The sequence below is a fragment of the Arachis hypogaea genome, chromosome 16, assembly GCF_003086295.3.
Source record: "Arachis hypogaea cultivar Tifrunner chromosome 16, arahy.Tifrunner.gnm2.J5K5, whole genome shotgun sequence".
NCBI classification, from domain to species: Eukaryota; Viridiplantae; Streptophyta; class Magnoliopsida; order Fabales; family Fabaceae; genus Arachis; species Arachis hypogaea.
Genome location: NC_092051.1, coordinates 39,794,765 through 39,866,853, shown reverse-complemented (window position 1 = coordinate 39,866,853; position 72,089 = coordinate 39,794,765). Strand labels below are relative to the sequence as shown.

The window sequence follows — 72,089 nt, the reverse complement described above, 5'->3', positions numbered from 1 at the left end:
TCCCCTTGCAAGTTGGGTTAGCACTTAGCAGTTGAAAGCTTGGCAGTAACCAAGTCAAGTTCAGGATTGGGGTTTAGATTATGGACTTGTCCCGAATAGGAAGGGTAGTTCCTAGGGAGAATTGGTGCATGTAATCATGATGATTATAGTGAAATTTCATCATTGTTGTGATGGAGACTGGATGTAGGCTGCATTACACTTGGCAGCTGAACCAGGATACTTTGTGGTGTGATTTTCTATCTCTCTTCTACTCCATTTATGTTTCTCCTGCATAGGAGATAAAACTGGAAAATATCTCGTGTCGGGTTACGAGATAAAAAGAAAAAGTCTCGTGGCTAGGTACAAGACAAAAATAAAAAAGTCTCCAGAAATTGTTTCAAAGACCAGCAAATGTTACGAAGCGAAAAATGGGCTAAGATTCAACCCCCCCTCTCTTAGCCACTGAAAAATCATCAAAATTTGATAAAGACATTATTTGTGATGCTTCTCAAATAAGTAAACAAATAAAATCATCTTTAAAACTAATAAAGATATCTCAACTAAAAGAATTTTGAAACTTTTACATATTGATCTTTTCGGTCCAACTAGAACTCAAAGTTTGGGTAAAAAATCCTATGGTTTAGTTATTGTAGAGATGATTACAATAAATATGGTTGGAATTTCTTTCTAGCTTATAAAATGATGCTTTTAATGCTTTTGAAAAATTCAGCAAAAGAGTTCAAAATGAAAAAGATTGCAAAATTATTTCTATTAGAAGTGACCATGGAAAGAAATTTGAAAACTATCTTTTTAAAACTTTTGTGATCAAAATGGAATGTTACACAATTTTTCTTATCTAAGAACACCTCAACAAAATAGTATCGTGAAAACGAGAAATAAGAGTCTCCAAGAGATGGTTAAAGTCATGCTTGTGAGAATGAAATTCCTAAATTTTGTGCATTGAAGTTGTTAACACAGCTTTCTATATTTTGAACCGTACTATTATTAGAAAATTCTTTAAAAAGGCACCTTATAAGCTAAAGAAAGAAATTTCTCCCACTTTGCATTATTTTTATATTTTTGGAATAAAATATTTTGTCTTAAACATCAAGGATAATATGAAAAAATTTTATTCAAATTCATATGAAGGTGTAAAATATGGTCAAACCATAATTAACAAATAATATATTAAATATGAGTGAATATGGTTAGAAAATTTATTAATCGGAATTTGATGATTTAACTATGATATTTAGACTCAGTGGATTTTTTTGAGTCAGAAAACATAGTTTTATGCGTAAAAACACGCACTGGAAATTTCACCAGTAGTACCGGCTGAGATCTGTCAGGTACTACAATTGAGAAAGTTAAATATTTTTTGTTGAGGTGGTAAAAAAATTAAAGCGCACATTAAAACGCTAATCTTAAAGGTTTTGGCTCAAAATTGGGCCAACGGGCTAAACCAAGTGAACCGGGCCTAAGTGGACCCAAACCCACATATATAAGCCTTTATATTAAGCCTTTTCAACATCATTTCTTCCCCCTTTTTGTGTTCCATGGTGAGAGAGAAGAAAGAAAAGGGAAATTATAAAATCTTAACCCCCTTTGATCTTCAAATCACCATAACTTTCTCTCCGGAGCTCCGATTGGTGAGCCGTTTGTGGCCACCCATCGCCCTCGACGAGCTCTTGAATTTTATCTAAGTATTGTGGTAATTATTTTTCTCTCCTCTATCTAATTTTTGTTTTCTCTTTTAATTCGAATTTGGTTGTGGATTTTGAGAAAATCTTGTGATTTTAGTTATTTAGGAGTGCTCTAGTATGAGCCATTGGTAAGTTTCATTAACCAATTTTGTAGGTTAAGGTAAAAAACCCTCTAACCCTTGTAATTTATGAGATTTTGTGAGTCCTAAGTTGATGTATGTATGCAATGTGTGCATTAGAGTATTGGGTGTACTTTTGGAACTTGAATCTTGCTTGTGAAAGTGTTTGGTGGAGCTTGTAGCTGAGTTTTGATGGAGACTCCCAAGTGAGAGCTTGAATTTGACTTCCAAGAGGTACGATTTAAGTTTCATTTAAGTACCGTGTGGTGTGATGAGACTTCTTAGGCTAGATACCCCTAGGATTAGGTTTGGATTGTGTAAATGGTTTGTATTAATATGTATTGTGTAAATTAATGATTGGGTTGAGAATCTTGTGAATTTGCATGTTTGGTTTATTGAGAAATTTGATAAATTGGATAATAATTATTGGTTTATGGAATATGTATTGAATTGTGAATTTGGGCTGGAGGCCATGAATTTTGGGCCTAAGGCCGGAAAAGATAAGGATGATAAGTGATAATTGAATTGTGTGATAATGTATGAGATTGAATGAAGAATTGGTATGCCATGTATGAGAATGTGATTAATTGATGAAATAGTGGAAAATGAGATTTTTAAAATGTGGAATGGATGTATTTGAGTTGAAATGTGTAAAAGGAGTGGGTTTGGAATTGGTTATGCGTGAATATGTAACTTGAGTTGGTTTGGGTTCATTTTGTTGGTTGAAAATGATTGAGGCTAGTGAATCATTGAAAAATTGGTAAATGTGCTTTTTTGGTAAAAATATATTTTTGGCCAACTTTGGCGGGCCGTAACTCGGTCCTCGGAGTTGAAAAACTTTCAAAATTAGATTTTTATGAAAAATCATTTATCGATCTTTCCAACAGTTCAAGAATGGTAGAAAACGGAATTTTGTGGAAAAAGTTATGAGGTTTGGAAAATTGGACTAAAAAATTGGTTTCTGAAAAAATTGGACTGATATGCTTGCGTATGCGGCCTTTGACATGTGTACGCGGGCATTGACCTCTGCCAAGGACCTCTACGTACGCGGATATCGCATGCGTACGCGTCATGGTCCAAAATTAGGATTATGGGTACGCAACATCATGCACGCATATGTGACTTACTAAATTTTCACATCATGCGTATGCGGACTTTTGCATGCGTACGCGGATCCCAAGTTTTCTGCCTGTGCATACGCACGCCACATGTATGCGTACACACACTTCCAAAAATATGGAAAAAATGTGTTCTTATGGCTTTTAACTATTCTTTTGGTCTTTTAAACCTTTATGAACGTCGATAAGAGTTTAGAGCCGGTGAAATTAAGTATAGAGGAGCTAAGAACAAGACCTAAAGAGTGAGTTAGTAAATTGAAGTAAAAAGAAATTAAGTGTGGCTTGAACTTATAATGAACACATTAAGTGTGAGTTGAAATTATGATGAGAATTACATAAGTGGGTATCTTTATGAGATGAAGTTTGAGAAGTGTGATGGGCACTATATCCTGGGATGAATAGATGAGTCGGGATTGAGGATTTCTCCTAGTTATTGTGGTTATAAATAAAGAGATACAGGTTTAAAGCCTGCGAGGTGTACAGGACATGCACCCTGCGAGAGATACAGGCTGTGCTGCCTGCGAGATAAGAAAAGTGATAATGGAATTTTGAATAGTAGAACAATGATATGATAGGGTACTAACCCTGCGAAGGATACAGGCTTGCATGCCTGCGAGGTGTACAAAGCACTTAACTTTGCGAGGTGTACAGAGAACTTAACTCTGCGAGGTTTCCTCTGTCTGCGAGGAGTACAAGGCACTCTCCCTGCGAGATATAGACAGAGTATTAAATTTGCGAGGTGTACAGGGCACTCACCCTGCAAGGCTATGCTATATAGCGAGTAAACAGCAGAGAGGACAATGTCTGGGTTAGCTACTGGATGTGTCGCGTTCTGGCAAGTAACCGACACGTGAGCTCATGGCCAGTAGGACATGGATACATCATATGCATATGTTTGACTTGTTTGGGTTTGCCTAATTATTTTGGATTGCTAAATCATATATGCTATGTTACCTTATTATATGCTACTTGTTCTACTTGTACCTTAATTGTGTATTACTTATCTATATTGCTTGTGTTTGTACAACTGAGAGGTCCCTCATGCTGGTGTCGGTTGATGCTGAGGGCTGTTCTTGTTGAAATGAAATAATGAGATGATTAATTTAAAATGATAATTATTGAATGAGGTAACTTAAGTTCCCTTGGTAGACGCAGTGAAGAGATTTCACTTGCTCCAGGTAGAGAATGAGATAATTGATATTTAAACACTGAGTTCAAGTTTACTGGCTACGGTTTGGTTTGGAATTGAGTGTTAAGGGGTTTGGAAAGACAGGAAAGATGAGGAGTTGACTAGACTTAGTATCCCCTAGAACAGTTGCCTAATTCATGGATTAGTGAGAACCTAAGATGAATAAATGAATAAAGGAAGTTTAGGATGCTTAGTGAGTTTTAATTATAGTGCATTGTATTTATTTAGCACTTTTACCATACTAGGAATCCATGGGTCGGGGGTTCTCATTCTGTATATATCTCTTGTTTTTCAGATACAGGTCTAGGTACTCAGCAGTGAGCTGTGGTTCATCTGAGAGATGGAAAAGACCTTTGTATTCTCTGCTTTATATTTTTCTTAGGATCTCCCTACCTTTATTTTGAAAAAATTTATATATTGTATTGATCTCTTTTGGGACTTGCCTATAGAGGCCTTTATGTATTACTTGGGAGAGATTAGGAGATATTGTTGTCAACTACTTTTATACTGTACCCTAGCCGGCCTAAACTTCACGGGTCGCGACTAGTGGCTATTTACTTATGTTATATATCTATATGTTGTCTTATTCTTACCCCTCTTTATGGCTTTATCTTTGTATTGTTTTTGATTCATGCTTTGTCCTCTAATTGTCGATACGTGAGTGTTACGATGTCACGATTTTATTTTCACTCTTTTCAGACTTCTTGATTTATACTTCCTTTCAATTATATATATATGTGTGTGTGTGTGTGTGTGTGTGTGTGTGTGTGTGTGTGTGTGTGTACGTGTGTGTGTGTGTGTGTGTGTGTGTGTGTGTGTGTGAGTGTGTGTGTGTGTGTGTGTATGTGGTGCACGAATTGTAAATTACACTTTTCACAACTCGTACCACTAACCAGCAAGTGCACTGGGTCGTCCAAGTAATACCTTACGTGAGTAAGGGTCGATCCCACGGAGATTGTCGGCTTGAAGCAAGCTATGGTTATTTTGTAATTCTTAGTCAGGAGATCAATGATAAGAGTGATTATACTTATGAAGAGTAAAAAGCATAAATTAAATAGTACTTGTTATGCAGTAATGGAGAACAGATTGAGGTTTTAGAGATGCTCTGTCTTCTGAATCTCTGCTTTCCTACTGTATTCTTCTTCACGCACGCAGGTCTCCTTCCATGGCAAGCTGTATGTTGGTGGATCACCGTTGTCAATGGCTACCATCCGTCCTCAGTGAAAATGGTCCAAATGCGCTGTCACCGCACGGCTAATCATCTGTCAGTTCTCACTCATGTTGGAATAGGATCCATTGATCCTTTTGCGTCTGTCACTACACCCAGCACTCGTGAGTTTGAAGCTCGTCACAGTCATCCCCTCCCAGATCCTACTCGGAATACCACAGACAAGGTTTAGACTTTCCAGATTTCAGGAATGGCCGCCAATAATCCTAGCCTATACCACGAAGACTCTGATCATGAACCAAGAGGCTAAGAGATACACACTCAATCTAAGGTAGAACGGAAGTGGTTGTCAGGCACGCGTTCATACGTTGAGAATGATGATGAGTGTCACGGATCATCACATTCATCAGGGTTAAGTACAAGCGAGTATCTTAGAATAGAAACAAGCGTGATTGAATAGAAAACAGAAGTAATTGCATTAATTCATCGAGACACATTAGAGCTCCTCACCCCCAATCATGGAGTTTAGAGACTCATGCGGTAGAGATACAATGTAAAACGTGAAAATGTCATGAGGTCCAAAATAAATCTCTAAAAGTTGTTTAAATACTAAACTAGTAACCTAGGTTTACAGAAAATGAGTAAACTATGATAGATAGTGCATAAATCCACTTCCGGGCCCACTTGGTGTGTGCTAGGGCTGAGACTTGAGCTTTCCACGTGCCTAGGTGTTTATGGAGTTAAACGCCAGGTTGTAACCTATTTTGGGTGTTTAACTCCAATTTGTAACCTGTTTCTGGCGTTTAACCCCAGAATAGGGCAGAGAACTGGCGTTGAACGCAAGTTTGCGTCATCTAAACTCGGAAAAAATATGGACTATTAAATATTGCTGGAAAGCCCTGGATGTCTACTTTCCAACGCAATTGAGAGCGCGCCATTTGGACTCATGTAGCTCCAGAAAATCCCTTTTGAGTGCAGGAAGGTCAGAATCCAACAGCATCTGCAGCATTTTTCAGCCTCTGAATCAGAATTTGCTCAGGTCCCTCAATTTCAGCCAGAAAATACCTGAAATCACAGAAAAACACACAAACTCATAGTAAAGTCCAGAAATGTGAATTTTGCATAAAAATAATAAAAACATAGTAAAAACTAACAAAATCATACTAAAAACTATGTAAAAATAATGCCAAAAAGCGTATAAATTATCCGCTCATCACAACACCAAACTTAAATTGTTGCTTGTCCCCAAGCAACTGAAATTCAAATAGAATAAAAAGAAGAGAATATACTATAAGTTCCAAAATATCAATGAAACTTAGCTCCAATCAGATGAGCGGGACTAGTAGTTTTTTGCCTCTTGAATAGTTTTGGCATCTCACTTTATCCATTGAAGTTCAGAATGATTGGCATCTATAAGAACTTAGATTTTAGATAGTGTTATTGATTCTCCTAGTTCAGTATGTTGATTCTTGAACACAGCTACTTTATGAGTCTTGGCCGTGGCCCTAAGCACTCTGTTTTCCAGTATTACCACCGGATACATACATGCCATAGACACATAACTGGGTGAACCTTTTCAGATTGTGACTCAGCTTTGCTAAAGTCCCTAATTAGAGGTGTCCAGGGTTCTTAAGCACACTCTTTTTTTTTTCTTTGGACCTTGACTTTAACCGCTCAGTCTCAAGTTTTCACTTGACACCTTCACGCCACAACCACATGGTTAGGGACAGCTTGGTTTAGCCGCTTAGGCCAGGATTTTATTCCTTTAGGCCCTCCTATCCACTGATGCTGAAAGCCTTGGATCCTTTTTATTACCCTTGACTTTTGGTTTTAAGGGCTATTGGCTTTTTGCTCTTGCCTTTTGGTTTAAAGAGCTTTTGGCTTTTTCTGCTTGCTTTCTCTTTCTCTTTCTTTTTTTTTTCGCCCTTTTTTTTCGCAAGCTTTTGTATTCACTGCTTTTTCTTGCTTCAAGAATCAATTTTATGATTTTCTTGCTTCAATAATCAATTTTACGATTTTTCAGATTATCAATAACATTTCTCCTTTTTCATCATTCTTTCAAGAGCCAACATATTTAACATTCATAAACAACAAATTCAAAAGACATGTGCACTGTTCAAGCATTCATTCAGAAAACAAAAAGTATTATCACCACATCAAAATAATTAAAGTAATTTCAAGGATGAATTCGAAATCATGTACTTGTTCTTTTGTGATTAAAACATTTTTCATTTAAGAAGGGTGATGGATTCATAGGACATTCATAGCTTTAAGGCGTAGAAACTAGACACTAATGATCATGTAATAAAGACACAAACATAAATAAGCATAAAGCATAGAGAATGGAAACAGAAAAAATATAAATAGACAAGGAGATTAAAGAACGGGTCCACCTTAGTGATGGCGGCTAGTTCTTCCTCTTGAAGATCTTATGGAGTGCTTAAGCTCCTCAATGTCTCTTCCTTGCCTTTGTTGCTCCTCCTTCATAGCTCTTTGATCTTCTCTAATTTCATGGAGGAGGATAGAATGCTCTTGGTGCTCCACCCTTAGTTGTCCCATGTTGGAACTTAATTCTCCTAGGGAGGTGTTAATTTGCTCCCAATAGTTTTGTGGAGGAAAGTGCATCCCTTGAGGCATTAGTGGTTATGGAAAAACAAAAAAGCAATGCTTTTTTCCACACAAAACTTAAAATATTTGCTCGTCCTCGAGCAAAAGAAGGAGGAAAGGAGGAGAAGGAAGTGTGTATGAAAAGGTGTGGCAGATGGGGATCCTGTTAGATCCACAGATCCTGAGGGGTCAAGGACCTATCATCCCTGCTCTATTGAGGCATGCAAAAATGCCCTTAGTGTGCAATCCTGGCGTTTAACGCCAGACTGCTGCTTGTTTCTGGCATTAAACGCCAGCTTTTCTCCCTTTCTTGGCGTTAAACGCCAACTTGATGCTCTGTTCTGGCGTTAAACGCCAGTCTGGTGCTTGCTTCTGGCGTTTAACACTAGCTTGATGCTTCTTTCTAGCGTTAAACGCCAGTCTGATGCTTCTTACTGGCGTTTAAACGCCAATAAGCTCTTCCTCCAGGGTGAGCTGTTTTTAATGCTTTTTTCATTTTGTTTTTGATTTCCCAGTTGTTTTTGTGACTTCACATGATCATCAACCTATAGAAAACATAAAATAGCAATGGAAAATAAATAGATATAATTAAATAACATTGGGTTACCTCCCAACAAGCGCTTCTTTAATGTCAATAGCTTGACAGTGAGCTCTCATGGAACCTCACAGATAATCAGAGCAGGGTTGGGGCCTCTCAACACCAAACTTAGAGTTCGGTTGTGGCCTCCCAACACCAAACTTAGATTTTGAATGTGGGGGTTTTGTTTGACTCTGTATTGAGAGAAGCTTTTCATGCTTCCTCTCCATGGTTACAGAAGGAGAACCTTGAGTCTTATAGTTTGCAATGTCTACAAACCACAGAGCTTCCTGAATAGCAAACAATTTCTCATCTGGAAAGGTTTCAGAGATCTCAATAGGAGGCAGGGATGCTCCTGCTACTGGTTCTATCCGGGACAGGTGATCAGCTACTTGATTCTCTGTCCCTTTTTGTCTCTTATTTTTACATCAAACTCTTGCAGAAGCAACACCCATCTTATGAGCCTGGGCTTTGAATCCTGCTTTGTGAGTAGATATTTAAGAGCAGCATGGTCAGTGTACACAATCACTTTTGATCCTACAAAGTATGATCTAAACTTGTCAATGGCGTAAACCACTGTAAGCAGCTCTTTTTCTGTGGTTGTGTAATTTTTCTGGGCATCATTTAAAACATGGCTAGCATAATAAATGACATGCAAAAGCTTGTTATGCCTCTATCCCAATACTGCACCAATGGCATGGTCACTGGCATCACACATTAGTTCCAAAGGTAATGTCCAATCTAGTGCAGAAATAACTGGTGCTGTGACCAGCTTAGCTTTCAGGGTTTCAAACGCCTGCAGACACTCTGTGTCAAACACAAATGGCGTGTCAGCAGCTAGCAGATTGCTCAGAGGTTTTGCGATTTTTGAAAAATCCTTTATAACCCTCCTATAGAATCCTGCATGCCCCAGAAAGCTTCTGATTGCCTTAAATTGGTGGGTAGTGGTAATTTTTCAATTACGTCTACCTTAGCTTGATCCACCTCTATTCCCTTGTTCGAAATTTTATGCCCAAGGACAATTCTTTCAGTCCCCATAAAGTGACATTTTTCCCAATTTAGAACCAGGTTAGTCTCTTGGCATCTTTTCAGAACAAGTGCTAGATGGTTAAGACAGGAGCTAAATGAGTCTCTAAATACTGAGAAGTCATCCATGAAGACTTCGAGAAATTTCTCTACCATATCAGAGAAGATAGAGAGCATGCACCTCTGAAAGGTTGCAGGTGCATTGCACAGACCAAAAGGCATTCTTCTGTATGCAAATACTCCAGATGGACATGTGAATGCTGTTTTCTCTTGGTCCTGAGGATCTACTACAATTTGGTTGTAACCTGAATAGCCATCCAAAAAGCAGTAGTATTCATGACCTGCTAGTCTTTCTAGCATCTGGTCTATGAATGGTAAAGGGAAGTGATCCTTCCTGGTGGCTGTATTGAGCCTTCTGTAGTCAATACACATACGCCACCCTGTAACTATTCTTGTAGGAACCAGTTCATTTTTTTCATTATGAACCACTATCATACCTCCCTTCTTAGGGACAACATGGACAGGACTCACCTAGGGGCTATCAGAAATAGGATAAATAATCCCAGCCTCTAGTAACTTAGTAACCTCTTTCTGCACCACCTCCTTCATGGCGGGATTTAGCCGCCTCTGTGGTTGAACCACTGTCTTAGCATCATCCTCCAATAGATTCTTGTGCATGCATATGGCTGGGCTAATGCCCTTGAGATCACTTATGGACCACCCAAGAGCTGTCTTGTGTGTCCTTAGCACCTGAATTAGTGCTTTCTCTTCCTGTGGCTCTAAAGCAGAGCTTATGATTACAGGAAAAGTGTCACCTTCTCCCAAAAATGCATATTTCAGGGATGGTGGTAGTGGTTTAAGCTCGGGTTTAGGAGGTTTCTCCTCTTCCTAAGGAGTTTTTAGAGGTTCTTTTATTTCCTCTAGTTCCTCCAAATCAAGCTGAACATCTTTAAAAATGTCCTCTAGCTCTGATTCGAGACTCTCAGTCATATTGACCTCTTCCACCAGGGAATCAATAATATCAACGCTCAGGCAGTCGTCTGATGTGTCTAGATGTTGCATAGCTTTGACAACATTCAACTTAAACTCATCCTCATTGACTCTCAAGGTTATCTCCCCTTTTTGGACGTCAATGAGGGTTCATCCAGTTGCTAGGAATAGTCTTCCTAGAATGAGAGTTGCACACTTTTGCTCCTCCATTTCCAGCACTACAAAGTCTGTAGGGAAGGCAAATGGCCCAACCTTGACAATCATATCCTCAATTATGCCTGATGGGTATTTAATGGAGCCATCAGCAAGTTGAAGACAGATCCGGGTTGGTTTGACCTCTTCAGTCAAGCCAAGCTTTCTGATAGTGGATGCAGGGATTATGTTGATGCTTATCCCAAGATCACATAAAGCTGTCTTGGTGCAATTACCCTCTAATATGCATGGTATCATAAAGCTCCCGGGATCTTTAAGCTTTTCTGGGAAGCTTTTCAGAATGACTGCACTGCATTCTTCAGTGGGGAAAACTCTTTTAGTTTCTCTCCAATCGTTCTTATGACTCAAGATCTCTTTCATGAACTTGGCATAAGAGGGTATTTGCTCAAGTGCCTCTGCAAACGGAATCTTTATTTCAAGAGTCCTGAGATAGTCTGGAAAGCGGGTAAGTTGCTTATCCTGCTCCTCTTGACGGAGTTTTTGAGGATAAGGCATCTTGGCTTTGTATTCCTCAACCTTATTTGCTGCAGGTTTATTTCCTACAGAGGTGGTTGGAGAAGCCTTCTTAGAGGGGTTGCTATCAGCACTTGTGTGTGTCTGATCCCTCACTGGCATTTAAACGCCAGAATTGAGCTTCCATTAGGCGTTTGACGCTAGCTCCTTGCCTGTTTCTGGCATTTGAATGCCAGAACTACGCGTAGGTTGGGCGTTTAACGCCAACTTTGCATCCTTTTCTGGCGTTTGAACGCCAGAGTTATTCCTCTCTGGGCTCTTACTGTCCTCAGAGAGATTTTGGATAATATTTTGCTCATCCTCTGTCAGTTGTTCTTTTCTTGGCTTTCTGCTGCTCTGAAGTGAGGTATTTAATGTTTTTCCACTTCTTAATTGAACTGCCTGGCACTCTTCTGTTATCTGCTTTGATAACTGCTATTTTGTCTGATTCAATTGTGCTTCCATATTTTTATTAGCATTTTTATTGTCTTGTAGCATCTCCTTGAATTCTGCTAGCTGTTTTGTTAGAAAACACAATTGTTGATTGAGTTCAGCAACTTACTCTTGAGGACCAAGTTCAGTAGACACTGCTTTGGCTTCTTCTTTTATGGAGGACCCACTACTTATGTACAGATGCTGATTTCTAGCAACTATATCAATAAGCTCTTAAGCCTCTTCAATAGTTTTTCTCATGTATATAGATCCACAAGCTGAGTGGTCTAGAGATATCTGAGCTCTTTCTGTAAGCCATAGTAGAAGATGACTAATTGCACCCACTCTGAAAGTATTTCAGAGGGGTATTTCCTTAGCATCCCTCTGTACCTCTCCCAGGCATTATAAAAGGATTCATCATCCTCTTGTTTAAAGCCTTGAATGTCCAGCCTTAGCTGTGTCATCCTTTTTGGAGGGAAATATTGATTCAGGAATTTGTCTGATAACTGTTTCCATGTTCTTATGCTTGCTATGGGCTGGTTATTTAACCACCTCTTAGCTTGATCTTTTACAACAAACAGAAATAGCAACAGCCTGTATACGTCTTGATCTACCTCCTTGTCACGCACTGTGTCAGCAATTTGCAAGAACTGCGCCAGAAACTCAGTAGGTTCTTCCTGTGGAAGACCGGAATGCCTGTAATTTTGCTGCACCATGACAATGAGCTGAGGATTTAGCTCAAAACTGCTTGCTTTGATGGGAGGTATACAGATGCTACTCCCATATGCAGCAGTAATGGGGTTAGTATATGACCCCAGAGTCCTTCTGGACTGTTCATTTCCACTTAGGTCCATGATGGAGAAAGGGAGATGATGCGGATTACAAGTAATTTTTTTTTGAAAACCGAAATTAAAATAAAATAAAATAAAATAAATAAAAAATTGACTATAATTTCAAAAATTTGAAGAAAAATAAATAAAAGAAAACTGAAAACAAAATTAATTAATTAAAAAGATTTGAAAAAGATTTGGGTGAGGATTTTCGAAAAAATTGAAGAGAGAGAAATTGGTTAGGAAGTTTTGAAAAAGATATGTCTTAAAATTAAAGATACTTGTAAAAAAATAAAATAAAATAAATATAAAAGAAAAGATATGAAAAAGATTTGATTTTAAGATTTGAGATTAGAAAAGATAAGATAAGCTAGGTAAGAGAAGATAAGGAATTTAAATTAAAAAGTTTTGAAATTTGAATTTTGAATTTTAGAAGTTGAAATTCGAAATTTGAAATAAGATAAGTTTTTGAAAAATATATGATTTTTTTGAAAAAGATTTGAATTTCAAAATTTTTAAAACTAAGATAAAATAGAAATTTTAAAATAAAAATCTGAATTTTTAAAGGTAAATTTCGAAAATCAATTAGAATAAAAAGGAAAAATATTTTTGAATTTAATGAAGAAAGAGAAAAATAATAAAAAGACACAAAACTTAAAATTTTTTTAGATCTAATGCTCCTTATTTTTGAAAATTTTGAGAAAAAACACCAAGGAACACCAAACATAAAAATTTTAAGATCAAAACATAAGCAAGACTCAAGAACACCTTGAAGATTCACAAGAACACGAAGAACAAAAATTCAAAGACTCAAAGGACTCAAGAACATAAAAAAAAAGAACACCAAACTTAAAATTTTTAGAAAATCAAAAATAAATTTTCAAAAATTAAATAAAAACTAACAAGAAAACACCAAACTTAAAACTTGACACAAGATTTAATCAAAGAAAAATTATTTTTGAAAAGATTTTAGAAAGAAAGACTCAAAGGAGCAACTATTTACAAGAACATAGACACATTCAACAAATGCAAGGATTAAACAGAGAATATATATATATATATATATAAAGAAAAAAAAGACTCTGACCCAAAAGACAAAATTTTCCTAATCTAAGCAACAAAATAAACCGTCAGTTGTCCAAACTCAAACAATCCCCGGCAACGGTGCCAAAAACTTGGTGCACGAATTGTAAATCACACTTTTCCCAACTCGTACCACTAACCAGTAAGTGCACTGGGTCGTCCAAGTAATACCTTACATGAGTAAGGGTCGATCCCACGGAGATTGTCGGCTTGAAGCAAGCTATGGTTATTTTGTAATTCTTAGTCAGGAGATCAATGATAAGAGTGATTATACTTATGAAGAGTAAAAAGCATAAATTAAATAGTACTTGTTATGCAGTAATGGAGAACAGATTGAGGTTTTGGAGATGCTCTGTCTTCTGAATCTCTGCTTTCCTACTGTCTTCTTCTTCACCCATGCAGGTCTCCTTCCATGGCAAGCTGTATGTTGGTGGATCACCGTTGTCAATGGCTACCATCCGTCCTCTCAGTGAAAATGGTCTAAATGTGCTGTCACCGCACGACTAATCATCTGTCGGTTCTCACTCATGTTGGAATAGAATCCATTGATCCTTTTGCGTCTGTCACTACGCCCAGCACTCGTGAGTTTGAAGCTCGTCACAGTCATCCCCTCCCAGATCCTACTTGGAATACCACAGACAAGGTTTAGACTTTCCGGATCTCAGGAATGGCCGCCAATAATCCTAGCCTATACCACGAAGACTCTGATCATGAACCAAGAGGCTAAGAGATACACACTCAATCTAAGGTAGAACGGAAGTCATTGTCAGGCACGCGTTCATAGGTTGAGAATGATGATGAGTGTCACAGATCATCACATTCATCACGGTTAAGTACAAGCGAGTATCTTAGAATAGAAACAAGCGTGATTGAATAGAAAACAGAAGTAATTGCATTAATTCATCGAGACACAGCAAAGCTCCTCACCCCCAATCATGGAGTTTAGAGACTCATGCCATAGAGATACAACGTAAAACGTGAAAATGTCATAAGGTCCAAAATAAATCTCTAAAACTTGTTTAAATACTAAACTAGTAACCTAGGTTTACAAAAAATGAGTAAACTATGATAGATAGTGCATAAATCCACTTTCGGGGCCCACTTGGTGGGTGCTGGGGCTGAGACTTGAGATTTACACGTGCCTAGGCTGTTTCTGGAGTTAAACGCCAGGTTGTAACCTATTTTGGGCGTTTAACTCCAATTTGTAACCTGTTTCTGGCGTTTAACGCCAGAATAGGGCAGAGAACTGGCGTTGAACACAAGTTTCTATCATCTAAACTCGAGCAAAGTATGGACTATTATATATTTCTAGAAAGCCCTGGATGTTTACTTTCCAACGCAATTGAGAGAGCACCATTTGGACTCCTGTAGCTCCAGAAAATCCCTTTCGAGTGCATGGAGGTCAGAATCCAACAACATCTACAGTCATTTTTCAGTCTCTGAATCAGAATTTGCTAAGGCCCCTCAATTTCAGCCAGAAAATACCTGAAATCACAGAAAAACACACAAACTCATAGTAAAGTCAAGAAATGTGAATTTTGCATAAAAACTAATAAAAACATAGTAAAAACTAACTAAATCATACTAAAAACTATGTAAAAACAATGCCAAAAAGCGTATAAATTATCCGCTCATCACAACACCAAACTTAAATTGTTGCTTGTCCCCAAGCAACTAAAATTCAAATAGGATAAAAAGAAGAGAATATACTATAAGTTCCAAAATATTAATGAAACTTAGCTCCAATAAGATGAGCGGAACTAGTAGCTTTTTGCCTCTTAAATAGTTTTGGCATCTCACTTTATCCACTGAAGTTCAGAATGATTTGCATTTATAGGAACTTAGATTTCAGATAGTGTTATTGATTCTCCTAGTTCAATATGTTGATTCTTGAACACAGCTACTTTATGAGTCTTGGCCGTGGCCCTAAGCACTCTGTTTTCCAGTATTACCACCGGATACATACATGCCACAGACACATAACTGAGTGAACCTTTTCAGATTGTGACTCAGCTTTGCTAAAGTCCCCAATTAGAGGTGTCGACGGTTCTTAAGCACCCTCTTTTTTTTTTTTTGCTTTGGACCTTGACTTTAACCGCTCAGTCTCAAGTTTTCACTTGACACCTTCACGTCACAAGCACATGGTTAGGGACAGCTTGGTTTAGCCGCTTAGGCCAGGATTTTATTCCTTTAGACCCTCCTATCCACTGATGCTCAAAGACTTGAATCCTTTTTATTACCCTTGCCTTTTGGTTTTAAGGGCTATTGGCTTTTTGCTCTTGCCTTTTGGTTTAAAGAGCTTTTGGCTTTTTCTGCTTGCTTTTTCTTTTTCTTTCTCTTTTTTTTTACCTTTTTTTTTCGCAAGCTTTTGTATTCACTGCTTTTTCTTGCTTCAAGAATCAATTTTATGATTTTTCAGATTATCAATAACATTTCTCCTTTTTCATCATTCTTTCAAGAGCCAACATATTTAACATTCATAAAAAACAAATTCAAAAGACATGTGCACTGTTCAAGCATTCATTTAGAAAACAAAAAGTATTGTCACCACATCAAAATAATTAAAGTAATTTCAAGGATGAATTCGAAATCATGTACTTGTTCTTTTGTGATTAAAAAATTTTTCATTTAAGAAGGGTGATGGATTCATAGGACATTCATAGCTTTAAGGCATAGAAACTAGACACTAATGATCACGTAATAAAGACACAAACATAAATAAGCATAAAGCATAGAGAACAGAAACAGAAAAAAATAAATAGACAAGGAGATTAAAGAACGGGTCCACCTTAGTGATGGCGGCTAGTTCTTCCTCTTGAATATCTTATGGAGTGCTTAAGCTCCTCAATGTCTCTTCCTTGCCTTTGTTGCTCCTCCTTCATAGCTCTTTGATCTTCTCTAATTTCATGGAGGAGGATAGAATGCTCTTGGTGCTCCACCCTTAGTTGTCCCATGTTGGAACTTAATTCTCCTAGGGAGGTGTTAATTTGCTCCCAATAGTTTTGTGGAGGAAAGTGCATCCCTTGAGGCATTAGTGGTTATGGAAAAACAAAAAAGTAATGCTTTTTTCAACACCAAACTTAAAATATTTGCTCGTCCTCGAGCAAAAGAAGGAGGAAAGGAGGAGAAGGAAGTGTGTATGAAAAGGTGTGGCAGATGGGGATCCTGTGGGATCCACAGATCCTGTGGGGTCAAAGACTTATCATCCCTGCTCTATTAAGGCATGCAAAAACGCCCTTAGTGTGCAATCCTGGCGTTTAACGCCAGACTGCTGCTTGTTTCTGGCATTAAACGCCAGCTTTTCTCCCTTTCTTGGCGTTAAACGCTAACTTGATGCTCTGTTCTGGCGTTAAACGCCAGTCTGGTGCTTGTTTCTGGAGTTTAACGCCAGCTTGATGCTTCTTTCTGGCGTTAAACGCCAGTCTGATGCTTCTTAATGGCGTTTAAACGCCAATAAGCTCTTCCTCCAGGGTGAGCTATTTTTAATGCTGTTTTTTATTCTGTTTTTTATTTCCCAGTTTCTTTTGTGACTTCACATGATCATCAACCTAAAGAAAACATAAAATAGCAATGGAAAATAAATAGATATAATTAAATAACATTGGGTTGCCTCCCAACAAGCGCTTCTTTAATGTCAATAGCTTGACAGTGAGCTCTCATGGAGCCTCACAGATAATCAGAGCAGGGTTGAGGCCTCTCAACACCAAACTTAGAGTTTGGTTGTGGCCTCCCAACCCAAAACTTAGAGTTTGAATGTGGGGGTTTTGTTTGACTCTGTATTGAGAGAAGCTTTTTATGCTTCCTCTCCATGGTTACAGAAGGAGAACCTTGAGTCTTATAGTTTGCAATGTCTGCAAACCACAGAGCTTCCTGAATAGCAAATAATTGCTCATCCAGAAAGGTTTCAGAGATCTCAGTAGGATGCAGGGATGCTCCTGCTACTGGTTCTATCCGGGACAGGTGATCAGCTTCTTGATTCTCTGTCCCTTTTCTGTCTCTTATTTTTACATCAAACTCTTGCAGAAGCAACACCCATCTTATGAGCCTGGGCTTTGAATCCTGCTTTGTGAGTAGATATTTAAGAGCAACATGGTCAGTGTACACAATCACTTTTGATCCTACTAAGTATGATCTAAACTTGTCAATTGCATAAACCACTGTAAGCAGCTCTTTTTCTGTGGTTGTGTAATTTTTCTGGGCATCATTTAAAACACGGCTAGCATAATAAATGGCATGCAGAAGCTTGTTATGCCTCTGTCCCAATACTGCACCAATGGCATGGTCACTGGCATCACACATTAGTTCCAAAGGTAATGTCCAATCTAGTGCAGAAATAACTGGTGCTGTGACCAGCTTAGCTTTCAGGGTTTCAAACGCCTGCAGACACTCTGTGTCAAACACAAATGGCGTGTCAGCAGCTAGCAGATTGCTCAGAGATTTTGCAATTTTTGAAAAATCCTTTATAAACCTCCTATAGAATCCTGCATGCCCCAAAAAGCTTCTGATTGCCTTAACATTGGTGGGTGGTGGTAATTTTTCAATTACCTCTACCGTAGCTTGATCCACCTCTATTCCCTTGTTCGAAATTTTATGCCCAAGGACAATTCCTTCAGTCACCATAAAGTGACATTTTTCCCAATTTAGAACCAGGTTAGTCTCTTGGCATCTTTTTAGAACAAGTGCTAGATGGTTAAGACAGGAGCTAAATGAGTCTCCAAATACTGAGAAGTCATCCATTAAGACTTCCAGAAATTTCTCTACCATATCAGAGAAGATAGAGAGCATGCACCTCTGAAAGGTTGCAGGTGCATTGCACAGACCAAAAGGCATTCTTCTGTATGTAAATACTCCAGATGGACATGTGAATGCTGTTTTCTCTTGGTCCTGAGGATCTACTGCAATTTGGTTGTAACCTGAATAGCCATCCAAAATGCAGTAGTATTCATGACCTGCTAGTCTTTCTAGCATCTGGTCTATGAATGGTAAAGGGAAGTGATCCTTCCTGGTGGCTGTATTGAGCCTTCTGTAGTCAATACACATACGCCACCCTGTAACTGTTCTTGTAGGAACCAATTCATTTTTTTCATTATGAACCACTGTCATACCTCCCTTTTTAGGGACAACATGGATAGGACTCACCCAGGGGCTATCAGAAATAGGATAAATAATCCCAGCCTCTAGTAACTTAGTGACCTCTTTCTGCACTACCTCCTTCATGGCGGGATTTAGCCGCCTCTGTGGTTGAACCACTGGCTTAGCATCATCCTCCAATAGGATCTTGTGCATGCATTTGGCTGGGCTAATGCCCTTTAGATCACTTATGGACCACCTAAGAGCTGTCTTGTGTGTCCTTAGCACTTGAATTAGTGCTTTCTCTTCCTGTGGCTCTAAAGCAGAGCTTATGATTATGGGAAAAGTGTCACCTTCTCCCAGAAATGCATATTTCAGGGATGGTGGTAGTGGTTTGAGCTTGGCTTTAGGAGGTTTCTCCTTTTCCTGAGGAGTTTTCAGAGGTTCTTTTATTTCCTCTAGTTCCTCCAGATAAGGCTGAACATCTTTAAAAATGTTCTATAGCTCTGATTCGAGACTCTCAGTCATATTGACCTCTTCCACCAGGGAGTCAATAATATCTATGCTCAGGCAGTCGTCTGATGTGTCTGGATGTTACATAGCTTTGACAACATTCAACTTAAACTCATCCTCATTGACTCTCAGGGTTATCTCCCCTTTTTGGACGTCAATGAGGGTTCGTCCAGTTGCTAGGAATGGTCTTCCTAGAATGAGAGTTGCACTCTTTTGCTCCTCCATTTCCAGCACTACAAAGTCAGTAGGGAAGGCAAATGGCCCAACCTTGACAATCATATCCTCAATTATGCCTAATGGGTATTTAATGGAGCCATCAGCAAGTTGAAGACAGATCCGGGTTGGTTTGACCTCTTCAGTCAAGCCAAGCTTTCTGATAGTGGATGCAGGGATTAGGTTGATGCTTGCCCCAAGATCACATAAAGCTGTCTTGGTGTAATTACCCTTTAATATGCATGGTATTATAAAGCTCCCGGGATCTTTAAGCTTTTCTGGGAAGCTTTTCAGAATGACTGCACTGCATTCTTCAGTGAGGAGAACTCTTTCAGTTTCTCTCCAATCGTTCTTATGTCTCAAGATCTCTTTCATGAACATGGCATAAGAGGGTATTTGCTCAAGTGCCTCTGCAAACGGAATCTTTATTTCAAGAGTCCTGAGATAGTCTGAAAAGCGGGCAAATTGCTTATCCTGCTTCTCTTGACGGAGTTTTTGAGGATAAGGCATCTTGGCTTTATATTCCTCAACCTTAGTTACTGCAGGTTTATTTCCTACAGAGGTGGTTGGAGAAGCCTTCTTAGAGGGGTTGCTATCAACACTTGTGTGTGTCTGATCCCTCACTGGCGTTTGAACGCCAGAACTGAGCTTCCATTGGGCGTTTGACGCCAGCTCCTTGCCTGTTTCTGGCGTTTGAACGCCAGAACTGCGCATAGGTTGGGCGTTTAACGCCAACTTTGCATCCTTTTCTGGCGTTTGAACGCCAGAGTTATTCCTCTCTGGGCTCTTACTATCCTCAGAGGGATTTTGGATAATATTTTTCTCATCCTCTGTCAGTTGTTCTTTTCTTGGCCTTCTGCTGCTCTGAAGTGAGGTATTTAATGTTTTTCCACTTCTTAATTGAACTGCCTGGAAATCTTCTGTTATCTGCTTTGATAACTGCTATTTTGTCTAATTCAATTGTGCTTTCATATTTTTATTAGCATTTTTATTGTCTTGTAGCATCTCCTTGAATTCTGCTAACTATTTTGTTAGAAAACACAATTGTTGATTGAGTTCAGCAACTTGTTCTAGAGGACCAAGTTCAGTAGACACTGCTTTGGCTTCTTCTTTTATGGATGACCCACTACTTATGTACAGATGATGATTTCTAGCAACTATATCAATAAGCTCTTGAGCCTCTTCAATAGTTTTTCTCATGTGTATAGATCTACCAGCTGAGTGGTCTAGAGATATCTGAGCTCTTTCTGTAAGCCCATAGTAGAAGATGTTTAATTGCACCCACTCTGAAAATATTTCAGAGGGGCATTTCCTTAGCATCCCTCTGTACCTCTCCCAGGAATTATAAAGGGATTCATCATCCTCTTGTTTAAAGCCTTGGATGTCCAGCCTTAGCTGTGTCATCCTTTTTGGAGGGAAATATTGATTCAAGAATTTGTCTGATAACTGTTTTCATGTTCTTATGCTTGCTGTGGGTTAGTTATTTAACCACCTCTTAGCTTGATCTTTTATAGCAAATGGAAACAGCAATAGCCTGTATACGTCCTGATCTACCTCCTTGTCACGCACTGTGTCAGCAATTTGCAAGAACTGCGCCAGAAACTCAGTAGGTTCTTCCTGTGGAAGACCGAAATACTGGCAATTTTGATGCACCATGACAATGAGCTGAGGATTTAGCTCAAAACTGCTTGCTTTGGTGAGAGGTATACAGATGCTACTCCCATATGCAGCAGTAATGGGGTTAGTATATGACCCCAGAGTCCTTCTGGACTGTTCATTTCCACTTAGGTCCATGATGGAGAAAGGGAGATGATGCATATTGCAAATAAATTTTTTTTTGGAAAATGAAACTAAAATAAAATAAAATAAAATAAAAGAAATGAAAAATTGACTATAATTTTGAAAATTTGAAGAAAAATAAATAAAAGAAAATTGAAAACAAAATTGATTAATTAAAAAGATTTGAAAAAGATTTGGGTGAGGATTTTTGAAAAAATTGAAGAGAGAAATTGGTTAGGAAGTTTTGAAAAAGATATGTCTTAAAATTAAAGATACTTGTAAAAAAATAAAATAAAATAAATAAAAAAAGAAAAGATATGAAAAAGATTTGATTTTAAGATTTGAGATTAGAAAAGATAAGATAAGCTAGGTAAGAGAAGATAAGGAATTTAAATTAAAAATTTTTGAAATTTAAACTTTAAATTTGAAAATTAAATTTTGAAATTCGAAATTTGAAATTTGAATTTTGAATTTTGGAAGTTGAAATTTGAAATTTGAAATAAGATAAGATAAGTTTTTGAAAAAGATATGATTTTTTTTAAAAAGATTTGAATTTCGAAATTTTTAAAACAAATATAAAATAAAATAGAAATTTTAAAATAAAAATCTGAATTTTTAAAGGAAAATTTCGAAAATCAATTAGAATAAAAAGGGAAAATATTTTTGAATTTAATAAAGAAAGAGAAAAACAATAAAAAGACACAAAACTTAAAATTTTTTTAGATCTAATGCTCCTTATTTTAAAAAATTTTGAGGAAAAACACCAAGTAACACCAAACATAAAAATTTTAAGATCAAAACATAAGCAAGACTCAAGAACACCTTAAAGATTCACAAGAACACGAAGAACAAAAATTCAAAGACTCAAAGGACTCAAGAACATAAAAAAAAAAGAACACCAAACTTAAAATTTTTAGAAAATCAAAAATAAATTTTCGAAAATTAAATAAAAACTAACAAGAAAACACCAAACTTAAAACTTGACACAAGATTTAATCAAAGAAAAATTATTTTTGAAAAGATTTTAGAAAGAAAGACTCAAAGGAGCAACTATTCACAAGAACATAGACACATTCAACAAATGCAAGGATTAAACAGAGAAAAACTATATATATATATATATATATTTTTTTTTAAAAGAAAATAAAAGACAATGACCCAAAAGACAAAATTTTCCTAATCTAAGCAACAAAATAAACCGTCAGTTGTCCAAACTCGAATAATTCCGGGCAACGGCGCCAAAAACTTGGTGCACGAATTGTAAATCACACTTTTCAAAACTCATACCACTAACCAGCAAGTGCACTGGGTCGTCCAAGTAATACCTTACGAGAGTAAGGGTCGATCCCATGGAGATTGTCGGCTTGAAGCAAGCTATGGTTATTTTGTAATTCTTAGTTAGGAGATATATGATAAAAGTGATTATACTTATGAAGAGTAAAAAGCATAAATTAAATAGTACTTGTTATGCAGTAATGGAGAACAGATTGAGGTTTTGGAGATGCTCTGTCTTTTGAATCTCTCCTTTCCTACTGTCTTCTTCTTCACGCACGCAGGTCTCCTTCCATGGCAAGCTGTATGTTGGTGGATCACCGTTGTCAATGGCTACCATCCGTCCTCTCAGTGAAAATGGTCCAAATGCGTTGTCACCGCACGGCTAATTATCTGTCGGTTCTCACTCATGTTGGAATAGGATCCATTGATCCTTTTGCGTCTGTCACTACGCCCAGCACTCGTGAGTTTGAAGCTCGTCACAGTCATCCCCTCCCAGATCCTACTCGGAATACCACAGACAAGGTTTAGACTTTCCGGATCTCAGGAATGGCCGTCAATAATCCTAGCCTATACAACGAAGACTCTGATCATGAACCAAGAGGCTAAGAGATACACACTCAATCTAAGGTAGAACAGAAGTGGTTGTCAGGCACACATTCATAGGTTGAGAATGATGATGAGTATCATGGATCATCACATTCATCACGGTTAAGTACAAGCGAGTATCTTAGAATAGAAACAAGCGTGATTGAATAGAAAACAGAAGTAATTGCATTAATTCATTGAGACATAGCAGAGCTCCTCACCCCCAATCATGGAGTTTAGAGACTCATGCCGTAGAGATACAATGTAAAACATGAAAATTTCATGAGGTCCAAAATAAATATCTAAAAGTTGTTTAAATACTAAACTAGTAACCTAGGTTTACAGAAAATGAGTAAACTATGATAGATAGTGCATAAATCCACTTCCGGGGCCCACTTGGTGTGTACTGGGGCTGAGACTTGAGCTTTACACGTGCCTAGGCTGTTTCTGGAGTTAAATGCCAGGTTGTAACCTGTTTTGGGCGTTTAACTCCAACTTGTAACCTGTTTCTGGCGTTTAACACCAGAATAGGGCAGAGAACTGGCGTTGAACGCCAGTTTGCATCGTCTAAACTCGGGCAAAGTACAAACTATTATATATTGCTGGAAAGCCCTGGATGTCTACTTTCTAACGCAATTGAGAGCGCGCCATTTGAACTTCTGTATCTCCAGAAAATCCCTTTCGAGTGTAGGGAGGTCAGAATCCAACAACATCTGCTGTCCTTTTTCAGCCTCTGAATCAGAATTTGGTCAGGTCCCTCAATTTCAGCCAGAAAATACCTGAAATCACAGAAAAACATACAAACTCATAGTAAATTTCAGAAATGTGAATTTTGCATAAAAACTAATAAAAACATAGTAAAAACTAACTAAATCATACTAAAAACTATGTAAAAATAATACCAAAAAGCGTATAAATTATCCGCTCATCAATATGTATATATGTATGTATTATAATCCACCTGAGAGTTGTACCCCCTATAATATCATTGACTTATGACTCGATTTGGACATTAGGGTGTTACAGAAGGGATTTTTGTTGGTTATTCCACTTCTAGCAAGGCCTAGAAGATTTATATTAAAACCACTAAACTATTGAGGAGATCATGCACGTTGCCTTTTCTGATACTAATACTTTCTTAAGTGTTTCTAAATATGATTGTGAAGATATTTCAAATGTTTATGATACTTAAGTCATCACAAATCCAAAACAAGTTCCTACTCTAAAAACTCTCAAGAATGTTGCAGGAGACAATTTTGTTTTATCTCAAGAATGTTGAAATCACTATAAGTCTATAACTGAAGGCAATAATGAAGCCTTTGACTCTGGAATAACTAGTACTCAAACTAATCTTAGAAAATGGATATCTCATTCAAATTATCTTTATGAATTTATTATTGAAGACCTATGAATGGGAAGATTACAAGATGAATACTAAAAAATATGAATTCAAATAACATGGCTTTTATGTTAATTATTTTGCCTGATAACATTGAAGAAGCTCTTGATGATCTATTTTAGGTGAAAGCAATGGAAGAAGAGCTGTGACAAATTGAGAAATGCAGGCATAGATGCTGGTGCCTAGGCCAATTGAAAAATAAAGTAATAAGAATTAGATGGATTTTCAGAAACAAGTTTGGAGAAAATGGAAAAATAGCAAGAAAGAAAGCTAGACTAGTAGCAGTAGCTCAAAAGCGTGGCGGTAGCTCAAAAAGCATGGCAAAAAGCTATCGTCACACTTTTTTAGCTTTTCGCCACGCTTTAAAAGTGTGGCAATAGAGCTATTTTCTTGTAGTGTGTAAGCGAAGTTATCCTATTATTATTCCTCTTATTTAAATGCTCTCTATTTTCAAATGTTTGTAATCAAGAAGGAGATTGTTGAGTTTGAAAAAAGATTATATTATTTATTGTGATTACAAATTTTTGGTTGGTTAATTGTAGATTGATTCCAATTTGTGATTTGATTGAATGTGCTATAAAGTTTCAAGACCGTTAATGGTTTAAATGCTTATTTGATTATTATTGGAAAGTATCAAATATTAAGAGCAAAGATATCAGGTTCATACGGAAAAGATTACTGCTACAAATAGAAAAGAAAACAATCATGACAATAATGGGGATTAATGGACAGCAACTATTAGTGAATAATAAAACTTTAGTTTTTACTATAAAAAGAAGATGAGCCTTTAAGAAAAAATTTAGAAACCATACACTACAAGTTTGAATGTCATTATTCTTTATTTTGGTCTCAATTTGATATATCTGCTTTTGTTTGAGTCTTCTTAATAAAGAGAAAAAGATTTGTGATTTTGAGAGAGATTATTTGAAAAAGTCTATGATTAAAAAGTCATGAACGCAACTAGGAAGAAAAGCCAAAAGAATTTCCGATTCAGTTTGAGTCTTTGTCATTGGTGTTTTGTTTGATCTTGGTGATTTGATTTGTCTTATGTTTGGTTGTGAAGCACAAAATTGTTGCTTCATTTGACATAGAACCAATTTGGTTTGTTTGTCTCTGTCTTGGTTTTGGCATTGGTGATTATAATCTTAAAATTGATATAGTAAAATTTTGCTATTATTATGGTAGACACTGGACAGAGACCTTATTGCACTTTGAGGTTAAACCATGATATATAATGGTGTCTTTCTCTCTACTCTTTCCTTTTTTATCTTCACTACAAGAATATGGCCGATTAGCTACCACAAAAATAGTTTTAAAATCATCGCTAATTTGACGCAAAATATAATTTGTGACGGATTTGCTACTGCCTAGCAACTAATGCTTTCCTCGCTAATTACAAGTCACAGATCAGTGAGGTAAACATAATACTTGCTAATTCATCGAACAGTTTTTTAGCTACCGAATAGATAGTCGCAAATCCATCACTAAAGTAAAAGCTAATTCCATAAAACAAATAGACTAAAAGGTAGTCGCTAATTAGAGACAAACTCTGTAAGATCCAGAACTTTTGAAAAATCTTATTATGAGCCAATTTTGAATTAATTATTCATTAAAGACTTTATTTTCAGAAATTATTTTATTAAGAGTAATTAAATCAAGTATCGATGATTAAATTGAAATTTTCATTTAATTTTATAATTGTAAAATAATAATAATTTTATATGATTTGATTTAAATTGATATTTTTTGTAATTTAATACTTTAAGTTTTACAAATAAAATAAATTAATTAGATTATCTTGGATTTTAAATTAGAATAGTTAATACAACAAATAATATTTTTAAAGTAATTTTGAGAAATTAAATTAGATTTCAAATTAATATTCTATACCCTAATTTGATTAAAATTAACCAAACCCAAATTAATCCCAAAATCTTCAATTTCATATACAAACCTTAACCTTAATTTATACTACTCCTAACTCTAGTTGTAACCTAACTTACCCCTACCCACACTAACCTATTGCCACCCACCCTACTGCCATCCCTCCTCAAACCTAACACTAACAATAGCCACCATTTCTTTTCTTCCCAAAACCTCAGCTACAACACAAAACGTGAAATCAGAGAAAAGAGGGAGCTACGATCAGAAGAAGGGAAGGGAAAAGGATACGTCGCCACCGTTCATTACGTCGCTGCCGCCGTCGTGCTGCCACCAAACCGCCAGTCACGTCGCGCAGAGTTTAAGAGGAGAGCGAGAGGCCAAACGTGAGGAAGGAGAAGCCTTCGCTGTTGCGTCCCTTTCCACCGTTGTCATCCTCGGCGGAAGCCATCGTTGCCGTCGAAGGAAAGAGAGAGAGAGAGAGAAAGGCGCACGAGGAGAGACAGAACTGTGAAGGAGGAGGGAATCGCGCGTTACCATTACGCCTTCACCACCGCTGAACCCGTCTTGCCACTTGCGCCACCGCATCTTACTGTCGCTGTCCGTGGAGTCTCGGTCGTTATTGTCGTTGTTGAGCCGTTGTCGATGAGAGGAACAGAACGCATGAAGAAGGTCTGAGGCTGGGCTTGTTCACGTCACCACCGTTCTGGTCATCGGAATATGTTGCGCGGGCCCTTGTCATCTTCGTAAGCTTTACTTTGTCTCAGATCTTCTTTGTCCGTTAAATTTGTCATTACCGTGAGAGTTGTTACCGAGGTTGTCTGTAACAGGAAAAATAATTATCGCGAGTTACTCTACCATTAGTAAAAGGGTCTTTAGACCCACTGCTGCTCTGTTGCTTCATTTCTCTTTAGCTACATTAAGTTATTCTACCCTTGAAACCCTTATCGTTATTATTCTGCTATAGATTATTGAGAATTTTGTGATGTTAACATTCTAGGGTTGAATTCGGAAAATTGTATGATTAAAATAGAAGCTGCTCCAGTGTAATCCTGCTTCGTTTCTTGTGACAAGTCGTCGTTGCTGTGAACCTTGACTGTCGCTGTTGGTATTACCTAGGAATAAATGAGGTTGATGCCGCGAGTTAAGAATAGAAATGGTATTCTTGACGCGTTAACCATTAAGGGGTTCGAATTTGAGGTAGGGTTTTCTTAAAATTTATTTTATATTACAGAGTTCTTATAAATAGATATTGGTGTGAATAATATACTTCTGTTATTATGTTTGTCTTGTGGATATGGTTGTTTACTGGATTGAATTACTGATTGCTTGAGTGGTGTGCAGTTGTTGATAAGAAATTGGTTTGAAAAGTTATTTAGTTGATTATTATGAAAAGTGATTTTTCTTGGTATTGAAGTTAATTTGATAATGTAAATGAATCAGCTTTGGAAATGATTTGGGATATGAAAATAAATTGATTTTGGATGCAGTTTGATTTTGAATTAGTTTGATTTTATAAATGATTTAATGTTTGAGCTGGTTTGATTTTGAAAATGATTTATTATTGGAATTGGTTCGATTTGAAAATAATTTGATATTAGAACTGGTTTAATTTTGGAAAATGATTGAGATTTGGAAATGGTTGAGAAGGGTTTGAGGAATGTTTCGATGGGACCATAAAAAGGTGGCAGAGTTTGAGTTTTAGAGGAGATGCTGCCAAAATTTTAAAAAAAATTGAAAGCTTCGTTTGAGGTAATTATTTAAAAAGATTTCGTTTTAGAGATTATATATTTTAAGTTTGATTTATTTAGAAAAGAATAAATTATGTTTTGAATTGGGATTGTTAATGAACAGAATGGGAGGATGGATGATGATAATTGAATTTGAATGAAGGATGATGAGGAATAAATGAGATATGAATTGATGATGATAATGAATTAAAAATATATGAGACTTACAAAATTGAGACAAATTGTTGACCCTCTGTATGTAAGATGTGACCGGACACTTTAACTCCCTGGGTTCCTCCATGGGCATGATATATATATATATATAAATTTAAGCTTGGCGCTTTGTCTCTCCCAATGGATGAGCTTGGAAATTTTCCTATGGATATTATTGAGCTTGGGGATGCGCGTACAGAGGGACTGTCCAACGATTAGTTACTAGGACATGTCGGGTTGGCTGTATAACCGATAGATGAGCTCATTAGCCATAGGGCAGACTTGCATCATATGCATTTTCATGCTTTGTTTGAGTGTGAATTTGTTTTGGTTTGCCTAATTGCGTAACTATTATTAACTGCTATCTGAACTATGTGATGTAATTGCTATCTATACCTGTGCTTTCCTTGACTATTTTGCCTATTGATAAACCACTATTTTATGGTATATTTTGGACTGAATTGAGTGAATTTTGTCAACTATTCTCACATTTATTCATGTAAATTGCATGTTTTTGAGATTTCTTCTTAATTTGTTCTTAAGAATGAAAACATGCTTCCTAGGCCTTAAAAATGCTAATTCTTAATCCTCTCTTACTACCATTCGATGTCGTGATGTGTTTGTTGAGTGATCTCAGGTTTATAGGGCAGGAATGATTTAGAGGATGGAAAGGAAGCATGCAAAAGTGGAAGGAACACAAAGAATTAAAGATTTGAGAAGCTGATACCGACGCGTACGCATGACTGATGCGTACGTGTGACCAAGCCATAGTCCAACCAACGTGTACACGTGACTGACACATACGCGTGGCCAGTGCAGAGTTCAAAAGATGCGTACGCGTGGCTGACGCGTACGCATGACAGGTGGCATGTGCCTCATTAAAGTGAAAACGCTGGGGGGCAATTTCTGAGCTAGATGTTGGCCCAGTTTCAAGCCCATTCTGCAGATTAGAGGCTGGGAGTGAAGGAGGAAAGGGGAATTCACACAATTCATTCATACACACTAGTTTTAGAGAGATGTAGAATTCTAGATAGAGAGGATCTTTCCTCTCTCTCTCTCTCTCTAGGTTTTAGGGTTTTTATTTCAATTTCTTCTTAGATCTAGATTTTATTCTTGCTTCAATTTAGTTTTCCTTTACTTTTATTTGTTCTAGCACTTTAGTTTATTTACGTCTCTTGTTAACTCCCTTATTTTGCCAATTTTAGCTCATGAACTCTTTTGTTAATTTTATTTCCTTTTTAATGCAATTTTATGTCTTCATGTCTTTTGAGATCTACTTTAATTAATATTGTTGATTTCTTGCTTATGTTAGTTATAGCTTTTATTAATTCTTGTATTTTATGATGTTTGCCTTTATTGCACTCTAGGTGTTTGATAGAATGTTTCTTTTAGATATAGAATAGATTTTCCTATTCTTGGCTTGGGTTGGTAACTTCGGTGACCTTGAGTTGCTAATGTCTAAGTGATTGATAATTGGTGTCCATTGACACTAGTCTTCACTAAGTCAATTAGTGAGTGGCTAGGACTTATGGATTAGGATTAATAAAGCTCATTTGACTTTCCTTTAGTTGTTAGAGGATGAATAAATGGGATTGATCCTTCCAATTATCATGTTGTGGTTAGTAACAAGGATAGTGATCCTTAACCATCAACCCTTGCCAAGACGTTATACCATTTGAGTTTTCTATCCCTTGTTTGCTAATTGTCATTTACTTTCTTGTTATTTACATTTCTTGTCTCTTATTACAAAACCCCCAAAAGAACCCTCATAGCCAATAAGAGAGCATGATGAGCGGATAATTTATACACTTTTTGGCATTGTTTTTAGTATGTTTTTAGTAGAATCTAGTTACTTTTAGGGATGTTTTCATTAGTTTTTATGTTAAATTCACATTTTTGGACTTTACTATGAGTTTGTATATTTTTCTGTGATTTCAGGTATTTTCTGGCTGAAATTGAGGGACTTGAGCAAAAATCAGATTCAGAGGTTGAAGAAGGACTGCTGATGCTGTTGGATTCTGACCTCCCTGCACTCAAAATGGATTTTCTGGAGCTACAGAACTCGAAATAGAGCGCTTTCAATTGCGTTGGAAAGTAGACATCCAGGGCTTTCTAGAAATATATAATAGTCCATACTTTGCCCAATTTTAGACGACGCAAACTGGCGTTCAACGCCAGCTCTCTGCCCAATTCTGGCGTCCAGCGCTAGAAACAAGCTGCAAAGTGGAGTTCAACACCCAAACTGGCACAAAAGCTGGCGTTCAACTCCAAGAATGACCTCTACACGTGCAACACTCAAGCTCAGCCCAAGCACACACCAAGTGGGCCCCGAAAGTGGATTTATGCATTAATTACTTACTTCTGTAAACCCTAGTAGCTAGTTTATTATAAATAGGAACTTTTACTATTGTATTAGAGATCTTTGATCAGTTGTATGCTATCTTAGATCACGTTTGAGGGCTGGCCTCTCGGCCATGCCTGAACCTTTCACTTATGTATTTTCAACGGTAGAGTTTCTACACTCCATAGATTAAGGTGTAGAGCTCTGCTGTTCCTCAAAGATTAATGCAAAGTACTACTGTTTTCTATTCAATTCATCTTATTTCGCTTCTAAGATATTCATTCGCTCTTCAACCTGAATGTGATGAATGTGACAATCATCATCATTCCCTATGAACGCGTGCCTGACAACCACTTCCGTTCTACCTTCGACTGAATGAGTATCTCTTATATCTCTTAATCAGAATCTTCGTGGTGTAAGCTAGAATGATGGCGGCATTCAAGAGAATCCGGAAAGTCTAAACCTTGTCTGTGGTATTCCGAGTAGGATTCAATGATTGAATGACTGTGACGAGCTTCAAACTCGCGAGTGCTGGGCGTAGTGACAGACGCAAAAGGAGGGTGAATCCTATTCCAGCATGATCGGGAATCTCAGATGATTAGCCGTGCCGTGACAGGGCATCTTGGACCATTTTCACAAGAGGAGGGGATGTAGCCACTGACAACGGTGATGCCCTTGCATAAAGCCAGCCATAGAAAGGAGTAAGACTGATTGGATGAAGACAGCAGGAAAGCAGAGATTCAGAGGAACAAATGCATCTCTATACGCTTATCTGAAATTCTCACCAAGGAATTACAAAAGTATTTCTATCCTTCTTTTATTACTAATTTTTGAAAACTCCATAACTATTTTATATCCGCCTAACTGAGATTTACAAGATGACCGTAGCTTGCTTCAAGCCAACAATCTCCGTGGGATTCGACCCTTACTCACGTAAGGTATTACTTGGACGACCCAGTGCACTTTCTGGTTAGTTGTGCGAAGTTGTGAACCATGGTATTGGCATCATGTTTTTGGCGCCATTACCAGGGAAAGAAAGAGCGATGAATTTTACATAATCAAAGTGTAATCACAATTTCTGTGCACCAAGTTTTTGGTGCCATTGCCGAGGAAAGAAAGAGCGATGAATTTTACATAATCAAAGTGTAATCACAATTTCTGCGCACCAAGTTTTTGGCGCCGTTGCCGGGGATTGTTCGAGTTTGGACAACTGACGGTTCATCTTGTTGCTCAGATTGGGTAACTTTCTTTTCGTTTTCTTTTCAAAAAGTTTTCAAAAATTTTTCAAAAAAAAAAATCTTTCAAAAATTTCTCCTTTGTTTTCGAAAAAAAAAATTTTTTAAAATAAAAATGTTTTCAAAAATATATTTTTCTTCAGAATTTTTAAGAATGAATTCTAGTGTTTCATAAAGCATGTTGAAGCCTGGTTGGCTGTAAAGCCACGACTGTAGGGCATGTTAGACGTGTCATGTCTGAGTTACATACTAAAGCTTGGCTGGCTATTAAGCCATGCCTGACCCTTTGATTGGAGCTTTAGACTAAAGAGCATAAGATTCTTGGAATTCATATTAAAAATTTTGGAATCCTTATTTTTTTTTTCAAAATGATTTTCGAAAAATTAAAAGAAAATACAAAAAAAAAATCATAAAATCATAAAAATCAAAAATATTTTTGTGTTCTTGTTTGAGTCTTGAGTCATGTTATAAGTTTGGTGTCAATTGCATGTGCATCTTGCATTTTTCGAAAATTTTCATGCATTCATAGTGTTCTTCATGATCTTCAAGTTGTTCTTGGTAAGTCTTCTTGTTTGATCTTTGCATTTGCATGTTTTATGTTGTATGGTGTTTTTCATATGCATTCTTGAATTCTTAGTGTCTAAGCATTAAAGAATTCTAAGTTTGGTGTCTTGCATTTTTCTTTGCATTAAAATTTTTTCAAAAATATGTTCTTGATGTTCATCATGATCTTCATAGTGTTCTTGGTGTTCATCTTGACATTCATAGCATTCTTGCATGCATCACATGTTTTGATCCATAACTTTCATGCATTGCATCATTTTTCTTGTTTTTCTCTCTCATCATAAAAATTCAAAAAAATCAAAAAAATATCTTTCCCTTTTTCTCTCTTAAAATTTCGAAAATTAGATTTGACTTTTTCAAAAATTTTTAAAATCTAGTTGTTTTTATGAGTCAAATCAAATTTTCAATTTAAAAATCTCATCTTTTTCAAAATCTTTTTCAAAAATCAAATCTTTTTCATTTTTTGAAGTTATTTTCGAAAATTACAAAAATATTTTTCAAAAATCTTTTCTTAATTTTATCTCATAATTTTCGAAAATAACATCATCAATTAATGTTTTGATTCAAAAATTTCAAGTTTGTTACTTGCTTCTTAAGAAAGATTCAAACTTTGAGTTCTAGAATCATATCTTGTGATTTCTTGTGAATCAAGTCATTAATTGTGATTTTAAAAATCAAATCTTTTTCAAAACTAATTTCAATCATATCTTTTCAAAAATATCTTCTTATCTTATCTTTTTCAAAAAAATTTGATTCTCAAAATATCTTTTCTAACTTCCTAACTTCTTATCTTTTCAAAATTGATTTTCAAATTTGTTTCAACTAACTAACTAACTTTTTGTTTGTTTCCTACCTTTTTCAAAACTACCTAACTAACTCTCTCTCTCTCTCATTTTCGAAAAAATTTTCCCTCTTTTTCAAAATTTCTTTTTAATTAGACTAATTATTTTATTTTTATTTTGTATTTTCGAAAAGAAAACTACTAACCTTTTTCAAAAACTATTTTCGAAAATCACTAACTCTTTTTCAAAAATTATTTTCGAAAATTCTCTCCTCCTCTCATCCCCTTCTATTTATTTATTCATCTACTAACACTTCTCTTCATCTCACATCTCTGCTCCTATCATCACCTTTGTGTTTGGATTCTTCATTCTTCTTCACCCCTATTCCTTTTCTTCTTCTACTAACAATAAGGAACCTCTTTACTGTGACATAGAGGATTCCTCTTCTTTTCTTTTTCTCTTCTCTTTCTTATGAGCAGGGACAAAGAAAAAGGCATTCTTGTTGAAGCTGATCCAGAACCTGAAAGGACTCTAAAGAGAAAACTAAGAGAAGCTAAATTACAATAATCCAGAGACAACCTTATTGAAAATTTCGAACAAGTAAAGGAGATGGCAGCCGAACCCAACAACAATAATGCAAGGAGAATGCTTGGTGACTTTACTGCACCTAATTCCAATTTACATGGAAGAATCATCTCCATTCCTACCATTGGAGCAAACAATTTTGAGCTGAAACCTCAGCTAGTTTCTCTGATGCAGTAGAACTGCAAGTTTCATAGACTTCCATCTGAAGATCTTTTTCAGTTCTTAACTGAATTCTTGCAGATCTGTGATACTGTTAAGACTAATGGAGTAAATCCTGAAGTCTACAGGCTCATGCATTTTTCTTTTGCTGTAAGAGACAGAGCTAGAGTGTGGTTGGACTCTCAACCCAAAGACAGCCAGAACTCTTGGGATAAGCTGGTCACGGCTTTCTTAGCCAAGTTCTTTCCTCCTCAAAAGCTGAGTAAGCTTAGAGTGGATGTTCAGACCTTCAGACAGAAAGAAGGTGAATCCCTCTATGAAGCTTGGGAGAGATACCAAGGACTGACCAAAGAGTGTCCTTCTGACATGCTTTCAGAATGGACCATCCTGGATATATTCTATGATGGTCTGTCTGAATTAGCTAAGATGTCATTGGATACCTCTGCAGGTGGATCCATTCACCTAAAGAAAACGCCTGCAGAAGCTCAAGAACTCATTGACATGGTTGCTAATAACCAGTTCATGTACACTTCTGAGAGGAATCCTGTGAGTAATGGGACGCCTATGAAGAAGAGAGTTCTTGAAATTGATACTCTGAATGCCATATTGGCTCAGAATAAAATATTGACTCAGCAAGTCAATATGATTTCTCAGAATCTGAATGGAATGCAAGCTGCATCCAACAGTACTCAAGAGGCATCTTCTGAAGAAGAAGCTTATGATCCTGAGAACCCTGCGATAGCAAAGGTAAATTACATGGGTGAACCTTATGGAAACACCTATATTCCATCATGGAGAAATCATCCAAATCTCTCATGGAAGGATCAAAGGCCTCAACAAGGCTTTAATAATGATGGAAGAAACAGGTTTAGCAATAGCAAGCCTTTTCCATCATCTACTCAGCAACAGACAGAGAATTCTGAGCAGAATCCATCTAGCTTAGCAAACTTAGTCTCTGATCTATCCAAGGCCACTGTAAGTTTCATGAATGAAACAAGGTCTTCCATTAGAAATTTGGAAGCACAAGTGGGCCAGTTGAGTAAAAGGATCACTGAAATCCCTCCTAGTACTCTCCCAAGTAATACAGAAGAGAATCCAAAAGGAGAGTGCAAGGCCATTGACATAAGCACCATGGCCAAACCTGTAAGGGAAGGAGAGGACGTGAATCCTAAGGAGGAAGACCTCCCGGGACGTCCAGTGATCAACAAGGAGCTTCCCTCTGAGGAACCTAAGGAATCTGAGACTCATTTGGAGACCATAGAGATTCCATTGAACCTCCTTATGCCATTCATGAGCTCTGATGAGTATTCCTCTTCTGAAGAGAATGAGGATGTTACTGAAGAGCAAACTGCCAAGTTTCTTGGTGCAATCATGAAGCTGAATGCCAAATTATTTGGTATTAAAACTTGGGAAGATGAACCTCCCTTGTTCACCAATGAACTAAGTGATCTGGATCAACTGACATTGCCTCAAAAGATACAGGATCCTGGAAAGTTCATAATACCTTGTACCATAGGCACCATGATCTTTAAGGCTCTGTGTGACCTTGGTTCAGGAATAAACCTCATGCCCCTCTCTGTAATAGAGAAACTGGGAATCTATGGGGTGCAAGCTGCTAAAATCTCATTAGAGATGGCAGACAATTCAAGAAAACAGGCTTATGGACAAGTAGAGGACGTGTTAGTAAAGGTTGAAGGCCTTTACATCCCTGCTAATTTCATAGTCCTGGATACTGGAAAGGAAGCGGATGAATCCATTATCCTAGGAAGACCTTTCCTAGCCACAGCAAGAGCTGTGATTGATGTGGACAGAGGAGAATTGATCCTTCAAATAAATGAGGACAACCTTGTGTTTACAACTCAAGGATCTCTCTCTGCATCCATAGAGAGGAAGCAGAAAAAGCTTCTCTCAAAGTAGAGTCAACCAAAGCCCCCACAGTCAAACTCTAAGTTTGGTGTCAAACCCCCATATCCAAACTCTAAGTTTGGTGTTGGGAGCTCTCAACAAAGCTCTGCACATCTGTGAGGCTCCATGAGAGCCCACTGTCAAGCTATTGACATTAAAGAAGCGCTTGTTGGGAGGCAACCTAATTTTTATCTATCTAACTATATTTTCCTTAGTTATATGTCTTTATAGGTACATGATCATGTGGAGTCACAAAATAAATCAAAAAAATTGAGAACGGAATCAAAAACAGCAGAAGAAAAATCACACCCTGGAGGAAGACCTTACTGACGTTTAAACGCCAGTAAGAAGCATGTTTTGGGCGTTCAATGCCAGAATAGAGCATGGTTCTGGCGCTGAACGCCAGCAATGGGCAGCATCTGGGCGTTTGAATGCCAGAATTGTACCCTGGAGAAGAGCTGGCGCTGAACGCCCAGAACAAGCATGGTTCTAGTGTTCAACGCCAGAAATGGGCAACAAATGGGCGTTGAACGCCTAAAATGGGCACCAACCTGGCACTGAATGCCCAGAGTTGTGTACAAGGGCATTTTACATGCCTAATTTGGTGCAACTTCAAGGATCTGTGGACCCCACAGGATCATCTCAGGATCTATGGACCCCACAGGATCATCTCAAGATCTATGAACCCCACAGGATCCCCACCTACCTCCACTCACTCTCTTCTCTCTTCTCAATCATCCTCTTTCACACATTCCCATAAACACTCTTCCCCAAAACCCTTCACCAATCACCTCAATCTCTCTTCCCCATCACCTCTTCATCACTCACATCCATCCACTCTTCCCCATAAACCTACCTCATAAACTCCACCTACCTTCAAAATTCAAAATCAATTTTCCACCCAAACCCACCCTAAATGGCCAAAACTTAACCCCCTCCCTCCCCTATATAAATCCTTCCATTCTTCCTCATTTTCACACAACACAACCCTCTCTTCTCTTCTTGGCCGAAACACAACCCCTTCTCCCTCTCCTCCATTTCTTCTTCTTCTTCATCTATTCTTTCTTCTATTGCTCGAGGGCGAGCAAAATTCTAAGTTTGGTGTGGTAAAAGCATAAGCTTTTTGTTTTTTCATTACCATTGATGGCACCTAAGACCGGAGAATCCTCTAGAAAAGGAAAAGAGAAGACAAAAGCTTCCACCTCCGAGTCATGGGAGATGGAAAGGTTCATCTCCAAAGCCCATCAAGACCACTTCTATGATGTTGTGGCCAAGAAGAAGGTGATCCCCGAGGTCCCTTTCAAACTCAAAAGAAATGAGTATCCGGAGATCCGACATGAAATTCAAAGAAGAGGTTGGGAAGTTCTAACAAATCCCATCCAACAAGTCGGCATCCTAATGGTTCGAGAGTTCTATGCCAATGCATGGATCACCAAGAACCATGATCAAAGTAAGAACCCGGATCCAAAGAACTATGTTACAATGGTTCGGGGGAAATACTTAGATTTTAGTCTGGAGAATGTGAGGTTGGCGTTCAACTTGCCAAACATGGAAGAGAATGCACGCCCCTACACAAGAAGAGTCAACTTTGATCAAAGGTTGGACCACGTCCTTATGGACATATGTGTGGAAGGATCTCAATGGAAGATTGACTCCAAAGGCAAGCCGGTTCAGCTAAGAAGATTGGACCTCAAGCCTGTGGCTAGAGGATGGTTGGAATTCATCCAATGCTCCATCATCCCCACTAGCAACCGATCTGAAGTTACTGTGGATCGGGCCATCATGATTCATAGCATCATGATTGAAGAGGAAATAGAAGTTCATGAAGTCATCTCTAATGAACTCTACAAAATAGCCGAAAAGTCATCCCCCATGGCAAGGCTAGCATTTCCTCATCTTATTTGCCATCTATGTTACTCAGCTGGAGCTTTCATAGAAGGAGACATTCCCATTAAGGAAGAAAAGCCCATCACTAAGAAAAAGATGGAGCAAGCAAGAGAGCCCATTCATGGAGCTCAAGAGGCATATGAAGCTCATCACCATGAGATCCCGGAGATGCCTAAAATGCATTTTCCTCCACAAAACTATTGGGAGCAAATCAACACCTCCTTAGGAGAATTAAGTTCCAACATGGGACAACTAAGGGTGGAACATCAAGAGCACTCCGTCATCCTTCATGAAATAAGAGAAGATCAAAAAGCAATGAGGGAGGAGCAACAAAGACAAGGAAGAGACGTAGAAGAGCTCAAGGACATCATTGGTTCCTCAAGAAGGAAACACCACCATCACTAAGGTGGATTCATTCCTTGTTCTTATTTCTTCTGTTTTTCGTTTTCTATGTTATGTACTTATCTATGTTTGTGTCTTCATTACATGATCATTAGTAATTAGTAACTATGTCTTAAAGTTATGAATGTCCTATGAATCCATCACCTCTCTTAAATGAAAAATGTTTTAAATCAAAAGAACAAGAAGTACATGAGTTTCGAATTTATCCTTGAACTTAGTTTAATTATATTGATGTGGTGACAAAGCTTCTTGTTTTCTGAATGAATGCTTGAACAGTGCATATATCTTTTGAAGTTGTTGTTTAAGAATGTTAAATATGTTGGCTCTTGAAAGAATGATGACAAGGAGACATGTTATTTGATAATCTGAAAAATCATAAAAATGATTCTTGAAGCAAGAAAAAGCAGCAAAGAACAAAGCTTGCAGAGAAAAAATATATATATATATATATAGGCAAAAAAAAAATAGAAAGAAAAAGAAAAAGCAAGCAGAAAAAGCCAATAACCCTTAAAACCAAAAGGCAAGGGCAAATAAAAAGGATCCCAAGGCTTTGAGCATCAGTGGATAGGAGGGCCTAAAGGAATAAAATCCTGGCCTAAGCGGCTAAACCAAGCTGTCCCTAACCATGTGCTTGTGGCGTGAAGGTGTCAAGTGAAAACTTGAGACTGAGCGGTTAAAGTCAAGGTCCAAAGCAAAAAAAAAAAAAAAGAGTGTGCTTAAGAACCCTGGACACCTCTAATTGGGGACTTTAGCAAAGCTGAGTCACAATCTAAAAAGGTTCACCCAGTTATATGTCTGTGGCATTTATGTATCCGGTGGTAATACTGGAAAACAAAGTGCTTAGGGCCACGGCCAAGACTCATAAAATAGCTGTGTTCAAGAATCATCATACTGAACTAGGAGAATCAATAACACTATCTGAACTCTGAGTTCCTATAGATGCCAATCATTCTGAACTTCAATGGATAAAGTGAGATGCCAAAACTATTCAAGAGGCAAAAAGCTACAAGTTCCGCTCATCTGATTGGAGCTATGTTTCATTGATAGTTTGGAATTTACAGTATATTCTCTTCTTTTTATCCTATTTGATTTTCAGTTTCTTGGGGACAAGCAACAATTTAAGTTTGGTGTTGTGATGAGTGGATAATTTATACGCTTTTTGGCATTGTTTTTAGTATGTTTTTAGTAGAATCTAGTTACTTTTAGGGATGTTTTCATTAGTTTTTATGTTAAATTTACATTTCTAGACTTTACTATGAGTTTGTATATTTTTCTATGATTTCAGGTATTTTTTGGCTGAAATTGAGGGACTTGAGCAAAAATCAGATTCAGAGGTTGAAGAAGGACTGCTGATGCTATTGGATTCTGACCTCCCTGCACTCAAAATGGATTTTCTGGAGCTACAGAACTCGAAATGGCACGCTTCCAATTGTGTTGGAAAGTAGACATCCAGGGCTTTCTAGAAATATATAATAGTTTATACTTTGCCCAAGTTTAGATGACGCAAACTGGCGTTCAAAGCCAGCTCTCTGCCTAATTCTGGCGTCCAGCGCCAGAAACAAGCTGCAAAGTGGAGTTCAACGCCCAAACTGGCACAAAAGCTGGCGTTCAACTCCAAGAATGACCTCTACACGTGCAACACTCAAGCTCAGCCTAAGCACACACCAAGTGGGCCCCAGAAGTGAATTTATGCATCAATTACTTACTTTTGTAAACCCTAGTAGCTAGTTTATTATAAATAGGACCTCTTACTATTGTATTAGAGATCTTTGATCAGTTGTATGCTATCTTAGATCACGTTTGAGGGCTGGCCTCTCGGCCATGCCTGAACCTTTCACTTATGTATTTTCAACGGTAGAGTTTCTACACTCCATAGATTAAGGTGTAGAGCTCTGCTGTTCCTCAAAGATTAATGCAAAGTACTACTGTTTTCTATTCAATTCATCTTATTTCGCTTCTAAGATATTCATTCGCTCTTCAACCTGAATGTGATGAACGTGAAAATCATTATCATTCCCTATGAACGCGTGCCTGACAACCACTTCCGTTCTACCTTCGACTGAATGAGTATCTCTTAGATCTCTTAATCAGAATCTTCGTGGTGTAAGCTAGAATGATGGCGGCATTCAAGAGAATTCGAAAAGTCTAATCCTTGTCTGTGGTATTCTGAGTAGGATTCAATGATTGAATGACTGTGACGAGCTTCAAACTCGCGAGTGCTGGGCGTAGTGACAGACGCAAAAGGAGGGTGAATCCTATTCCAGCATGATCGGGAACCTCAGATGATTAGCCATGTCGTGACAGGGCATCTTGGACCATTTTCACAAGAGGAGGGGATGTAGCCACTGACAACGGTGATGCCCTTGCATAAAGCCAGCCACAGAAAGGAGTAAGACTGATTGGATGAAGACAGCAGGAAAGCAGAGATTCAGAGGAACAAATGCATCTCTATACGCTTATCTGAAATTCTCACCAAGGAATTACATAAGTATTTCTATCCTTCTTTTATTACTAATTTTCGAAAACTCCATAACTATTTTATATCCGCCTAACTGAGATTTACAAGATGACCATATCTTGCTTCAAGCTAACAATCTCCGTGGGATTCGACCCTTACTCACGTAAGGTATTACTTGGACGACCCAGTGCACTTGCTGGTTAGTTGTGCGAAGTTGTGAACCATGGTATTGGCATCATGTTTTTGGCGCCATTACCAGGGAAAGAAAGAGCGATGAATTTTACATAATCAAAGTGTAATCACAATTTCTGCGCACCAGAGCACTTCATTGCAATTCCTTGAGAGGCGACCCGAGGTTTAAATAATCTCGATTTTTATTGGGTTTGACTTAAGTGACAAACAAAATTAAACTTTGATTGAGGATTAATTTATGGTTTGGAACTATACCTACAACGGAATTATTTTGTGCAAATTCCTAACCGACGATTATCCTACATCAAGTTTTTTGCGCTGTTGCCGGAGAATTGCAATGGTGTTATATTATTGGCTATTGTAAATATGTGAATAAGGTGAATAGCTTGCTTATTAGTTATTTCTCGATTTTGCTAGTAGTTAGGAGTTTGCTTTTTCTTTGCTTTTTGATATTCTTTGTTTTGATTTCCTCTTTTCCATATGAATTCTAATCCTTGTGGTTTTGGATATGGTCATGACTATGTTGTAGGTAATGGAAACTTTAATGATGGCTCACATCATGGGAGGGAAGAATTCTTGAGAAGGGAACCACATCCATATGAAAAATCATCATGGCAACCTCCTCATCCAAGCTACTATGATTGCAACCCCTCTTATAATGCATATCAATCCAATGGATATGGTGGTCCTTGTCATGATTACGCCACTCAACCACCATCATTCCTTGCACCATACTCTCAATATAGTCCTCAACCACCATACTCTCAACCCACATCCAATTTTCACCAATTACCTCCACATAATCCAAATCCATATCCTCCTTATGCACACCCTTGTGACCATTATGAATGAGCATCCATTGAACCACCACCTCCCAAATATGAGAACTTCCAACCACATGAAGAACTATCCTTCCCACCACAACCCTCCATGGAAAAATACCCATATCCATCAAACCGAAGAGCGGAGCATGAAGGAGATTTTAGAATCTCAACTTGAGAACAAGGAAACGGAGTATGTTTTGCAACAAGTGAAGGAAGTAAAAACTCTTGAAGATGAAAAAATAGTTAAAGATTTAGGAGAGGTTAAGCAAGAGGCAAGTTCCAACATTAAAGACAACTCTACACCAAGTGACATTGGTGACCTTGTTAAAGCTTATTCCATTAGATGTGAAATTGATGTTAAAGTGGACTTCACATAACCTCCAAAATTTGATGTGATTGATGATGAAGATGACTTAGAGGAGGTTAATGGAGAAAAGCTACAAAGTGTTTAAGTGGATTTCACACAACCTCCAAAATTTGATTTGATTGAGGAGGAGTTGGAAGAAGTTGACAAACAAGTGAAAGTTGAAGGAAGTTGTCAAAAGGTGAAAATCATCAAGGAGGAGTTAAAAGGAGTGAAGCTTACATTGTCAAAGCCAATGGATATCTTCCTTGCTAAGTCACCATCCAAATTACAAATTGAGTGGGTAATCATTTCATCCCTTAATTTCCTTGGCCCATATCAATATGCTTTGTTAGAAATGGATGGTCAACTTAGAGTTCTTTGTGGGTTAGAAAGTAAGAAAGAATTGGATGTTGGTTGGCAACTAGAATCAATATGTATAATGGATGAAAGCCCAAACTTTGAGGTTCAACAGTGGAGTGAAGTTTAATTCAATGGAAGTATGATGAAGGTTAGGAGTTCTAAGGAGAATTCAAGAAGTTTGTCACCCAATTGGAAGCATGAAGATCAAGAAGAAAGGATGTTGACAAACAAAGTATGGGATCCCGGAATACACATCAACAATCATCAATCTTGGGGTCTTACTACTTGCTTGAGATTTCATAGAAGAGTGGTGTACATAATTTGGGATCCCGGAGGCTATTGAAAATACAAACATCGGTGGGGATTCAAGGAAGAATTCAAGTATAAGCCACCATAACAAGTATAAGGCACCCCACCATGGTATGGACTTTAAAAAAACATTGCGTGAGTGGTGTGCGAATGTTGATAAGAAATTGGTTTGAAAAGTTATTTAGTTGATTATTATAAAAAGTGGTTTTTCTTGTTTTTGAAGTTAATTTGATAATATAAATGAATCAGCTTTGGAAATGATTTGGGATATAAAAATGAATTGATTTTGGAAGCAGTTCTATTTTGAATTAGTTTGATTTTATAAATGATTTAATATTTATGCTGGTTTGATTTTGAAAAAGATTTATTATTAGAATTGGATCTATTTAAAAATAATTTGATATTAGAACTGGTTGAATTTTGGAAAATGATCGAGATTTGGAAATGGTTGAGAAAGGTTTGAGGAATGTTTGGATAGGACCCGAAAAGGGTGGCAGAGTCCGAGTTTTAGAGGAGACGCTGCCAAAATTTTATAAAAGTTGGAAGCTTCGTTTGAGGTAATTATTTAAAAATATTTGGTTTTAAAGATTATATGTTTTAAGTTTGATTTATGTAGAAAATAATGAATTATATTTTGAATTGGGATTGTTGATGAACGGAATAGGAGGATAGATAATGATGATTGGATTTGAATGAAGGATGATGACGAATGATTTTAAAGTATGATTTTTGAATGAATGTGGAGATGAGATATAAATTGATGATGATAATGAATTAAAAATAATTGAGATTTACAAAATTGAGACAAATTGTTGACCCTCTATATGTAAGATGTGACCGGATACTTTAACTCCCCGTGTTCCTCCATGGGCATGCATATATATAAATTTGATCTTGGGGCTTCGTCTCTCCCCATGGATGAGCTTGGGATTTTTCCATGGATATTATTGAGCTTGGGGATGCGCGTATAGAGGGATTGTCCAATGGTTAGCTACCAAGACATGTCGGGTTGGCTGCATAACCGACAGATGAGCTCATTAGCCAAAGGGAAGACATGCATCATATGCATTTGCATGCTTTGTTTGAGTGTGAATTTATTTTGGTTTGCCTAATTGCTTAACTATTATTAGCTGCTATCTGAACTATTTGCTGTAACTGCTATCTATACATGTGCTTTCCTTGTCTGTTTTGTCTGTGTTTGCTCTGGCGTGGTACTCTTGTTGATTGAGTATTGGTGCTAAATTGATGATAGTATTGATTGATTTTGTGGTTAGTTTCTGATTAAGATTTAGAAAAGTATAAAATATCAAGCTGGTTCAGCATAGACTTAATGAACCTATGTTTGTAACAGGTTGGTCATTCATACTATTAGGGAACTTTTAAGTTTCTTTTATAAGAAAAGTGAGTTTGGATTTCTAGATAATTAACTAATTTCTTTTAAAGAGGTTTTGGATTTTTGGATGGTTAAACCGTCAGTTTTCAAAAGATTCGTAAAACAACGATAATCACTGAACTTGAAAATAGATTTCTCTTTAAATATCTTCTTATGAAAATTCTGAAATTCTGTGGTGAGACCGTGGAATTAGGTTCTCACCCCCTACAGACTTTCCTTTTCAGTGGCAGGTTCAGGAAGCTTTGGCACAAAGCCGCAATTGATCTACAAGCTTTATATGAATGTTGTATATTCTTGTTTGTTAGTTTAGTTGAGATTTAACCCCTCGTCAATTGTTATTTTGAGATTTTACAGGGGCTAGACTTGTATTTGGGAAGTTTTGAATAAGTTTATGTATATATTATTATGAGGATATAATTATGTGATTAAGTGAATTAAATTAAAGACATTTTGATTTCGTAACTAAAGATTTGGTTTATATTCGCGAAGGCTCAATATTAAATAATTATAATATTAAATTAATGGATTAGAGGTAACTAACGCCTGAGCTTTTTGTACGATCATGAGGTATTAAAAGTAGGGGTGTTACAAACTCTACTACAACAGAATCATCGCTAAATCCAAGCTAACTTCATTGACCAAATGGAAGGCTTAGTTGACAGTAATTAGCAAGGAATTTTTCTGAACCTAATTCGTCGCAAGTTGTCCGCTAATATAATCGCAAATCTCTCATATTTTATATCAAATCTACAGCTAATCTTTGAAAATCCTTAATCAAATTTGTAGAAATTTTGTCGCTAAACCAAAACTATTCTAAATGGGAAAGTAGAGTTACGAAGTAATCGCTAATTTGCTAGGAAATAATATGTAGTCAATTAGTTGCAATACTATTGCAAATATCATCGCAAATTTTTTTTAAACTAGTAACAAATTGATAGGTATCTCATAAATATTTCAGTCCCAATAGAATCTTTAATTTATCACCATCATCAAGAGTGAGTATGTCGCTATGTTTCTCAAAATATTAGTTAAAATACCAATTTTGTCACTATACTAAAATAAACCTCATTATTTTTTTTATTTTAATCATTGAACTAAAAGATTATAACGCATATAAATATAATTAGTTCATCAAAATTATACATGTTTAAAAAAGTTCAAACCATGTTTATAGAAATTTGGTATTAAAGCTTAACCTAATAATAACCAAGCCTTGGGCTTGATCAAATACCTATTCTATCTATTCAATAGCTCTAAAAAATATACTTAATTAGTAAACTAATAAAGAAAAAAAACTCAATTACAATATCATGTAAAAGTAAGTATTCACTCACTTATTTAGATATGTTTTAATATGGCTACACAAATGTGATCCTGCTTCTATACAATTCAATATACATTATACATCTAAGTTCCTCATTGCACATTAAAAATTTAAAAAAAACTGAAAAATACAAATAAACGACGCCTAAAGCTTGGTAGTTGATACAATGAGGTAAATGTATTAAACCGCATACTTGCTTCTACAAAACTGTAGGAATCTATATTAGTATCTATGTTTACAAACATAGTTGGTTGATTTGCTGAGATACTGGGCAAGGTAGAAATATTATTATATAAAAAGAGTCAACTATTTTAGTAAACCTGGAGGCATGAACAAGAAAATGAAAAGAAGATAAGCGATGAATCATTTTTTAAGGAATAGTACAAGTAAATATATTCCATGTTCAACACGAAATATATCATAATGAGTTTTTTTAGCCTAATGTGTAATGACTTACTCATCAATATAGAAGTTCATTTGCTTACCATTTGGATCTGCATAATAAAGCAGCCAATTTTCAATAATTCTCATCAACAAAACAAAACATGTCATCACAAGACAAAAGAAAATGAATTAGAAACATATATATTATCGTTCATCCAATTTTGTTGGGGCTGAAAATGGTACGAAGTTCTATATGGCTGATTTTTATATACCATTTTGTTGTTTTTGATGCCATTACTGATGACATTTGAAGATGCATTCTCTAATGAATTGTGCTCTATGTTACTGATGAGCGGATATTTTATACGCTTTTTGACATCATTTTCATATAGTTTTTAGTATGTTTTATTTAAGTTTTATTAAGTTTTCATAGGTTTTAGTGTAAAATTCAGATTTTTGGATTCTACTTTGAGTTTGTGTATTTTTGTGCAATTTTAGGTATTTTCTGGCTGAAATTGAGAAGCTGGAGCAAAAGTCTGATTCAGAGACAGAGAAAGCACTGCAGATGCTGTCCGAATCTAACTCCCTTGTGCTCGAAAGAGCTTTTCTAGAGCTACAGAAGTCCAAATGGAACGCTCTTAATGGCTATGAAAAGATGACTTCCAGAGCTTTCCAGTAATGTATAATAGTCTATATTTTGCTTCAGAATTTAAGGCCCAAAACTGGCGCCCAATAGTCTATACTTTTCTATTAGTATGAGTCTCTAAACCTCCTAGGTTGAGGGGAGGAGCCCTGCTGAGTTTTATGGATTAATAAAAGTATTACTGTTTCTCTTCAATCCGTGTTTGATTCAATTCTAAGATGTATCTTCATTCTTCAACTTGATGAATGGGATGACCCGTGACAATCATCTTCATTCTTTATACCAAGATTGCGTGCCTGACAACCACCTGTGTTCTTCTTGGGTTCGTGTGAATACGTAACTGCAAAGCCTCGAACTGCCAGCTTGATTATACATCTCTTAGGCAGCTAATCCACGACTTTGTTGGGGACTTCTCGAGACATCAGTTCAGTCGAGGTATGGGGAGATTAGGGTCTCTGTGGTAGAGGCTAGAATCCAAAGGCACAGCATTCTATGATCCGAAAGATTCGACCTTGTCTGTGGCATTTTGAGTAGGGTCATTAAGGAGAAATGACTGCAAGAGCTTCACCCTCAATCAAAATAGATCCACACTAACCCTGGGTTCAGATCTGGAGGAGATTGGCGACCGTGACCGTACAGCGTTAATCATATACAACCTGCCATAGAAGAAATCATTCACAATTGAAGAAGATAGTAAGACCAGAATTAATCCAGAAGGACAAAGTATCTCCAAACCTTAACCATCTTCTTATCATTATAAATAGGTCAACATAGTTTAGATCTCATTATTCCTTTTATGCTTTTAACAAAATCCAACAACTCTTCTATCCTCCTGACTAAGATCTACAAGATAACCATACCTTGCTTCAAACCACAATCCTTGTGGGATCGACCCTGACTCGCTCAGGTATTACTTGGACGACCCAGTGCACTTACTGGTACAATTGTACGAAGTGTGGGGATTCGTGCACCAAGTTTTTGGTGCTGTTGTCGGGGATTGTTTGAGTTTGGACAACTGGCGGATTATCTTGTTCCTTAGAATTAGGTATTGTTTTTAATTTTATTAGAGTCTTTTATTTTATTTTTCTTTTTTTTCCAAAAATCAAAAATACTTTTCAAAAAAATTTTCTTTTCTTTGTTTAATCTTTATTTTTGGTTTGAGTCTTTTTGTTTTTGTTCTTGTTGAAATTTTAGAATTCTTTAAGTCTTTCTTTCTAAAATTTTTCAAAAATAGTGTCTTTTGTTTGAGTCTTGTGTCAATCTTTAAATTTGGTGTCTTCTTGTGTATTTTCTTTAAATTCTCAAAAATTGTGTGTTTAGTTTTCAAAAATTTTAAGTTTGGTGTCCTTTGCATGTTCTTGTGTTCTTTGAATTCTTTGAATTTTGTTTTTGGTGTTATTCTTGATCTTCAAAGTGTTCTTGTTTTTCTTTTTGTTTTGATCTTAAAATTTTTAAGTTTGGTGTCTCTTTGTGTTTTTTCCTTTTAATTTTCGCATAGTAGCTAGTGTCATTGGATCTAACAATTTTAAGTTTGATGTCTTTTTGTTATTTTTCTCTTTCTTCATTAAATTCAAAAATAAAAAAAATAAAATATCTTTTCTTATCTTTCATTGAAAATTTCGAAAATCACAAGCAATTTTTTAAATTTTAATTTCAAAATTATTATCTTTTCTCATCTTAGTTTTCAAATTTCAAAATTCAAATCTTTTCAAAATTAAATGTTTTCAAAAATCATATCTTATTCAAAAATCTTATCTTATCTTATTTCAAAATTCAAATTTTAAAATTCAATTTCAAATTTCAAATTTTAAAAATTAAACCTTTTCAAAATTCAAATCTTTTTCAAATCTTTATCTTATCTTGTTGACTTTTTCAAATATTTTTAAAATCAAATCTTTTCTAATCTTCCATCTTAACTTATTTTCAAATCTTTCTTAATTAGTTACTTATTTTCTCTCTCTTCTTTTTCAAAACTTCCTAACTAATTTCTCTCTCTTCTAATTTTTGAATGTCTTCTTCTATTTCTCTCTCTTCTTTTTCGAAATTTATTAATTAATTTTTAATTCTTTTTAATTTTTGTTTTCGAATTTAATTAATAAATAAAATAAAAAAATATTTTAATTACAATTTATATCTTTATCCCTTATTCCTTCTCTTCTTTTACCTTTCTTAATCATGAACCCAAATGGGAATGAAGAGTTTAGAAGAACTCTAGGGTCCTATACAAACCCCACTGCTGACTTCTATGGAAGAAGTATTAGCATACCTCACATCAGAGCAAGCAGCTTTGAACTAAACCCTCAACTCATTACCTTAGTGCAGCAAAACTACCAGTATTCTGGACTTCCACAGGAAGAACCTACTGAGTTTCTGGCAGATTTCTTAAAGATTGATGACACAGTACACAATGAGGAAGTAGACCAGGATGTCTACAGACTATTACTCTTTCCTTTTGCTGTAAAGGACCAAGCAAATATGTGGTTGGATAACCAGCCAAAGCTAGCTTGAAAACTTGGAAATAGTTAGTAGACAAGTTTTTAAATTAATACTTTCCTCTAAGAAAGATGACCCAGCTAAGACTGGACATCCAAGACTTCAAACAAGGAGATAATGAATCTCTTTATGATGCTTGGGAGAGGTATAAAAGGATGCTAAAAAAATGTCCTACTGAAATATTTTCAGAATGGGTACAGTTAGACATCTTCTACTATGGACTTTCAGACATGGCTAAAATGTCTCTGGACCACTCTGTTGGTGGTTCCATACACATGAGAAAGACCATTGAAGAGGCTCATGAGCTTATTGAGACAGTTGCCACTAATCAGCATCTGTACTCATCTGCTGAGACTTCTATAAAAGAAGAGCTTAAGGCAATATCTATTGAACCTAACCCTCCAGAACAGGATGGCCCATTGACTCAGCAACTACACACCCTTGCCCAGAAACTACTAGAATTACAAGAGGCTTTGTGAGAAACTCAAGCTTCTAATAGGAATGTAGAAGCTCAGCTGAGTAAAACAAGGCAGTAGTTATCTAAGCAGATAATAGAGGAATGCCAGGCTATTCAATTGAGGAATGGGAAATCCTTAAACACCCAACTTCACTACAACAAGAGATCAAAAGAAACAAAGCCAATAGAGGAACACCAGACTGATGTCCAAGACGTCTCTGAGGGCATTGAATGCCCTCAGAGGAATATCATTGGCATTCAACGCCAAGAAGGGGTATCCATCCCTAGCATTGAATGCCCAATTGAGGACACCAACAAGGGCGTTGAATGCCCAAAAGGGAATAGTATTCCTGGCGTTGAACGCCAAGAAGGGGCCAGCAATATGGGCGTTGAACGCCCAAGCAAAGGAGGCCAGTCACATACTGATAACAACCCTCCTAAGCAAGCTAGTAACCCCCCTTCCAACACACATGAGACTCAGCTTTCATCAACCAAGATTGATGAGTATAAGGCTAAGATGCCATTTCCTCAGAAACTCTGTCAAGAGGAAAAAGATAAACAGTTTGCCCGCTTTACGGATTATCTTAGAACATTAGAGATCAAGATCCCTTTTGCAGAGGCTCTTGAACAGATACCTTCTTATGCTAAGTTCATGAAGGACATTTTGAGTTATAAGAAGGATTGGAGAGAGACGGAAACAGTCTTCCTCACTGAAAAGTGCAGTGCAATCATTCAAAATAATTTACTAGAGAAACTTAAAAATCTTGGAAGTTATATGATACCATGCACTCTAGGGAATGCTTGCATAAGGACAGCTCTTTGTGACCTTGGATCAAGCATCAACCTAATACCTGCTTCATTAATAAATAAGCTTTGCTTGACTGATGAAGTCAAACCAACCCGCATATGCCTTCAACTCGCTGATGGTTCTATTAAGATACCATTAGGCGTGATTGAAGACATGATTGTTAGGGTTGGACCCTTTGCTTTTCCCACTGACTTTGTGGTATTGGATATGGAAGGGCACAAGAGTGCATCCCTTATCCTAGGGAGACCCTTCCTAGTTACAGGACGGACCCTTATTGATGTTGAAAAAAGTGAAGTAACCCTTAGAGTCAATGAGGAAAAGTTCGTACTGAATATTGTCAAGGCTATGCAGTATCAAGACACCCCAGAGGAGTACATGAGCATTGACCTCATTGACTCCCTAGTGAAAAAAGTAAACATGGCTGATGGACTCAAGGAAAGGCTGAATGACATCCTTATAGATGCCCAGCCTGATTTAGAGGAACCTCTGGAAACCCCTAAGGAAAAGGAGAAGCCTCCAAAGCCTGAACTCAAGCCATTACCTTCCTGATGAGAGGACTTTTGTTGATATAGAATTTCCTCAATTGAATGAATTCTCGTTGCAAGTATAGTTCTACACCAACAAAGAATCCTCACATGAAAAAATTTGGTTTTGTCACAAGTACAAATCCCAATAAGAATTAACCGGAGTATTTGGACTCCGGGTCGTCTCACGAGGAATTACAATGAAGTGTATGATTATTGGCTATAAAGGACCAAGGGGGGTTGGTTGATAAAAGGGGCAAGGATTTAAATGACAAGGAAAGTAAATCAAGCAAATAACTAAAGAAAGCAAGTAATAAAGAGAGACATTCATGGCAAGGGTTGAGATCTGATGAGCGGATAATTTATACGCTTTTTGGCATTGTTTTTAGTATGTTTTTAGTAGAATCTAGTTACTTTTAGGGATGTTTTTATTAGTTTTTATGTTAAATTCACATTTCTGGACTTTACTATGAGTTTGTGTATTTTTCTGTGATTTTAGGTATTTTCTGGCTGAAATTGAGGGACTTGAGCAAAAATCAGATTCAGAGGTTGAAGAAGGACTGCTGATGCTGTTGGATTCTGACCTCCCTGCACTCAAAGTGGATTTTCTAGAGCTACACAACTCAAAATGGCGCGCTTTTAACTGCGTTGGAAAGTAGACATCCAGGGCTTTCCAGAAATATATAATAGTCCATACTTTGGCCAAGTTTAGATGACGTAAAAGGGCGTAGAACGCCAGTTCTACGCCGCTGTCTGGAGTTAAACGCTAGAAACACGTCACAAGCCAGAGTTGAAGGCCAGAAATACGTTACAAACTGGCGTTCAACTCCAAGATTGACCTCTACACGTGTAACATTCAAGCTCAGCCCAAGCACACACCAAGTGGGCCCCGGAAGTGGATTTATGCATCAATTACTTACTTCTGTAAACCCTAGTAACTAGTTTAGTATAAATAGGACTTTTTACTATTGTATTAGACATCTTTTGATCATTTTGAGATCTCTAGACCTCCATGGGAGGCTGGCCACTCGGCCATGCTTACCCTATATTCACTTATGTATTTTTCAACGGTAGAGTTTCTGCACTCCATAGATTAAGGTGTGGAGCTCTGCTGTTCCTCATGAATTAATGCAAAGTACTACTGTTTTTCTATTCAATTCAACTTATTCCGCTTCTAAGATATTCATCCGCACTTCAACATGAATGTGATGAACGTGACAATCATCATCATTCCCTATGAACGCGTGCCTGACAACCACTTCTGTTCTACCTTAGATTGAATGAGTATCTCTTGGATCTCTTAATCAAAATCCTCGTGGTATAAGCTAGATTGATGGCGGCATTCATGAGAGCCCAGAAAGTCTAAACCTTGTCTGTGGTATTCCGAGTAGGACTCTGGGATTGAATGACTGTGACGAACTTCAAACTCGCGGGTGCTGGGCGTAGTGACAGACTCAAAAGGAGGGTGAATCCTATTCCAGTATGATCGAGAACCTCAGATGATTAGCCGTGCTGTGACAGAGCATTTGGACCATTTTCACAAGAGGATAGGATGCAACCATTGACCACGGTGATGCCTCCAGACGATTAGCCATGCAGTGACAGCGCATCGGACCATTTTCCAGAGAGGACGAAAAGTAGCCATGGACAACGGTGATGTCCTTACATAAAGCCAACCATGGAAAGGAGTAGGATTGATTGGATGAAGACAGCAGGAAAGCAGAGGTTCAGAGGAACGAAAGCATCTCTATGCGCTTATCTGAAATTCTCACCAATGATTTACATAAGTATTTCTATCCTTATTTTATTATTTATTTTCAAAAACTCCATAACTATTTTATATCCGCCTGACTGAGATCTACAAGGTGACCATAGCTTGCTTTATACCAACAATCTCCGTGGGATCGACCCTTACTCACGTAAGGTTTATTACTTGGACGACCCAGTGCACTTGCTGGTTAGTTGTATCGAAGTTGTGAATGAAAAATAATTTATTAAAACGTGCGTACAGAGTTTTTGGCGCCGTTGCCTGAGATCACAATTTCGTGCACCAAGTTTTTGGCGCCGTTGCCGGGGATTGTTCGAGTTTGGACAACTGACGGTTCATCCTGTTGCTCAGATTAGGTAATTTTCTTTTTGTTTTCTTTTCAAAAAATTTTCAAAAATCTTTCAAAAATTTCTCATCTGTTTTTGAAAAAAATATATAAAAATATTTTCAAAAATATATTTTTCTTCAGAATTTTTAAGAACGAATTCTAGAGTTTCATGAAAAATGTTGGAGCCTGGCTGGCTGTAAAGCCATGCCTAATTCTTTTAGGATAGGGGCTTCCAACCATCAACATAGAGGCACGTTAATTGGAATGTCAGCCGTGGCATGTCTGAGTTACATACTAAAGCTTGGCTGGCTATTAAGCCATGCCTAACCCTCAGATTGGAGCTTTAGACTAAAGAGCACAAGATTCCTGGAATTCATATTAAAAATTTTGGAATCCTTATTTTTTTTTTCAAATAATTTTCGAAAAATACAAAAAAAAAATTAGAAAAATCATAAAATTCAAAAAAATATATATATATTTTGTGTTTCTTGTTTGAGTCTTGAGTCAGATTTTAAGTTTGGTGTCAACTGCATTCTCATCTTGCATTTTTCGAAAAAATTCATGCATTCATAGTGTTCTTCATGATCTTCAAGTTGTTCTTGGTAAGTCTTCTTGTTTGATCTTGATGTTTTCTTGTTTTTCATATGCATTTTTGCATTCATAGTGTCTAAACATGAAAGATTTCTAAGTTTGGTGTCTTGCATGTTTTCTTTGCATTAAAAATTTTTCAAAAATATGTTCTTGATGTTCATCATGATCTTCATAGTGTTCCTGGTGTTCATCTTGACATTCATAGTGTTCTTGCATGCATTCATTGTTTTGATCCATAATTTTCATGCATTGAGTCATTTTTCATGTTTCTCTCTCTCTCTCATCATTAAAAATTCAAAAATCAAAAAAATATCTTCTCCTTTTTCTTCTCATAAATTCGAAAATTTGAGTTGACTTTTTCAAAACTTTTTAAAATTTAGTTGTATCTTATGAGTCAAATCAAATTTTCAATTTAAAAATCTTATCTTTTTCAAAATCTTTTTCAAAAATCAAATCTTTCTCATTTTTCTTAGTTATTTTCAAAAATCTTTTTCTTATCTTTATTACATAATTTTCGAAAATAACATCATCAATTAATGTTTTGATTCAAAAATTTCAAGTTTCTTACTTACTTGTTAAGAAAGATTCAAACTTTAAGTTCTAGAATCATATTTTTTGATTTCTTGTGAATCAAGTCATTAATTGTGATTTTAAAAATCAAATCTTTTTCAAAACTAAATTCAATCATATCTTGTCAAAAATATCTTATTATCTTATCTTTTTCAAAATCATATCTTTTTCAAAAAATTGATTTTTAAAATATCTTTTCTAACTTCCTATCTTCTTATCTTTTCAAAATTGATTTTCAAATTTATTTCAACTAACTAACTAACTTTTTGTTTGTTTCTTATCTTTTTCAAAACTACCTAACTAACTCTCTCTTTCTCTAATTTTCCAAAATATCTTCCCTCTTTTTCAAAAATTCTTTTTAATTAACTAATTATTTTAATTTTTGATTTTAATTTTCGAAAATTACTAACCTTTTTCAAAAACAATTTTCGAAAATCACTAACTCTTTTTCAAAAATAATTTTCAAAATTTTCTCTCTCTCATCTCCTTCTATTTATTTATTTAATTACTAACATCTCTTCCTCACTCACCAAAAATTCGAACTCTCTCTCTCTCTGAGTTCAGATTTTCTCTTCTTCTTTTCTTCTACTCACATAAGGGAACCTCTATACTTGGGTAAAAAAGGATCCCTATTATTATTATTATTTTTCTGTTCCCTCTTTTTTATATGAGCAGGAGCAAAGACAAGAAGATTCTTGTTGAAGCAGATCTAGAACCTGAATGGACTTTGAAGAGGAAACTAAGAGAAGTTAAATTACAGCAATCCAGCAAGCACCAGTCAGAAATTTTCAAACAGGAAGAGGAGATGGCAGCCAAAAATAATAATAATGCAAGGAGGATGCTTGGTGACTTTACTGCACTTAATTCCAATTTACATGGAAGAAGCATCTCCATTCCTACCATTGGAGCAAACAATTTTGAGCTGAAACCTCAATTAGTTTCTCTGATGCAGCAGAACTGCAAGTTTCATGGACTTCCATCTGAAGATCCTTTTCAGTTCTTAACTGAATTCTTACAGATCTGTGATACTGTTAAGACTAATGGAGTAAATCCTGAAGTCTACAGGCTCATGCTTTTTCCTTTTGCTGTAAGAGACAGAGCTAGAGTGTGGTTGGACTCTCAACCCAAAGATAGCCTGAACTCTTGGGATAAGCTGGTCACGGCTTTCTTAGCCAAGTTCTTTCCTCCTCAAAAGCTTAGTAAGCTTAGAGTGGATGTTCAAACCTTCAGACAGAAAGAAGGTGAATCCCTCTATGAAGCTTGAGAGAGATACAAGAAACTGACCAAAAAGTGTCCTTCTGACATGCTTCTAGAATGGACCATCCTGGATATATTCTATGATGGTCTGTCTGAATTAGCTAACATGTCATTGGATACTTCTACAGGTGGATCCATTCACCTAAAGAAAACACCTGCAGAAGCTCAAGAACTCATTGACATGGTTGCTAATAACCAGTTCATGTACACTTCTGAGAGGAATCCTGTGAGTAATGGGACGCCTCAGAAGAAGGGAGTTCTTGAAATTGATACTCTAAATGCCATATTGGCTCAGAATAAAATATTGACTTAGCAAGTCAATATGATTTCTCAGAGTCTGAATGGAATGTAAGCTGCATCCAACAGTACTCAAGAGGCATCTTCTGAAGAAGAGGCTTATGATCCTGAGAATCCTGCAATAGCAGAGGTAAATTACTTAGGTGAACCTTATGGAAACACCTATAACTCATCATGGAGAAATCACCCAAATCTCTCATGGAAGGATCAAAAGCCTCAACAAGGCTTTAATAATGGTGGAAGAAACAGGTTTAGCAATAGCAAGCCTTTTCTATCATCCACTCAGCAACAGACAGAGAACTCTGAACAAAATACTTCTAATTTAGCAAACTTAGTCTCTGATCTATCTAAGGCCACTGTGATTTTCATGAATGAAACAAGATCCTCTATTAGAAATTTGGAAGCACAAGTGGGCCAGCTGAGTAAAAGGATCACTGAAACCCCTCCTAGTACTCTCCCAAGCAATACAGAAGAAAATCCAAAAGGAGAGTGCAAGGCCATTGACATAACCAAAATGGCCGAACCCAAAGAGGGAGAGGAGGATGTAAATCCCAAGGAGGAAGACCTCCTGGGACGTCCAGTGACAAATAAGGAGTTTCCCTTTGAGGAACCAAAGGAATCTGAGACTCATCTAGAGACCATAGAGATTCCATTGAACCTCCTTATGCCCTTCATGAGCTCTGACGAGTATTCATCTTTTGAAGAGAATGAGGATGTTACTGAAGAGCAAGTTACCAAGTACCTTGGTGCAATCATGAAGCTGAATACCAAATTATTTGGTATTGAGACTTGGGAAGATGAACCTCCCTTGTTCACCAATGAACTAAGTAATCTGGATCAACTGACATTGCCTCAGAAGAAACAGGATCCTGAAAAGTTCGTAATACCTTGTACCATAGGCAACATGATCTTTGAAAAGGCTCTGTGTGACCTTGGTTCAGGGATAAACCTCATGCCCCTCTCTGTAATAGAGAAAATGGGAATCTTTGGGGTGCAAGCTGCTAAAATCTCATTAGAGATGGCAGACAATTCAAGAAAACAGGCTTATGGACAAGTAGAGGACGTGTTAGTAAAGGTTAAAGGCCTTTACATCCCTGCTGCTTTCATAGTCCTAGATACTGGGAGGGATGAGGATGAATCCATCATCCTTGGAAGACCCTTCCTAGCCACAACAAGAGCTGTGATTGATGTTGACAGTGGTGAACTAGTCCTTCAATTGAATGAGGACTCCCTTGTGTTTAACACTCGAGGTCATCCTTCTGTGAACATGGAGAGGAAGCATAAAAAGCTTATCTCAAAACAGAGTCAACCAGAGCCCCCACAGTCAAACTCTAAGTTTGGTGTTGGGAGGCCACAACCAAACTCTAAGTTTGGTGTTGAACTCCCATATCCAAACTCTAAGTTTGGTGTTGGAAAGTCTCAACAATGCTCTGAACATCTGTGAGGCTCCATGAGAGCCCACTGTCAAGCTATTGACATTAAAGAAGCGCTTGTTTGGAGGCAATCCAATTTTTATTTATCTAATTTTATTTTTCTTGTTCTTTCATATTTTATTAGGTTCATGATCATGTAGAGTCACAAAATAAATATAAAAATTGAAAACGAAATCAAAAACAGCAGAAGAAAAATCACACCCTGGAGGAGGATCTCACTGGCGTTTAAACGCCAGTAAGAAGCATCTGGCTGGCATTCAACGCCAGAACAGAGCATGGTTCTGGCGCTAAACGCCCAAAATGGGCAGCATCTGGGCGTTTGAATGCCAGAATTGCACCCTGGAGAAGAGTTGGCGCTGAACACCCAGAACAAGCACCAATCTGGCGCTGAACGCCCAAAGTTGTGTGCAAGGGCATTTTGCATGCCTAATTTGGTGCAAGGTTGTAAATCCTTGAACACCTCAGGATCTGTGGACCCCACGAGATCACCTCAGGATCTGTGGACCCCACAGGATCCCCACCTACCTCCACACACTTCTTCTCACCCCTCTTTCACACAATCTCATAAACACTCTTCCCCAAAACTATTCACCAATCACCTCAATCTCTCTTCCCTATCACCACATCACCACTCACATCCATCCACTCTTCCCCATAAACCTACCTCATAAACTCCACCTACCTTCAAAATTCAAAATCAATTTCCCACCCAAATCCACCCTATATGGCCGAACCTTATCCCCCATCCCTTCCCTATATATAGCCCTCCATTCTTCCTCATTTTCACACAACACAACCCTCTCTTCTCTTCTTGGCCGAATACACCCCTCCCCCCCTCTCCTCTATATTTTCTTCTTCTTCTTCTTCTTCATCTATTCTTTCTTCTCTTGCTCGAGGGCGAGCAATATTCTAAGTTTGGTGTGGTAAAAGCATAAGCTTTTTGTTTTTCCATTACCATTGATGGCACCCAAGACCGGAGAATCCTCTAGAAAAGGGAAAGGGAAGATAAAAGCTTCCACCTCCGAGTCATGGGAGATGGAAAGATTCATCTCCAAAGCTCATCAAGACCACTTCTATGATGTTGTAGCCAAGAAGAAGGTGATCCCCGAGGTCCCTTTCAAGCTCAAGAAGAATGAGTATCCGGAGATCCGACATGAAATCCAAAGAAGAGGTTGGGAAGTTCTAACAAACCCCATCCAACAAGTCGGCATCCTAATGGTTCAAGAGTTCTATGCCAATGCATGGATCACTAAGAACCATGATCAAAGTAAGAACCCGAATCCAAAGAATTATATTACAATGGTTCGGGGGAAATACTTAGATTTTAGTCCGGAAAATATGAGGTTGGCATTTAACTTGCCCATGATGCAAGGAGATGCACGCCCCTACACTAGAAGGGTCAACTTTAATCAAAGGTTGGACCAAGTCCTCATGGACATATATGTGGAAGGAGCTCAATGGAAGATTGACTCCAAAGGCAAGCCGGTTCAATTAAGAAGACTGGACCTCAAGCCTGTAGCTAGAGGATGGTTGGAATTCATCCAACGCTCCATCATCCCCACTAGCAACCGATCTGAAGTTACTGTGGATCGAGCCATCATGATCCATAGCATCATGATTGGAGAGGAAGTAGAAGTTCGTGAAGTCATCTCCCTTGAACTTTACAAAATAGCCGAAAAGCCCTCTCTTGGGGCAAGGCTAGCTTTCCCTCATCTTATTTGCCATCTATGTTACTCAGCTGGAGCTTTCATAAAAGGAGACATTCCCATTGAGGAAGAGAAGCCCATCACTAAGAAAAGGATGGAGCAAGCAAGAGAGCCCATTCATGGATCTCAAGAGACGCATGAAGCTCATCACTATGAGATCCCGGAGATGCCTCAAATGCATTTTCCTCCACAAAACTATTGGGAGCAAATCAACACCTCCCTAGGAGAATTAAGTTCCAACATGGGACAATTAAGGGTGGAACATCAAGAGCACTCCATCATCCTTCATGAAATAAGAGAAGACCAAAAAGCAATGAGGGAGGAGCAACAAAGACAAGGAAGAGACATAGAAGAGCTCAAGGACATCATTGGTTCCTCAAGGAGAAAACGCCACCATCACTAAGGTGGACTCATTCCTTGTTCTTACATTCTCTGTTTTTCGTTTTCTGTGTTAAGTGCTTACCTATGTTTGTGTCTTATTACATGATCATTAATAGTTAGTAACTATGTCTTAAAGTTATGAATGTCCTATGAATCCATCACCTCTCTTAAATGAAAAATGTTTTAATTCAAAAGAACAAGAAGTACATGAGTTTTGAATTTATCCTTGAACTTAGTTTAGTTATATTGATGTCGTGACAATGCTTCTTGTTTTCTGAATGAATGCTTGAACAGTGCATATATATTTTGAAGTTGTTGTTTAAGAATGTTAAATATGTTGGCTCTTGAAAGAATGATGACAAGGAGACATGTTATTTGATAATTTGAAAAATCATAAAAATGATTCTTGAAGTAAGAAAAAGCAGCAAAAAAACAAAGCTTGCAGAAAAAAATGGCGAAAAAAAAATAGAAAAAAAAGAGAGAAAAAGCAAGCAGAAAAAGCCAAAAGCTCTTAAAACCAAGAGGCAAGAGCAAAAAGCCAGTAACCCTTAAAACCAAAAGGCAAAGATAATAAAAAGGATCCCAAGGCTTTGAGCATCAGTGGATAGGAGGGCCTAAAGGAATAAAATCCTGGCCTAAGCGGCTAAACCAAGCTGTCCCTAACCATGTGCTTGTGGCGTGAAGGTGTCAAGTGAAAACTTGAGACTGAGCGGTTAAAGTCAAGGTCCAAAGCAAAAAAAAAAAAAGAGTGTGCTTAAGAACCCTGGACACCTCTAATTGGGGACTTTAGCAAAGCTGAGTCACAATCTGAAAAGGTTCACCCAGTTATATGTCTGTGGCATTTATGTATCCAGTGGTAATACTGGAAAACAAAGTGCTTAGGGCCACGGCCAAGACTCATAAAATAGCTGTGTTCAAGAATCATCATACTGAACTAGGAGAATCAATAACACTATCTGAACTCTGAGTTCCTATAGATGCCAATCATTCTGAACTTCAATGGATAAAGTGAGATGCCAAAACTATTCAAGAGGCAAAAAGCTACAAGTCCCGCTCATTTGATTGGAGCTATGTTTCATTGATAGTTTGAAATTTATAGTATATTCTCTTCTTTTTATCCTATTTGATTTTCAGTTTCTTGGGGACAAGCAACAATTTAAGTTTGGTGTTGTGATGAGCGGATAATTTATACGCTTTTTGGCATTGTTTTTAGTATGTTTTTAGTAGAATCTAGTTACTTTTAGGGATGTTTTTATTAGTTTTTATGTTAAATTCATATTTCTGGACTTTACTACGAGTTTGTGTGTTTTTCTGTGATTTCAGGTATTTTCTAGCTGAAATTGAGGGACTTGAGCAAAAATCAGATTCAGAGGTTGAAGAAGGACTGCTGATGCTGTTGGATTCTGACCTCCCTGCACTCAAAGTGGATTTTCTGGAGCTACAGAACTTAAAATGGCGCGCTTCTAATTGCGTTGGAAAGTAGACATCCAGGGCTTTCCAGAAATATATAATAGTCCATACTTTGGCCGAGTTTAGACGACGTAAAAGGGCATTGAACGCCAGTTCTACGCTGCTGTCTGGAGTTAAATGCTAGAAACACGTCACAAGCCAGAGTTGAACGCCAGAAATATGTTACAAACTGGCGTTCAACTCCAAGATTGACCTCTACACGTGTAACATTCAAGCTCAGCCCAAGTACACACCAAGTGGGCCCCGGAAGTGGATTTATGCATCAATTACTTACTTTTGTAAACCCTAGTAACTAGTTTAGTATAAATAGGACTTTTTACTATTGTATTAGACATCTTTTGATCATTTTGAGATCTCTAGACCTCCATGGGAGGCTGGCCACTCGGCCATGCTTACCCTATATTCACTTATGTATTTTTCAACGGTAGAGTTTCTGCACTCCATAGATTAAGGTGTGGAGCTCTACTGTTCCTCATGAATTAATGCAAAGTACTGCTGTTTTTCTATTTAATTCAACTTATTCCACTTCTAAGATATTCATTCGCACTTCAACATGAATGTGATGAACGTGACAATCATCATCATTCCCTATGAACGCGTGCCTGACAACCACTTCTGTTTTACCTTAGATTGAATGAGTATCTCTTGGATCTCTTAATCAGAATCCTCGTGGTATAAGCTAGATTGACGGCGGCATTCATGAGATCCCGGAAAGTCTAAACCTTGTCTGTGGTATTCCGAGTAGGACTCTGGGATTGAATGACTGTGACGAACTTCAAACTCGCGAGTGCTGGGCGTAGTGACAGACGCAAAAGAAGGGTGAATCCTATTCCAGTATGATCGAGAACCTCAGATGATTAGCCGTGCTGTGACAGAGCATTTGGACCATTTTCACAAGAGGATAGGATGCAACTATTGACCACGGTGATGCCTCCAGACGATTAGCCATGCAGTGACAGCGCATCGGACCATTTTCCAGAGAGGATGAAAAGTAGCCATGGACAACGGTGATGTCCTTACATAAAGCCAACCATGGAAAGGAGTAGGATTGATTGGATGAAGACAGCAGGAAAGCAGAGGTTCAGAGGAATGAAAGCATCCCTATGCGCTTATCTGAAATTCTCACCAATGATTTACATAAGTATTTCTATCCTTATTTTATTATTTATTTTTGAAAACTCCATAACTATTTTATATCCGCCTGACTGAGATCTACAAGGTGACCATAGCTTGCTTCATAACAACAATCTCCGTGGGATCGACCCTTACTCACGTAAGGTTTATTACTTGGACGACCTAGTGCACTTGCTGGTTAGTTGTATCGAAGTTGTGAATGAAAAACAATTTATTAAGACGTGCATACAGAGTTTTTGGCGCCGTTGCCTGAGATCACAATTTCGTGCACCAAGATCATAGGCTTCTATCCTAGTCATACAATGATTAATTCATCTTATTTCGTTAACTCTAACAAATGGAAGAAGGTATCATGTCATCTTCACATATGAAGAATGTCAAACAAGATTAATTAATCATGTTACAATAATAAACAAGAATTTATCTTATTTTGTCATCTCCAACATTGGAAGAAGGTGTAAGTTATCTTCCATGAGAGAAAGTCAAACAAGACTAGCTAATCTCAATCCAAATATCCTAATCAACTCACTAAGTGAATTAGCAAAAGATTAGAGTTAATGGAAATAATACTAGCTAACAATTCTAGATCACCAACATGAGTTGGGTTTTCCTCAAGATTGCCTAATTACTCTTTCCAAGCCAAGAATGCTCAAAGTCTACTCTAAAGCCCAACCAAGAATTTTGTCAAACACTTGGTGGGTAATAAAGGAAAGCATAGTAAATGTGCAAGAATAATAAATCTACCAACTACCAATTGCAAGGAAACAAGATCAACAACTCAAATCAACAATAAAGAAACATCAAACATTAAATTGCATTAAAAGTAAATCAAATCCAACAAGAGCATCCATGAACATAAAAGAGAAATTAACATTACAAATCATGAGAATGAAAGAGTAGAAGTAAGAAATCATAAAAGAAACAAGATGAAAATATGTAATTGAACCTAGATCTAAGATGGAAATTAACCTAACCTAATTCTAGAGAGAAGAGGGAGCTTCTCTCTCTAGAAACTAACCTACATGATGCTAAGTTACAAAAAAATTGCTCTCTCCTTTGTCCAAGCTTGAATTCTGCATGAAATAGCATTAGAAATGAGTTGGGTTGGGCCCAAAGTGCTTCAGAAATCGCTGGGGGCGATTTCACTTTAGTGGGCCACGAGCAGCATCGGCGCGCACGTATACATGGCGCGTGCGCGCCCCTATACGTGAAGCAACATATAAAAAATTTTATATCATTTTGAAGCCCCGGATGTTAGCTTTTAAACACAACTGGAACCGCCTCATTTGGACCTCTGTAGCTCAAGTTATAGTCGATTGAGTGCCAGGAGGTCAGGCTTGACAGCTTTACGGTTCCTTCATTTCTTCATGAGTTCTCCCACTTTGCATGCTTTTCTCCTCACTTCTTCCACCCAATACTTGCCTTGTGAATCTGAAATCACTCAACAAACATATCAAAGTATCGAATAGAATTAAAGTGAATTAAAATCATCAATTTAAGGGCCTAAAAAGCATGTTTTCACATTTAAGCACAAATCAAGGGAGAATTGCAAAACCATGCTATTTCATTGAATAAATGTGGAAAAAGGTAATAAAATCTCCCAAAATAAGGACAAGATAAACCACAAAATCGGGGTTTATCAAATCTCCCAACACTTAAACCAAGCATGTCCTCATGCTAAAATCAAGAAAAAAGCAAATGGGTATTAACATTTATTTAATGCAAGCTAACTAAATGCAATCTATCTATATGAATGCATCCACTTGGTCAAATAAATCAACTTCCAAGAAAACATATTTAAGTATAAGGGCTAAAGCCATAGCAGTCAAATCAAACCCACAATTGAATTGAATTATTAAAAAGATTTTACAAACTTGCAAGAAAAGATGATCATGGGTGGAAACATGTAATTGAGCAATCGAACCCTCGCCGGATGTGTATCCGCTCTAGTCGCTCAGTGTATGGGGTTGATTCACTCGATTCTCCCCTAATCATGCTTTCCAGGATTTGTTTTTCATCTAACAATCAACAATTACTTTATGCATGCATACAAATATCATGAGGACTTTCCCATAGGTTGTAATGGGGCTAGGGTTAAGGTAGGGTGCATATGGTCAAGTGATCTTGAAATTCGAATCTTTGATTAACTTAAACTTTCCACCTAACCTATGACAACCTATACAATTCTAAACAAACCTAACTACCCATTCTTCACTTTTCACACACACTCATGTATTCTCTTTTTTATCACCACACATATGCATTGATTTTTATTGAACTTTGAACTTTGGGGCATTTTTGTCCCCTTCTTATTGCTTTTCTTTCTTTCTTTTTTTTTTCTATATATATATATATATATATATATATATATATATTGTGTATATATATATTTTTCTTTTATTATTCTATATATATATATTTTTTTTCAAACTAAAATATATACAAGAACATCAATGCATATGGTTTACATATGATTAAAACATGACTATGCACCCAATTTCCAAGATTTTTCAACAAAACATAAACACACTTTTATCTCTGCCCAATGTACCCAACTTTCCCAAAATCAAGTAATGAACACTCTCACTAGCCTAAGCTAATCAAAGATCCAAATTAAGGGATATTTATTGTTTTTCACTTAGGCTTGTAATGTGCTACAATTAAGAACAAATGGGTTAAGCATAGGCTCAAATTGGTTATCAATGGGAGATAAAAGGTAGGCTTATTTGGGTAAGTGAGCTATTTGAACAATGACCTCAATCATATAAATGCATGTATACACAAAATAATAGACATATAGAATTAAACAAATCAAAGATTATAATCATAGGAAGAGAATAATGCACACAAGAATGAAAATAAGTGGTTATGTATGATGTAACTACACAATCAGACTAAAATATCACATGCTTGTGTTCTTAGCTCAAAAATCATGTTCCACAAATTATATAATTCAAACAAATTCTAAAAAAAAGTTTTTTTCAATCAATTGGGGTGCCCTATAGATAAAATCCTTGGAAAATATCATGATTTTGACTCAACTTAATATATACATATGAAAAATAAGAAAATGCAACTAAAAATCCTAAAATAAAATGCAAAAGTGTTGGGATTAGAAACTTGTCACCCAAAAATGCCGAGCGGTCGGACGACCTCCCCACACTTAAAAGTTTGCACCGTCCTCGGTGCACTAAATGAGCAAGGGGGTACGGCGACTCTCTGAGTTGCCACCTTCATCTGGTAGGTCAACCGGTTGCTGCGTGTTCTTCCTCCTGCTTCTATTTTTGCTTATGGTGCATCGATCATGAAAAACAAAATAAACACTGTAAGATGAAACATACAAAAGCTAGGAAGCGTGAATTGTTGGAATGAGGTGAATCACTAGAATTGAGTGAGTGAATTGGTGTGACATTGATGAAAAATAGTTGTATGGGTTCTAACTTGCACGCGGTTTAGAACTCACACTCTAGTATTTAAAAATCATGTCACAATTATACAAAATAAAACATGCACTTCACTCATTCTAGTGTGCTTGAGATACTTTAAAAGACTTGTAGGCTAAAACAACCCAACAAGTAGTGAAGAAGTATAAAAGCATTCAAGCAAAAATCAAGCGATTGTGAAATTGGATAATGCATGAACATTGATTGATGTGTAAGTAAATTTGATGAACAAAATGGTATAGAGAGCTCACACATCAAACAATGACACTTATTGAAGTTGTTGCAACACCTAAGTGACATAGAGGTGGAACACATGCATGCTATGGAACTTAGGAAAAAGAAGATAGAAGTGGAAATCAATCACATAGCAAGCATGGCCCACAAAGCTTTACAAAGCTCAAAAATATGTCGCTAGGTAAGCTTTCGATCCAATTTCACAATTCCACAATCTCAATGCATGAAATAAGTGACGTGAATAAGGGTAAACCATAAACAAGCATCACCTAAACAAAAATTAATGATAATATACAATTGTCTAACAATAGATGATGAATGCATGGTGGCCAAAACATGCAATTCAAAGAGTTAAGATGCATGAAGGCAATGTAACATGTACTTGGTATTCAAAAATGTTCAACATGAAAATTCAAGACCAAGTAATAAATTGCAACCTCAACAAAGGAATCCAACAATGACAATAACAACAATGATGTTAAACTAACATCCCATTATTAATAATTAGCAGTAAATGGTAAACAAGATTAGTAATCCAACACTTATAATGGAAAACAAAAATTAAACTAACTAACTAACTAAAAGAAATGGTGTTACATGGTGTTTGGTAGTATCGGATGATGTTTGAAGGGTGGAAAGAAAAGAAAAGAAAAGAGAAAAAGGAAAGAAATTGAAAGAAGAGAAGAAAAGAAGGTGAGTGAAACAGGGAAATCCACGCGTACGCGTCATGTGCGCGTACGTGTGCATGGCAAGGCAGAGAGTCGACGCGGACACGCAAGGTATGTGTTCGCGTGCCCTGGGGCGCAAAGTTGGCACACTTCAGGCACAACTCTCGGGTGAATGTATGGAGGGGGTGAAAAAACTCAATCCACGCATACGTGTACATGACGCATGCGCGTGGATGGCCAAAAATACTTGGGCACGCGTACGCGTAGAGTGCGCATGCGCGTGGATGGTGCTCTATTTTTTTCAAAATTTTTCTATCTTTTTGCACCAAACCAAGCATTCCAAACCTCCAAACAACTACCAAAACATCATAAAACCTTATTTAACCTACTAGACTCCCAAATAAACTCAACTAAGCAATTCAAAACATGAAATTAAACTAGTTCTACCAATATATACAAAAGAGAAAAAGGAAAGAGTTTACCATGGTGGGTTGTCTCCCACCTAGCACTTTTGTTTATTGTCCTTAAGTTGGACTTATGGGGAGCTCTTCATCAAGGTGGCTTGTGCTTGAATCCATCCTTGAACATCCACCAATGCTTGGACTTCCATTGTGCTTCATCATTCAAAGTTAATAACTCCAAGCTTTGATGGAGTTCTTCACAAACCATAGGCTCCCAAAGTTGATCTTCCTTGTACGATCCGGGATCCCACACCTTGTTTTCACACCCGTCCTTGAGTTGATCATGGTGATTTCCTCCGGGTGGCAAGAGAGATGAATTCTCATGAGGGCACCAAACTATCCTCCTAGACCCATCTAATTGAGCACTAGTCCAACCTTTACTCCTTGAAGCTTCAACTATAATGAGCCTAGACTTACAACGCCAACCACTAAACATCCTCCTCTTACGCTTAATTCCACAAAGCGCCCTAAGTTGGCCATCCGTCTCAAGCAAACCATATTCAAGTGGGATAATAAAGCTAGAAGTTAGAAGTTTTAGCCATTCAAATGAAGGATTAGATAACAACCTAGGTGGAGGAGTTCCCAACGGTCTTGACAAAACACGTTCCACTCCTGTCCATCCTTTTTGGAAGGCTTCCACCACTTGACAAGATACTTCATGCTCTACCTCTTGCCAAGCTTTCTCAGGTTTATATTCTTCTTCACCAATGTCCTCTAGCTCTTCCCCATCACTCAAATCATAAATAGGAGGTTGAGTAAAATCTACCTCATCATCAATTCCGAGCATAGTGGGGAAGGATTCTTCAAATTCAAGAGGATCATATGTTGATGCGGAGTCATCATAAATAGGAGGGCCTATTGATTGGAACACTTCTTCCAATTCTTCAATCACATTGTGCCTTAGAGGTTGTGAACTCTCCTCCTCAACATCAACTTCGAACTCCATGGAAGAAGGCTCTTCAATTTGTGCTTCCTCTATGTACTCAACATATCCTAAGGCTCCAACCACTACTTCTTTTTGTTTAATAATCTCTACCTCCTCCTCTTGTTGCATTTCTTGATTTAACTCCTCTTCTTCACCTTGGAGCTTCAAGTTCACTCCCTCACTAAGCTCCTTGGTTGCTTCTCCACATTCCACAATGGAAGTGCCTTGATCGCATAGGCTTAGGCGGGATGAGACTATGTTGCCAATGGCTTCTACCATGATAGACATTTTTGCTCTTAACTCCTCAAATTTCTTTTCATCCTCTTCATGTTGCCTTAAGATATGAGATTCAAGATCCCTTAATTCTAGCATAAAGGCTTCATCGGAGGGTTGTGGTGGAAGAGAGGGTTCATTGTTTGAGGGAAAGGTATTATAGTCGGAAGGTGATTCATATTGGTAAAATTCTTGAGGTGGTGTGTGTGGACTTTGTGGTTCTTAGGAGTATTGGTGTTGGAATGGTGGTGGCTCTAAGTATGGTTCATATGGTGGTTGGTATGGTGGGTATGGTTTAGGATCATGTGGAGGTGAATGGTGGTATGAGGCTTGTGACTGTGGTGGAGGGCTATGTTGAGGAGGGGGTTCATATGCATATGATGATTGTGGTTGACAACCACAATGAGGGTCATCACATACATTAGATTGGCATGCATCAAGATTTGAATTGTACCCATAAGGAGCCGGAGGAGGTTGTTGCCAAGAAGGTTGTCCACAAGCTTGGGGCTCCTCCCACCTTTGATTTCCAAATCCTTGATGCACATCCTCATTGAAGCTTCCATTTTCTACAACATAGTTTGAACCAAACTCATAGCCAAAGTGATGAGAATTCATGGTGATAAGAGAAAACAAAAAATAAATTCTAATAAGAAACAAAGAAAACCAAATCCTAAAACAAATGAAGACTAACAAACCAACCAAAAATCAAGCTATTCACAATATGTAAAATAGCCAATAACATAGCACCATTGCAATTCTCCGGCAAAGGCGCAATTTTGATGAGAGGACTTTTGTTGATATAGAATTTCCTCAATTGAATGAATTCTCGTTGCAAGTATAGTTCTACACCAACAAAGAATCCTCACATGCAAAAATTTGGTTGTCACAAGTACAAACCCCAATAAGAATTAACCGGAGTATTTGGACTCCGGGTCGTCTCACGAGGAATTACAATGAGGTGTATGATTATTGGCTATGAAGGACCAAGGGGGGTTGGTTGATAAAAGGGGCAAGGATTTAAATGACAAGGAAAGTAAATCAAGCAAATAACTAAAGAAAGCAAGTAATAAAGAGAGACATTCATGGCAAGGGTTGAGATCATAGGCTTTCTATACTAGTCATACAATGATTAATTCATCTTATTTCGTTAACTCCAACAAACGGAAGAAGGTATCATGTCATCTTCACATAGGGAGAATGTCAAACAAGATTAATTAATCATGTTACAATAATAAATAAGAATTTATCTTATTTCGTCATCTCCAACATTGGAAGAAGGTGTAAATTATCTTCCATGAGAGAAAGTCAAACAAGACTAGCTAATCTCAATCCAAATATCCTAATCAACTCACTAAGTGAATTAGCAAAAGATTAGAGTTAATGAAAATAATACTAGCTAGCAATTCTAGATCACCAACATGAGTTGGGTTTTCATGACTCAAGATTGCCTAATTACTCTTTCCAAGCCAAGAATGCTCAAAGTCTACTCTAAAGTCCAACCAAGTATTTTGTCAAACACTTGGTGGGTAATAAAAGAAAGCATAGTAAATGTGCAAGAATAGTAAATCTACCAACTACCAATTGTAAGGAAACAAGATCAACAACTCAAATCAACAATAAAGAAACATCAAACATTAAATTGCATTAAAAGTAAATCAAATCCAACAAGAGCATCCATGAACATAAAAGAGAAATTAACATTAAAAATCATGAGAATGAAAGAGTAGAAGTAAGAAATCATAAAAGAAACAAGATGAAAACATGTAATTGAACCTAGATCTAAGATGGAAATTAACCTAACCTAATTCTAGAGAGAAGAGGGAGCTTCTCTCTCTAGAAACTTACTTACATGATGCTAAGTTACAAAAAAATTGCTTTCTCCTTTTGTCCAAGCTTGAATTCTGCATGAAATAGCATTAGAAATGAGTTGGGTTGGGCCCAAAGTGCTTCAGAAATCGCTGGGGGCGATTTCACTTTAGTGGGCCACATATAGAAAATTTTATATCATTTCGAAGCCCCAGATGTTAGCTTTCCAACACAACTGGAACCGCCTCATTTGGACCTCTATAGCTCAAGTTATAGTCGATTGAGTGCCAGGAGGTCAGGCTTGACAGCTTTACGGTTCCTTCATTTCTTCATGAGTTCTCCCATTTTGCATGCTTTTCTCCTCACTTCTTCCATCCAATACTTGCCTTATGAACCTGAAATCTCTCAACAAACATATCAAGGCATCAAATAGAATTAAAGTGAATTAAAATCATCAATTTAAGGGCCTAAAAAGCATGTTTTCACATTTAAGCACAAATCAAGGGAGAATTGCAAAACCATGCTATTTCATTGAATAAATATGGAAAAAGGTAATAAAATCCCCCAAAATAAGGACAAAATAAACCACAAAATTGGAGTTTATCACTTCCTCCCTGAAATATGCATTTCTGGGAGATGGTGTAACACCCTAATTACCCTAAGCCTTACCTCGTGTCGTAAAGCAAAGGTTAATCAAAGGGTACGACAAGTCTAAAGCTTATACATATAATATATAGAAGAAGTAATATATTCTAGAAGCCCGATGAAGGATACAACTCAAAAATAGGATTTGAAAAGCGCAAAATGTACTCACGAAGCTACAAACTTAACGCACAAGAAATAGATATAATATAACAAAATATCAGAGTATAATAGTATAAAGACCTAGCCACGGCTCGCGGAGTTTAAGCCGGCTAGCTATATACAGACAATACAGTATTCTGAAAGTTAAAAACAGCTTATACAAGTTTTTCCCTCAAAGTAAGCCTCTAGGAAAAAATAAATACAAAAGATGAGAGAACTAAGCAAAATAATCAAAAGACTTCAAAATATATCCAGGATCCTCCGCTCTATCACCATCAGAACAACTCACCGAGGTAGGTTGCGACCTGCATTTAAAAAATAACAACAGAATATGGTATGAGAAACGGAGGTTCTCAGTATGGTAACAGTGCCCAGTGATGTAAGATATAAGACTCATGGACGCCAAAGACAATCCTAGAACTTCATATCCATAATAAGATTTATCTTAAAGCATAACTAAAACATTAAAGCATAAATTAAGACCATAACATAATAAAGGGTAATCTAACTTAGTGGATTTTCTAACTAACAACTCTCCGCTGTCCCACAGCCTTCTCCAACCTATCCTACATGCGATCCCATTGCCACCGCCTTCTGAACCTCCTCAATCCCAGTAGAATACACAATTAATACATTGCAAGTAAAACACAAGTATAGGCATATATGGCAAGTAATTCAAGTAAGCAATTAGGCATGTTATACAATTAGGCAAGCAATTACAAGTCGGCAAAGCAAACAAACAAATAGAAGATGCACATGATGAATGCTTGTCCTATTGGCTGTGATATCACATTGTCGGTTCAACTGCCAACCTGACACATCTCCATGGAGATGTCACCCTTCGGAATCATAATGGGAACCCCCGAGATATGGTGCTCGGAACACCGTCCAGGATTTTGTACATGCACACTCTAGTGATCCAAAGGGATGCGAGCGGGATACTCTTGTCACGGACCTCACATCTCAACGTAAGCAGGATTAACCACCACCCTTACGGCGCCGCCGCTACCTCGACAGGCGGGATCCAACCACTGTCCCTGCCGGCGCATAATGCCTCAACAATCTAGATTTAAAATATTGCATCAGTGGTTTTTCAAAAATTCATTAATTCAGTATACCAATGATTCCTCATTGCAAATCCGAGTCCTCGACTCATCTCAACCACTATCAATTCATAATTTCCATTCTGAACTCATTAGTTCATCAGTTTCGCAATTCATATATTATTCTTCCTTCTCTCTCCACCAAACCCATTTTAAGTATAACAGAAACCTAAGCCTTCGTTCTCTAACCTTTCAAGGTAATACCAAATAATTCCACCCAGACCTTCTCTATGTTTTAACATCTATAAACAAGCCAAAAAGTTTTAAGTAGGTGTCACAGAAGTTTACAAGCTTCTTGGCAAGGTGAAACAGTTAAAAACAAGAATTTAATTGAAAAATAAGGCATGTGCGTACGCATAGGGTGTGCGTCCGCATGCCCAGGAGGATTTTCAAAATGTGTGCATACGCATAGAGGGGTGCATACGCACAAGTGTAAAATTTTCCAATTCTGTTTGCTCACCCAAGGCGTGCAAACGCCCTCAACAGAATGCACCTTCCAACGTGTGTGATGCACCACTATTTCGTGGTACATCTTGTGCTTAATTGAGTGGATTTTTTCCACTATTCTCACATTTATTCATGTAATTGCATGTTTTACATTTTCCTTCCTGATTTTGTGCTATGATTGAAAACATATTTTTTTGGTCTTAATTTTGCTATGTTTAAATCCTCTATTATTACCATTCGATGCCTTGATATATGTGTTAACTGATTTTAGGATTTATAGGGCAGGAATGACTTAGAGAATGGAAAGGAAGCATGCAAAAATGGAAGGAATACAGGAAACTGAAGGAACTGCTAAAGTTGTCCAGCCTGACCTCTTGGTACTAAATCAACCATAACTTGAGCTACAAAGGTCCAAATGAGGCGGTTCCAGT

The 72,089-nt window shown here is 37.2% G+C and overlaps 2 non-coding genes across 2 annotated transcripts; both read right to left on the bottom strand.

The window, feature by feature from the left end:
• Positions 1 to 34,114: 34,114 nt before the first annotated feature.
• LOC112760647 (small nucleolar RNA R71) lies at positions 34,115 to 34,222 on the bottom strand. The gene has a single exon (XR_003181078.1). It is a non-coding gene; the product is annotated as a small nucleolar RNA R71 (small nucleolar RNA).
• A 20,795-nt stretch (positions 34,223 to 55,017) lies between these two features.
• Positions 55,018 to 55,125, bottom strand: LOC112761135 (small nucleolar RNA R71). Its single transcript, XR_003181544.1, has one exon. It is a non-coding gene; the product is annotated as a small nucleolar RNA R71 (small nucleolar RNA).
• Between the last annotated feature and the right edge of the window lie 16,964 nt (positions 55,126 to 72,089).